This window comes from Nicotiana sylvestris, chromosome 2 (genome assembly GCF_000393655.2).
Source record: "Nicotiana sylvestris chromosome 2, ASM39365v2, whole genome shotgun sequence".
NCBI lineage: Eukaryota > Viridiplantae > Streptophyta > Magnoliopsida > Solanales > Solanaceae > Nicotiana > Nicotiana sylvestris.
The window spans coordinates 205918129-205990217 of NC_091058.1; the positions used below are offsets into that span (position 1 = coordinate 205918129).

The window sequence follows — 72089 nt, forward strand, 5'->3', positions numbered from 1 at the left end:
CCACCACATTTCATATATGCTTATATCATGTTATTTGTACTTTCTTTCTTCTCAAATTCAATATTATGTTTCGGTGAATCTAAGATTTCCAAGTTTTTAAGGAACTATACACTTGACCTTACAATTGGTAAGCAGAAGAAGGGGTTTTATGGTGAAAGGTTCCCTTAGATTTTTAAAATTTTATGTTTTCAGGTTTCTTGTTTGGAGCTTGTTGTCATACCTCCTTTTTACTACCCCCGGAAGGGTATAAGAAAGTTTTTTATAATTTAAGTGACAATCGAAATGGGATTATTTATTTAAAGATTCAGAATTGCCACTTGGGATAATTTATGGTGTCCCAAGTCACCGGTTCAAGTCCCGAATCGAGGAAAAGATTGACTCTGTTTTACAGTCCGCGAACAAAGAAATCCGGGTAAGAAATTCTGTTAACCCGGGAAAAGGTGTTAGGCATTCCCGAGTTCCGTGGTTCTAGCACGGTCGCTCAACTGTTATTATTGGCCTAATTATCTGATTTTAAAACACTTTTAAACCTATGTGCATTTTTACTTTAAAACCGCTTTTAATTATTTTAAGGAAGATTTCAACATCATCTAAAATACGTCTTTGGACCACGCTACATGAAATGCACCTGCAGTCCGAGACATATTTTATTTAACACTGTTAAGATTTGGATTTGGGTCATATGAAAGGCACACCCGAGTTTAGGAAGGTAATTTTTAATATAACACGCCTAGAGCAACTACGCATTTGCAACTTTGTGAGGGCCATGGAAAGTTCGCTAAATGGCGCGCCTGATTTCTAAGGATAGAAAGTCAATTAAGCGAGGGCCATGTATTTTGAGCTTTGTTCGGCACGGCACACCTCGACTTATTACGAGTAATTAATTAATTATGCACTGAGAGATTTGGGATTTTACTCAACATAGCTAAAGGCTGGCACAAGAGAGAAAGGTTCGGTCAATTAAACAAATGGCTTAGACCATCATAAACAAATAATGAAGATTGGGCTTAACGAAAATAAAACAAGTGCCGACCCATATTTACGAATACCTTCCGATTTGGGCTCGAAATGGGCCCACTCATGATGAGAGAACAAATGACCAAAAAAATAGCGTAGAGACTTGCACTCAAGTATGGGATTGATCTCATTAATTGGGCCAGCTTTAGGCCCAGCTTTCATAAGCCAACAATTGTACACAACCCATTAGATACCAACCAGCTAAAACTATATGGGACACATAATTAAACTAACATTTCAGCTTCTGGATCGTTGATTACATAAAGTAGAGCAATTAAAACTGAATCTCTGAATTATTAACGTGATTTGGGGCCAAGTCTGCCTTAGACTCACGTGGCCGCATCACTTAGGAAAATAACATTGGGCCCAAAAGAGCCCAAATCATGTTCAAGGTCCATTGCTGTGGGTTTAGGACTCGAGATCGAGTCTCCTCAGAGGCAAACAACATATGTTTAAGCCCTTCCTTCATAGCAGTAAATCAAGATTCAGGCTACAAGGTTTACACCTCATTTCACAAAATTAAACACTAAACTGATTTATGCCAAAATTTAAACAAGACTAATAGGAAAATCAAACTATCTTCAATACGAGTTTACAACCACATATCACAGGACGACTAATTCTGGGCCAAAAAAATGCATCTCAATGCTTTAAAATAACAGACTACACATTATTCAGTTTGTCTCTAACCTAAACTTGTCATAATAGCTAGGTCAACACAAGATCATCACCAAACATGAACACTTATTTCAACCGAAATTAAAGCAAGGCTAAAATTCAAATACCTCGACTAAGTCTGTTACTACATCACCTTAACAGTCCCATGATACAATACAATGATAAGAACTAAACTATCAAAACACAGAATCAAAAAGAGGTACAATTGAAGCACAAATAACTTGTACTATGCTTTAAACTTTCTGCTTTTCATTTCACTTTTCAAATCCAACTTCACAACCAATAGGGCTTAAAAGTGTGTACCAGGATATCGAAAGAAACCAAAGAAAATGAGGACTTAGCAGCAGTAACAGAGCAGATGAACCAGCAGCTCCAAAACACAAACAGGCTCAAATCTTAAACCATTTTACCTAGCAAAACAGACGTTCTTCGAAGTTTTTGTATTGCAGTTAACGCTTAAAACTAAAGAGAAAATTTGGAACCAATTTTCAACCCAAAAGATGCAGAAATATCAGTGAACTCTCTCAGCCATTTTTCTGATTTTTCTGGTGTTCTCCTAGAGTGTGATACCAAGCAGTTTTTTACCCCAAATTAATGCAGAGAATTTTCAGTCTTTTAGGGTGTGTCCCCTGTGTGTTGAGTGAAAGAAAGAGCTTCATTTATAAGGCTGGAGGGCTGTTTTGTGCCTTCCAAGGCAAGACAATCAGCTTTTCCCCAAAATACCTTCATAGAGCATGTTTTAAAACTGATTTTTGGACAGCTGTCCTTTTCCTTCAGATATTTTCAATTTCTAGCATGTCTCCCTTAACAAATCTAGGCAGCGGTCCATTTAGGAAGTTTCCCCAATTGGTTACCAAAGATTCCCAAGTTAAGCCAATCTCCAAAACTACCCTTAAAGTTCCTAATTATACACTTACCCCCCCCCCCGAGTTTTGAATGCTCACAATCACAATAAACAGTAGGCAAACGAGCTGACACTTTCAACCAGATTGAAATTCAAACATATTGTTGAATCATATGAAATCATGAAGAATTAGCATGAATTAAACCTAAGATCCTTCACACACATAAACATGAACTCAGTAAATGCTCTTGAAAGCAGGAATTAATGCAGATGAGGAACTATACTTGACTAATCTCAATGCTTTAGTTCTAGAATTAATTCACAAACATAAAATGAAATCTAGCCAAAAGAAGAGAAACTCACGAATTGAAAACAAATCAAACTCGAACCCTATGAAATTGATTGTCATTAACAATTTATCAAATAAGCTAACTAATGAACCAGAAACATAATGCAATTAAACAAGAAATGAAACTTCTGAAGAAATAAAACTAGATAAACAAACAAAAAGAAAAGAAAAGATCAAACGGAAACCAGTTAGCACAAAAATTATTCCAAACCTGCTTCAACAAGAAATTGCATGAACTCGAATAACCTTATGAAGAAGAAAGTGAACCTTTGGCGGTCATTAAACGATTGTCCATAACAAAATACAAATGATTAATGACGGTTTGGGTTCACTCAACCTTGCTGAACCAGAAAAGAACACATGGAGAGACCTAGGGTGTTCCAGACCTCTGCTCCACCACTGACGGACTGGTTTGAGAGGAAACAAGAACATATTTGAGGAAGGAAGGAGATGAGGGGTTTCGTGGTGTACTTCTGGGCAGATTTTGGGAATTTTAGGGTTTTAGGCGCTGACCTTAAATCTGAGATTTGAGGCAATGGAGAGGGATTTGAGAGGAATAGTTTGGAGATTTGGGATAGGGAGGTGGAGGGGAGTTCATGGTGTTAATTTGGTAGTGATTGGACCACCGAAACCACCGTGAGGCAATTTCCGATGGGCGGAGTAAGGCGAAGCAAGGTGGAGGCGATGGGGATTTGAGGGCGGCGGTCTCTAGGGTTTGGGAGAGAGACGGAATGAGGGGGAAATAGAATGGTAGGGGTAGGTGTCGTTCGGACAGTAATATACCTAAGGGAGATCAAGTTCTTATCCGTTGGATCAATGAGATCCAACAGTTGAGATGAGAAAAAGCTGGAATGGCATCGTTTGGTTGAGCACAGATATCGGACCAGGTTGGGGTATGGGTTTGGGCTGGACTCAAATGGTTTGGACGGGTTTCTGAATTGGGCCTGAGGATTATAAATGAAATAGCCCAAAATCTGATCGCTCACTTCTTTTCTTTTTAATTATTTCAAAATTCCTTTTTTTTACTTTCTTTTAAAAACACAAATAAAAATAAAACCTAAACTAAATCCTAAATCAAATTAATCCTACCATGTTGAATTAATTAACTCTAAATAACACTTACCACAAATAATTAAATACCAAATTAAAAGAAAAACTCCCAAAATTCGAAACTCAAATAAAAATGCAAAAATGAGTTGTTTTTTGTGATTTTTCTATTTTTGTAAACAACTAAATTACTAATTAATTCAAAAATGCAAAATTAGATCCTAAATGCAAATGCAATGTATTTTTTGTATTTTTTCATGAATTAAATAAAATAAACATGCACAACAAATGCAAACAATAACAAAATATGTTACAAAAATCCACGAAATTGCAAACAATGGAAAAATTATTTTGTTTTGAATTTGTGGGAGTAATTCATATAGGGAAAAAATCACGTGCTCACAGCTGCCCGTCTTTGCTCGGAAACACGAAGAGTTTTTGTGCAAAGATAAAGTGAGCGGATACGAGCGATTTTTTCCCGTTTGAATACTCCGTGGGGAAGCATTTTTTGAAAGATTTGACCGCACCCTATTTCCGAGGTTGCCTACATATCATTGGCTATAAAGGAATCAGGTCAGTGTAGTTCGGGAAGTTTCGGTAGCTGGGACTACCATGAAGCTGTGATTTCACTGTTACTGCTGCTGCTACTGCTTACTGTACTCCTTATTACACCATGACAAAATAAAAAGAAGCTAGACTAAACTATGATGTATGCATTACAAAAATCCTATCTATATCCTCAAACTTGATCTTGTGGTTCCTGTTGCCTTGTTGACTTGTATTCTCCCGGTGAAGTCCCTTTGTTGCCGACTTGAATTGTAATCTGAGATGCTTTCCCTTTTCTTCAGGTGGGCGCCTGATTGCTGAACTTGAACGTCTTTCTTTGAATATTGGTGCTTTGTTCTTCAGGTGGGCTCCTAATTACCGACGTTTGAATTACTTTGTTCTCCAGGTGGGCTCCTGATTACCGACGCTTGCACTGCTTTGTTCTCCAGGTAGGCTCCTGATTACCGATGCTTGAATTGCTTTGTTCTCCAGGTGGGCTCCTGATTACCGACGCTTGGATTGCTTTGTTCTCTAAGTGGGCTCCTGATTACCGACGCTTGAACTATTTTGTTCTCCATGTGGGCTCCTGATTACCGACACTTGAGTTGCTTTGTTCTCCAGGGGGGCTCCTGATTTCAACAAAATAGACAAAACAAAGAAAATTTTCTGCCCCAGTTTGGTGGCTGGGCATATCTGAGTGTTAACTGAATCATATCATCAAATATCACTAAGAACTTGAAAGCTAGATCCCATTATCCAGGAGGGTCTTGAAAACTCCTAGTTAAATGATAGTTTTAGATCTAAATTATATCTTCTAAAGGTATTACTTCTGCTACATCTTGTTATCTAATGGAAATCTTAAAGCTAAGTCCCATTATTCTGGAGGGTCCTGAAAACTTACGGTCAAACCTGTCTGGTGCTTGCTTTTCCTTACGGAGGGTTTCTCCAAAACAAACGAAATTTCCTACCCCTGTTTCAATCAAAGAAAAATCTTGTCAGTTTAAAATGTGGTGGTTAGTTTGTGGCATTCTTGCTGAAAGTGGCCTCTCTGTTGTCGTGCTTTGCTTTGGCTGGTTTCCCCGCACCGGCCAAGAACCGTTTGACTTTCTGACTACTTTCACCTACATGACCTTGGATGACCCGAGTGTTCTATACCTAAACCATTGTGTTACATCTATGACCCATCTGTCTGAACCTCTGCATCTCCCATGAAATTACTAAACCATTCCACCGATAGAACTTTCGTTGACCCTTTATATCCCATTTTACATCATACTATCTCTGGCAATGCTTTGGTCGCCCTGTGCTTTATGCAATTTTGGGGAGTTGGTAGTGAGCTTTGAAATCTTTTTTTATTTGCTTAAACAAAACTGACATTGGAAACATCTTAGAGAAATAAACCCAAAAGAAATGGAATGCAATGACTTTGAGAGTTAGGGATAAGAAAAATCCAAAACTGGAAGGCTGTCTGAAGGGGAAAAAGAAAAGAGACTTATTTGAGCTGAACAACTGGCACCAATGATCATGACATGCATTTCGGATTAATCGGCCCAGTCCGTCCAAACAATCAACTTTCAGTAGTTGTATTTTATGCCCCGAGATCTTCAAAAACCCAATCTCTTCAACAAATCACAGACCATGTTCGGCCTGCGGTGCCCTGAAGGGTTTTCACCAACAAACCTCTCTCATTTGTTCATCTCTTAACTCACATTCGCCTCAAGGTGCCCGTGAAGTTTTTCACCAATAAGACTCTCTCATTTTTTATTTCTCTCAGCTTTCATCGCCTTACGGTGCCCGTGAGGGTTTTCACCAATAAGACTCTCTTATTTTCTATTTTCCTTGTTTGGACTGGAGTGTTGCCCCTGATATGAATCAACTCTACACGCTCTACTTGGCATCTCTCGAAGACTGGTCAGAAGGTCTTTCTTTGGACCGTAATGTAGGCTTTGGGATAGGGTTAGAAAGAAGGGATATCACTAAGGCTCAAAACGGCTTGAATGGGTTCAAAATTATAGCTTTTGGAATCAGATCTCTTACAACAACCACAACTTTCTGCCCCAGTTTTTTTGCATGGGGACTTCTAAATTTTTATTTTGATGAGACCGAACCGTGAGGCAGCCTACGTATCCTTAAAAGGAATCGGGTCAAACGTAGTTCATGAAGTAGGAATTACTTTGTTGTTGTGATTTTCTCTTTTCTCTTTCTTTTCTTTCTATTTTTTTTATTTCTTTCTTTTTATCTTTTTGTTGTTTTGTTGTTCTCTCTTTTTTTTTTCTTTACTTTTCTTTTTCTCTCTTGTTTTTTTGTTTTTTTTCTTCTCTCATTTCTTTTACTTATCTTTCGCGCTTGCGTTTCTGATCTTTGCTACTGATTCCAAAAAAGGGGTACGAAAGGAAATAAATAAGGCTCAAAGGGGTAACAAAGGATAAAGTGTTTAGATAGCAGAACAAAATGCCTTTATCATTCCAATCTTTAAAATATGCCAAGTACAAACAAACACAATTTAATCAAAGAAATCATACATAATATCTTTTGACCGCATCAGAATTGATAGTCATTTCTACACATTTGTCTTCTATATCTGTTAAACACAAAGCACCATTGGACAACACTCTCGTTACGATGAACGGTCCCTGCCAATTTGGGGCGAACTTGCCTTTTGCTTCAGCCTGATGTGGAAGGATACGTTTCAATACTTGTTGACCCACTTTAAACTTCCGTGGACGCACTTTCTTGTTATATGCTCTTGCCATTCTCTGTTGATACAACTGGCCATGACACACTGCTGCCAATCTTTTCTCATCGATCAAACTCAATTGCTCCAGGCGGGTTTTAACCCACTTATAGTCATCAATTTCGGCTTCCGCGACAATCCGAAGGGATGGGATTTCAACTTCCGCGGGTATCACTACTTCAGTGCCGTATACCAACAAATAAGGAGTTGCCCCTACTGAAGTACGAACAGTAGTGCGATAACCCAACAATGCAAAGGGCAGCTTTTCATGCCATTGCCTGGAACCTTCCATTATTTTCCGAAGTATCTTCTTTATGTTCTTGTTGGTTGCCTCGACTGCTCCATTCACCTTGGGGTGGTATAGGGTGGAATTGTGATGCGTGATCTTAAACTGTTGACATACCTCTTTCATCAAATGACTGTTGAGATTAGCACCATTATCTATGATGATCACCTTTGGGATTCCAAACCGACAAATGATATTTGAGTGCACAAAATCGACCACCGCTTTCTTGGTCACAGACTTGAAAGTTTTAGCTTCAACCCACTTGGTGAAATAATTGATGGCCACCAGAATGAACCTGTGCCCATTTGATGTTGCTGGATCAATCGGTCCAATGAAATCCATGCCCCAAGCAACAAAGGGCCATGGTGCAGACATTGTATGCAATTCAGATGGCGGAGAATGAATCAAATCTTCATGCACTTGACATTGATGACACTTGCGCACAAAACTGATACAATCTCGCTCATTGGTGAGCCAATAATAACCTGCTCGGAGAATCTTCTTTGCTAGAATGTACCCACTCATATGCGGTCCACAGACTCCAGAATGTACTTCGGTCATGATAGTTGTGTCCTGTCTAGCATCTATGCATCTTAACAATCCAAGATCTGGGGTTCTTTTGTATAAAACTCCTCCACTAAAGAAAAATCCACTTGCCAACCGTCGAATCATTCTCTTTTGATCACCTGTGGCTTGTACTAGGTACACCCCTATCCTGATATACTCCCTGATATCATGGAACCACGGCTCACCATCAAGTTCTTCTTCCACCATGTTACAGTAAGCATGCTGACCGCGGACCTAAATATGCAAAGGGTCAACATAAGCCTTATCTGGATGATGTAACATTGACGCCAGAGTAGCCAAAGCATCGGCAACCTCATTATGGATCCTTGGTATATGCCTGAACTCTACTAATCGAAACCGTTGACAAAGATCATGCAAACACTGTCGGTATGGTATGAGTTTTAAATCTCGTGTTTCCCATTCCCCTTGAATTTGGTGCACCAGAAGGTCCGAGTCTCCCAAGACCAAGACTTCCTGGACACCCATGTCTGCAGCTAACCTCAAACCCAAAATGCATGCCTCGTACTCAGCCATGTTGTTAGTACAGTAGAAACAAAGTTGAGCCATAACAGGGTAGTGATGCCCTATTTCAGAAACGAGTACAGCTTTTATCCTAACGCCTTTCATGTTAGTAGCCCCATCAAAGAAAAGATTCCAACCTGGCTTTTCAACTTGTTCCAACTCATCAATGTGCATCACTTCTTCATCGGGGAAATAAGTTCTCAATGGTTCATACTCTTCATCAACCGGGTTCTTGGCCAAATGATCGGCCAATGCTTGGGCCTTCATCACGGTCCGAGTCACATAGATAATGTCAAATTCTGTGAGCAAAATCTGCCACTTCACAAGTCTCCCTATGGGCATAGGCTTCTGAAAGATATACTTTAACGGATCCAAGCGAGAAATGAGGTAGGTAGTGTAAGATGACAAATAATGCTTCAACATCTGTGCTACCCAAGTTAGGGCGCAACATGTCCTTTCAAGGTGAGTGTACTTAACCTCATAAGATGTGAACTTCTTGCTGAGATAATAGATGGCTTGCTTCTTCCTGCCAATGATGTCATGCTGACCCAACACACAACCAAATGAATTATCCAAGACCGTCAAAATACAGAATCAAAGGTCTTCCCGATTCTGTTGGGACCAGCACATGTGGGTTTGACAAGTACCCCTTTATCCTATCAAATTCTTCTTGACATTCATCAGTCCACCTGACCGCAGCATCCTTCTTCAACAGTTTGAAGATAGGCTCACAAGTTGTCGTAAGCTGAGAAATAAACCTGCTGATGTAATTAAACCTCCCTAATAGACTCATCACCTCGGTCTTGTTCCTTGGGGGGTGGCAATTCTTGAATAGCTTTGATCTTTGACAGGTCTCCAGATGGCATACCAAATGTGCACTTTGCAAGATTGAGCTTAAGATTGTACCTGCGAAGCCTTTGAAAGAACTTTCTCAAATCTCTGACAAGGTCAGACTGCTTCCTGGACTTTATGATCACATCATCCATATAAACTTTGATCTCCTTATATATCATGTCGTGGAGTATGGTCGTCATTGCCCTCATGTAAGTTGCCCCAGCATTTTTCAAACCGAAAGGCATGACCCGATAGCAATATGTTCCCCATGGCGTGATGAATGTCGTCTTTTCCGCATCTTCCTCATCCATTAAGATCTGATGATAGCCCGCATAGCAATCCACAAAAGACTCAATCTCATGCTTGGCACAATTATCAATCAAAATGTGGATATTTGGTAGTGGGAAGTTGTTCTTTGGACCAGCCTTGTTGAGATCACGGTAATCAATACACACTCTGGCCTTGCCATCCTTCTTTGGCACAGGCACAACATTGGCTAACCAAGTGGGATACTGCATGACTCGAATGACCTTTGCATCAAATTGCTTTGTGACCTCTTCTTTAATCTTCATACTCATATCAGTTTTGAACTTTCTCAACTTCTGCTTGACAGGAGGAAATGTCACGTTAGTGGGCAATTTGTGAACCACCAATTTAGTGCTTAGACCGAGCATGTCGTCATATGACCATGCGAAAATATCTTTGTATTAAAACAATGTTTTAATTATCTCTTCCCTGATTTATGGTTCAAGATGGACACTTATCTTAGTTTCTCTGATATTATCTGAGTCCTCTAAATTGATTGCTTTTGTATCACTCAGGTTAGGCTTGGGTTATTCTTCAAAATGGCTTAATTCTTTACTAATCTCATCAAGGCCTCATCCTCATCATATTCTGATTCATCATCACAATCTATTTTTTGAATTATTATTTTAGAATTAGATTGGCTTTTAAGACTGGGTCGAAGATTCCTCATATATGTCATGTCATTAAAACCAGCATAAAAAGAACTATACAAGGAAGAAAAGAAAAACAAAAATAAAAACTATCAGGAATGATGAAAAAGGGAAATTGCACTTCATTGAAATTAAAAGATAACAAGGTTTATACATCCAAACGGACGGAACATAGAATCTGAATTACAACCCTGGAATAATCCAGATAAACTGAAAGTAAATCAAAGCAAACTGCCAAAACTCCTTCAGGGTAGGGAGAGGAGTAGCTTCCAATTATTAATCTTTGCACTGGGCCCAACAAATTGCACATCCGCCTTGCTAGAGCCCTCTCTAACTTCCACCATATTCACATCGTCGAACGACTTCTCGAACCTTTTAATCAACTCTTTATCAAGATCAACCATAGAATTAAGAACTATTTTTACTAGGCGTTTCCTGGCGCCAGGATTGACAAACGACCTAGAGAGACGTGGGATAGGCTTTGGAAGGACCCACGCCCTCTGTTTCAACTTTCTAACTCTTTTCACGTCTGCGGCTGTGGGCTTGAATCCCAGACCAAATGTACCCAGGTTTTTAGGGATAGACACCGCTTTATGATACCTTGCAGAGATGCACCAAACCCTTACCAAGTACAAAACTATTTTTCAGCATTTCAATGGCTACCATGACTGGCACGGCGGTTACCTTCGGAATTGGAACACATTTCCCTTCTGGAATTTTCTCGACCGACACTGTGTCAAAAACTTGGTAAACCCAAGGCCCATTGTCATCTTCAACCTCAATAAACGGAACAATGGCATCACTGGGAGCACACAAACTATCATTGCTGTGTACAACGATTTCCTGTATGTCCCATTCAAACTTGACCATCTGGTGTAGAGTAGACGGGACTGCTTTGGCGGCATGAATCCAAGGTCGACCTAAAAACATATTGTAGGAAACAACTACATCTAGCACGTGGAACTCCATGGTGAATTCAATTGGTCTTATTGTCAGCTCAAGCACTATATCACCAACTGAATCTTTCCCTCCGCCATCAAATCCCCGAACGTAGATACTATTTTTGTGAATCCTCTCATCGTCCACTTTCAACTTGTTCAGAGTAGAGAGAGGGCAAATGTTTGCACTGGAATCATTGTGGACCAATACCAGGGTAACCATGGAATCTTCGCATTTCACCGTAAGATAGAGGGCTCTATTGTGCTCAGTACCCTCCATGGGCAACTCATCATCAAAAAAAGTGACTATGTTTACCTCAAATATCTTGTTGGCTATCTTTTCCAAATGGTTCACTGAGATTTTGTCGGGAACGTGAGCCTCGTTCAGGATTTTTATCAAGGCCCGACGATGCTCGTCTGCGTAGATTAACAATGACAACAATGAAATGTGAGCATGCATCTTTCTCAACTGCTCCACAATGGAATAGTCTTGCACCTTCATCTTTCTTAAAAACTCTTCTGCCTCTTCTTTAGTTACTGCTTTCTTTACTAGCACTGGGTTTTCTTTGGAGGTTTTAGCTTTTCTTAACTCCTCGGGGGCAAAACATCTCCCCGAACAAGTCAATCCATGGGTCTCATAGACTTCTTCTTTAACTTTTTTTCCTTTGTAAGTCACTATCACCCGTTCATAATTCCAGTGGATAGCCTTGTTGTTGACTATCGGTAACTGGGTTACAGGCTAGATAATGACAGGATTTGTGTGGGCACCCTCCACAATCACGATAGGCTTGTTCGCCACTCCTGGCACAACTACTTTTGCCCTTTCTTGTTTCGCTGCAACATTACTTAAGGACCCCTTCTTGACTACCGTAGATGGTTCACTGTTTGTCCCGCTCAACTTGATCACTGATATCTCACTTGTTGATTTTTCAACCGGCTTGACTTCGCTGGACCAAATCATCATGACGGTCTGTGAAGGCTTCTTAGGCTCCCCTTCCTTATGTACTATCTCGATCATATTTGTCTCCTGATGGGTTGGCAACGGGTTCTGGATGATATTGGGCGCCTCCGGAGCTTAGACTTCAATCCGATTTGTATCAATGAGCTCCTGGATAGCATTTTTCAAATGCCAGCATTTCTCTGTGTCATGCCCCAGAGCACCAGAACAATATTCGCAGCTTACAGAATAATCAAGATTTCTTGGGGAAGGATTTGACAATTTTGACTCGATCGGCCTCAGCATATCCAATTGTCTTAGCCTGTGGAACAAACTAGTATAGGACTCTCCCAATGGAGTGAAGGTTTTCTTCCTCTACAACCTCTTGTTCTTAACTGCTTGATTGGGCCGGAAATCTGGTCTAGGAGGGTTTTGGTAGGATCGTGGGGGTGGGTAGGTATTTTGTGGGGCTGGTGCACGCCATTGTGCGTGGGTAGGGGTTGGTTGTATGTTTGGGCGTGGTGGACAGAAAAATGGGGGTCTGGTGATGGATAGTAATGTTGGGGTGGATTATACGGGGTATGGGGGTAGGTTTGGTGGTGGGGTCGAAGCTGATGATAGTGGTGAGATGAGCCCCTGGGTCCGAACCAAGCTCCTGAATCAATCGTTGCCACATCCTCTTTCTTGTTCTTTCCAATTACTCCCCCAGTTCCGCTCTGAATGGCCTGGGTAGTTTCTTTAATAGCTGAATAGCTCATGATTTTGTTTGACTTGAGCCCTTCTTCCACCATACCTCCCATCTTCACTACTTCATTGAAGGACTTGCCTATAGCTGATACCAGATGGCCGTAATAAGTAGGCTCTAAGGCCTGCAGAAAATAATCCACCATTTCGCTTTCTTTCATTGGAGGGTCAACCCTTGCTGCCTGTTCTCTCCACCAAAAACCATACTCCCTGAAGCTTTCATTGTACTTTTTCTCAATCTTTGTCAACGACAGACGATCCAGAACAATCTCAAGATTATATTGAAAATGACAAGCGAATGCCTGGGCTAGATCATCCCATGTATACCATCTGTCGTGATCCTGCCGAGTGTACCACTCTAGCACCGAACCACTCAAACTTTGACTGAAATATGCCATTAGCAACTCTTCTTTCCCGCCATATCCCCTCATTTTGCTACAGAAACCTCTCAAGTGCGCCACCGGGTCTCCGTGCTCATCATACAAATCAAACTTGGGCATCTTAAACCCTGCGGGCAATTGAACATCTGGAAATAAACATAGATCTTTGTAAGCCACACTTACCTGACCTCTCAACCCCTATATGTTTCTGAATGACTATTCCAGGCTTTTAACTTTCCTGAACATCTCCTCATGTTCGGGATTCTTAGATGGTTTCTCAGTTTCCATAGGGAGATCAAAACGAGGAGTGAAGGAATAGGGTTCTGGAGCCTTGAAAGTGGGCTCCGGGGGTAATATTGGTTATCGTGGGCTTGGAATAAGTGTTCGCTGGAGGATCTGTGGAGTGTAGTAGGTGGGGGTGCCACGAAGATAGGAGTGACTGGTAGAGGAGGGTATGGAACTGGTTTGGGTGGTGGAGCTTGTGGTGCTTTAGTAGTGGTGGGAAATGGGAAAGCCCGGGGACGAATCGGTAGCAGGAGGTTCCTGAGACTGAGCCAATGGTGGGACGAAGGCAGGGTTGGCGGGATAAAGCGGTGGTGGGTGCCTTTTTGCCCATGCTTGATACATCTCGGCCATCTGTTGTTTCAGCTTATACATCTCTTCTTTCAAATTAACATCCGACTCTTCCACCTCTCTCGAAGGATCGATAACACTCGCATAAAGTTCATGGTTGGCCATGATCGACTTGTTTTTGGACCGGGAGTTGTATGGGTGAGTTACCAGAATGCCAAAAAAACTGACCACCTTCCTGTATTGATTATCAACAACAAATTTATTAGCGATTAGAGCTTAACAGATAGGCAACCGCACATTTAGGGAATGTAATGCACCTAAGCAGTTTAACTATTTCTATCATGCATTTGATCGGTTGCTTGAGTCATCCCGGCTTTCTCCAATTTCCATTTGCAACTTCTCTTTTTCCTTTTTTTCTTTTTTTTTTCTCTTTCTTTGCTCGATTTCTCGTTATTCTTTATTTTCTCATTTCTCTCTTTTGCTTTGCCATTGTTTCCTCCCCACCGTTTCTTGTTTTCTCTCCCTTTTTTTTTCTTCTTTTCTCTTTTGTTTTCCTCTTTTTCTCTTTTTTTTCTTTTATCACTCTTTTGGTTACGATTGAATCCTGTGGAGATTGCCCGCGTATCATGACCCCGCATGAATCAGACCAAGCGTAGTTCTGGGTGATAAATGCCAAAATAAATAAAAACATTTTGGGATTTTCAAATTTTTCATAAAAATAAAATGTTTTAATTACAACGACTCATCATACCAAATTTTGACCATAAAAACCAACAGGCTCGAAAAAGGAAACTAACAGACTCCAACAGAAAGATGAAAATACAGACTCGAAACAGACTAACAGACTCCAACAGAAAGAAAATACAGACTTGAGTAAAAATCATGAATACATCAATGCCTCAAATGCTCCTGGGGCCCATGGGACATCATTCGATCTCGCCACGGGCCTACATGCGAGATCCCCTTGAAGCCGCTCCAAATCACTCATTATCTGGCGGACGAATGTCATCACTGCAGCGAAGAAAGTGGTATGGGTCACGTCCTCACATGCTTGGCATTTCATGACAATGTAGTCAGCAATGGCTTTGACCCTCTCTTGTATTCTACCCTTTTCCTGAAGCAGATGCCCGACCTGTTAATTCTGGGCTTCCAACATCTGAGTGTTGTGATGGTTTTGATTTTGCAACTGTTGTATTTCTTCCTCTATCTGAGCCATCAAATCATAACAATGTTCCCTATCAGCTTTAAAGTCCTTGGCCTGTTTGGCTGCCACATTCTCAAGGGTAGTTACTTTTCTCTTTAGATTGATGGTTGTCCCTTCATATTTTCTTTTCATTTGTTGCACAAAATGTACCCGTCCTTCTGCATTCTTTGTCAATTGAGCCCAGACTTTTGCTAGACTGACCTCAGACTTTTCTAGGCCATCTTGACACTCAAGTGTTTTCTTTCTCAGACTGCTTATAAGCCTTTCATCCGCTCGGCTTCTTTCCGGGTTTCTAGCAGCTATTCTTATTTTCTGGATTTGAGCTTTGAGGGCTTCATTTTCCTGAGTTAGCCTTTTCTTTTCCCCTTCATCTGCGGCCGCCTGGATATTGTTACCAAATTTAAGGTCCCTGATTTGTCCTTCTAACTTACTTATTTTAGCCCTGTAGCTTTCTTCCTTTGCCAACCAGCCCCACTGCTCTTGCGAGTCGTTAGTGAATTGTTGAACATGAGCTCTCTTAGCAGGTCTCTCAGGAATCTGAAACCTTTTGTCAAACCAAATAACGTACTTGGGGTCTACCTCACCTCTAGCTAAATCCTGGACCATGGTCTTAGGTTCAAGAAATTTGCATTCATTCCACAGCTGGTGAACTCTTCCTTCCGGAAATATGGCCTTAGGGCCTAACTCTACGACATGTCTACTCAAATCCTCGTCATGGGGAATGGTTTGAAATCTGCCCAGTTAGCACAAAACCCTGTGAAGAGCATATGGCTGGATGCTTCGGATGCCCATAAGGAGAAGATAACACACTTCGGCTGACATGTATACTGCTTCGGTGACAGGAAGCCATCCGAACGCCCACTCAATTTTATCGGCAGTCAAAGAGCTCAAGAGTGCAAACCAAACCTCAGTACCCTCAGTAAAGGCAATACCCACCATTCGACTTTCAAATTCTTCGATGCATTTCAAATAGGTCATACCGTGGTTCATATACCCGACACGGTGGCAGAGATATTCCTATATCCACAATTGTAGTAGTAAATTGCAGCCTTGGAAGAACTTTCCCCCTTTCCGACAAATGGTCAAAGCTCGATAAATCTCAGACAAGATTAGGGGAACCAAGGTTCCATTAGCTCTCTTGATTGCAATATCAACCATTCCCACGAGGCCCAATTCTATGTTGTCGTCATCTCATGGACAGATTACAATACCCAAGAATGCTACTATAAAAACCAAACCTCGCCTTGCCTCCCACTTATCTTTATTTCCGGCATGAGTCAAACCAGTGTTCGATGCTTCAAAGCCTTGGGGGTTACCATAGCGATGATACAAGAACTGAAAAGTGCAATACCCTTCAGACAAACTCCCATCCTGAACGTCCCGACTAATACTCAACATATCAAGAAATTTGTGGGGAGATACCGGTCTTGGTGAAACAGGGTAAAGACTTCTAAGGTTTCCATTGAGGCCGGCGTAACCCCCAATTTCCTCTAGCGTGGGTGTGAGCTCAAAGTCAGAAAAGCGGAACACATTGCGAGTAGTATTCCAAAAAGGTATCAAGGCTTCAATCATGTCCAGTCTTGGCTTGACGTTCAAAAGTCCGATAAGGCCACCCCAAAACCCTGACCACGGTTCCTCTACTGTCTTTCCCTAAATCGTTCCACCACATGTGGAGCTGTAAGGGGATCTCTTTAAGAGTTGAGAAGGGTTCATTTTCATCAATGCTCATCCTGCACATTTATTAGGGTGATTTTAATTAGGAGAAAAATTAAGACTCATTTGACTCAAGAAAAGGTTATCACTATTTTTTCAAAATTTTCATAAAAACATCCGGCTTTGCCAATACGGCCTTTCAGCACTTCGAGGAAGAAGATTTTAAGGCTGTGTTTGCTAACCGGCCAAAACCTTGAAAAATGACCAAAGGCAGCTGTTCTTGTAAAAACGGTCTTCTAGCGCCCTTTTAAGGACATTCAGCTATTTTAGACAAGAATGGCATCACCCTGCTTATTTACAATAAAAATAAAAATTTTATTTCTTTTTAGGCTATTTTCGCAAAAGGGAAGTTGGACCCGAGGGGGGTTGCCTACGTATCCCACATCCGGTGAGAATCAAACTGGCGTAGTTCGGGCAGATTTGACGAAAATAAAAGCCAACTATTTTTTTTAAAAGAAAGAAAAACAGAAAATTTTTGTCAGAATTTTGTGAGTTTCAGTATATTTTGGACACCGATTTTTCAAAAACAAATAATTATCTCTCTGAGCCCTCACATTGACTTTTCTTTTCCAACTCTCCTCTAATTATTCATAAGCCGGTCAACATGCAAATTCGAAGCAAATAAATGCACAAGTAGCCAGTAGGATGCATCAGGATGGCCTTTTCATTTCGGGTACACCTGTCCTAGACAGACCCAACCCCTGTGTTGAGTCTCCAAAGTTAAATGCACGTGATGCAAACAAACGTTCCTACTAGGAATCCGGCATGAGACTTTATTATACTAGGTTTAAAACCTGAGTTTATTGTTCTAGACCTAGCTTACCCGAGCGGACAACTCGAGTCGGGGGGGGGGGCAGCGTATCGGGAATACAGAAGCTTCACCGATTTTGCAACTTGTCTGAACCTCGTTCTAAAATTGGATAATACTCTAGACAGAAGAGAAGTCACACGAAGTGTACCATTCTCAAATGATTTAGAAGATTCAGAGAGAAGAAGGGTTTCGTAGCAGTTTATATACAGTTCACAAAATATCAAAGCGGTAAAAGCAACATTTAGCACATTACCCAAGCATGTAAATAAAACCAGATAATAAATAAAGCCAAATATAACAATTATTCTAAGCTCGAATTCTTGAACACTGAACCAGAGATTCTGGGTTCGATCCCCAGCAGAGTCGCCAGAGTTGTCACACCTCCTTTTTACTACCCCCGGGGGTATAAGGGAGGTTTTTTCAATTTAAGTGACAATCAAAATGGGATTATTTATTTAAAGATTCAGATTCTCCACTTGGGATAATTTATGGTGTCCCAAGTTACCCGTTCAAATCCCGAATCGAGGAAAAGATTGACTCTGTTTTACAATCCGCGAACACAGAAATCCGGGTAAGGAATTCTGTTAACCCAGGATAAGGTGTTAGGCATTCCCGAGTTCCGTGGTTCTAGCATGGTCGCTCAACTGTTTTTATTGGCCTAATTATCTGATTTTAAAACACTTTTAAACCTATGTGCATTTTTACTTTAAAACCGCTTTTAATTATTTAAGGAATATTTCAATGTCATATAAAATACGTCTTTGGACTACGCCACATGAAATGCACCCGCAGTCCGAGACATATGTTATTTAGCGCTGTTAAGATTTGGATTTGGGTCACATGAAATGCACATCCGAGTTTAGGAAGGTAATTATTAAAATAACGCGCCTAGAGCAACTACGCATTTACAACTTTGCGAGGGCCATGGAAAGTTCGCTAAATGGTGTGCCTGATTTCTAAGGATAGAAATTCAATTAAGCGAGGGCCATGCATTTTGAGCTTTGTTCGGCACGGCACTCCTCGACTTATTACGAGTAATTAATTAATTAGCACTGAGCGATTTGGGGTTTTACTCAACATAGCTAAAGGGCTGGCACAAGAGAGAAAGTTTCGGTCAATTAAACAAATGGCTTAGACCATCATAAACAAATAATGAAGACTGGGCTTAACGAAAATGAAACAAGTGCCGACCCATATTTATGAATACCTTCCGATGTGGGCTCGAAATGGGCCCACTCGTGATGAAAGAATAGATGACCAAAAAAACAGCATAGAGACTTGTACTCAATTCTGGGATTGATCTCATTAATTGGGCCAGCTTTAGGCCCAGCTTTCATAAGCCAACAATTGTACACAACCCATTAGATACCAATCAGCTAAAACTATATGTGACACATAATTAAACTAACATTTCAGCTTCTGGATCGTTGATTACTTAAAGTAGAGCAATTAAAACTGAATCTCTGAATTATTAACGTGATTTGGGCCCAAGTCTGCCTTAGACTCACGTGACCGCATCACTTAGGAAAATAACATTGGGCCTAAAAGAGCCCAAATCATGTTCAAGGTCCATTGCTGGGGGTTTAGGACTTGAGATCGAGTCTCCTCAGAGGCAAACAACATATGTTTAAGCCCTTCCTTCATAGCAGTAAATCAAGATTCAGGCTACAAGGTTTAAACCTCATTTCACAAAATATTAAACACTAAACTGATTTATGCCAGAATTTAAACAAGACTAATAGGCAAATCAAACTATCTTCAATACGAGTTTACAACCACATATCACAGGACGACTAATTCTAGGCAAAACAATACATCCCAATGCTTTAAAATAACAGACTACACATCATTCAGTTTGTCTCTAACCTAAACTTGTCATAATAGCTAGGTCAACACAAGATCATCACCAAACATGAACACTTATTTCAACCGAAATTAAAGTAAGGCTAAAATTCAAATGCCTCGACTAAGTCTGTTGCTACAGCACCTTAACAGACCCATGATACTATACAATGATAAGAACTAAACTATCAAAACACAGAATCAAAAAGAGGTACAGCTGAAGCACAAATAACTGGTACTATACTTTAAACTTTCTGCTTCTCATTTCACTTTTCAAATCCAACTTCTCAACCAATAGGGCTTAAAAGTGTGCACCTGGATATCGAGAGAAATCAAAGAAAATGAGGACTTAGCAGCAGTAACAGAGCATATGAACCAGCAGCTCCAAAACACAAACAGGCTCAAATCTTAAACCATTTTTACCCAGCAAAACAGAAGTTCTTCGAAGTTTTGAATTCCAGTTAATGCTTAAAACTAAAGAGCAAATTTGGAACCAATTTTTAACCCAAAAGATGCAGAAATATCAATGAACTCTCTCAGCCATTTTTTTGATTTTTCTGGTGTTCTCCTAGAGTGTGATACCAAGCAGTGTTTGACCCCAAATTAATGCAGAGAATTTTCAGTCTTTTAGGGTGTGTCCCCCGTGTGTTGAGTGAAATAAAAAGCTTCATTTATAAGGCTGGGGGCTGTTGTGTGCCTTCCAAGGCAAGGCAATCAGCTTTTCCCCAAAATACCCTCACAGAGCATCTTTTAAAACTGATTTTTGGACAGTTGTCCTTTTCCTTCAGATATTTTCAATTTTCTAGCCTGTCTCTCTTAACAAATCTGGGCAGTTGTCCATTTAGGAAGCTTCCCCAATTGGTTACCAAAGATTCCCAAGCTAACCAATCTCCAGAACTACCCTTAAAGTTCCTAATTATACATTTACCCCCCTCCCCTCCCCCTCCCCCCCCCCCCGAGTTCTGAATGCTCACAATCATAATAAATAGTAGGCAAACGAGCTGACACTTTCAACCAGACTGAAATTCAAAAATATTGTTGAATCATATGAAATCATGAAGAATTAGCCTGAATTAATCCTAAGATCATTCACACACATAAACATGAACTCAGAAAATGCTCTTGAAAGCAGGAATTAATGCAGGCGAGGAACTATACTTGACTAATCTCAATGCTTCAGTTCTAGAATTAATTCACAAACATAAAATGAAATCTAGCCAAAAGAAGAGAAACTCACGAATTGAAAACAAATCAAACTCGAACCCTATGAAATCGATTGTCATTAACAATTTATCAAACAAGTTAACTAATGAACTAGAAACATAATGCAATTAAATAAGAAATGAAACTTCTGAAGAAAGAAAACTAGACAAACAAACAAACAAACAAAAAGAAAAGATCAAATGGAAACCAGTCAACACAAAATTATTCCAAACCTGCTTCAACAAGAAACTGCATGAACTCGAATAACCTTTTGAAGATGAAAGTGAACCTTTGACGGTCATTAATCGATTGTCCTTAACAAAAGGCAAATGATTAATGACGGTTTGGGTTCACTCAACCTTGCTGAACCAGAAAAGAACATAGGGAGAGACCTAGGGTGTTCTATACCTCTGCTCCACCACTAACGGACTAGTTTGAGAGGAAACAAGAACATATTTGAGGAAGGAAGGAGATGAGGGGTTTCGTGGTGTAATTCTGGGCAGATTTTGGGAATTTTAATGTTTTAGGCGATGACCTTAAATCTCATATTCAAGGCGACGGAGGGGGATTTGAGAGGAATTGTTTGGAGATTTGGGATGGGGAGGTGGAGGGGAGTTCATGGTATTAATTTGGTAGTGATTGGACCATCGGAACCGCTTTGAGGCGATTTCCGATGGGCGGAGTAAGGCGGAGCAAGGTGGAGGCGATGGGGATTTAGGGCGGCGGTCTCTAGGGTTTGGGAGAGACACGAAATGAGGGGGAAATGGAATGGTAGGGGATAAGGGTCGTTCGAACAGTAAAATACCTAAGGGAGATCAAGTTCTGATCTGTTGGATCAATAAGATCTAACGGTTGAGATGAGAAAAAGCTGGAACGGCGTCGTTTGGTTGAGCATAGATATCGGACCAGGTTGAGGTATGGGTTTGGGCTGGACTCAAACGGTTTGGACGGGTTTCTGAATTAGGCCTAAGGATTAAAAATGAAATAGCCCAAAATCTAATCTCTCACTTCTTTTCTTTTTAATTATTTCAAAATTCCTTTTTTTACTTTCTTTTAAAAACAAAAACAAAAAAAAAACCTAAACTAATTCCTAAATCAAATTAATCCTACCATGTTGAATTAATTAACTCTAAATAACACTTACCACAAATAATTAAAATACCAAATTAAAAGAAAAACTCCCAAAATTCGAAACTCAAATAAAAATGCAAAAATGAGTTATTTTTTGTGATATTTCTATTTTTGTAAACAACTAAATTACTAATTAATTCAAAAATGCAAAATTAGATCCTAAATGCAAATGCAATGTATTTTTTCATGAATAAAATAAAATAAACATGCACAGACAAATGCAAACAATAACAAAACATGTTACAAAAATCCACGAAATTGCAAACAATGGAAAAATTATTTTGTTTTGAATTTGTGGGAGTAATTCATATAGGGCAAAAATCATGTGTTCACACTTGTTTATAGCTTCTTTATGTTTGTTAATGTGGTTTATAGAATGTGGTGAATGAAGAAAAAGACAATTACTACAGTTGATGGCAAGGTTACATGCTTGAAGGTTATCTATGCCAGTTCACGATCGTTGTGCATTAAATTTATTATAACAAAGTAACATTAACTTCAAGCTTTGTCTGAATCTTAGTGTAGTGCTATCTTATTATCTTTATGTTGCGAATATTATTAGGTATTATTAATTTATAACATTCTCTTTGTTTTATTTATTTACCTAACATTTCCTTTTCATACTGTAATATGTCTCTGAAAGGAAGTCTCGAAGCAACAATAAATTATCTATGTTTGACCTATAGTGTGGGGCTCATATTGAATAAAAGAAAATAAAAAAAGAGGAAATAATGTGATTGGAGAATCAGATTTGTAAATTGCCAAAACTCATTTTAATTGGCTAAAGGCAACGACATATAGTAGCCTTGTTTTCTCATTTCAAGTACACCAAAACGAGAGAAGTAGAAAGTAGAGAGAGTAATCTACAGATTATAGTCTGTGAGATAAATAGTAAGTGGGAGTAATATCGTAGTGAAGTATCTAAAATAAAGAGTGTTATTTCTTTTGAAGTTGTAGTAATCTCTTGACAGTACCGAGTTATAATATTATAGTGGTATTATATTGCTCCTCTTGGGTATTGTATTATACCCCGTCAAAAGATTTGGTATTGTTGTTACTCTCTTGTGTTATTGTTATTTATCATGGATATTATTCCTGGGCGGGATATTATTTTTCCCATAATATGGTATCAGAGCCATGGTAAATAATGGTCCACTATCTTTTCATTATACCCACCTCACAAAAAATAATTATGAGAAACCTCCACAAGAGGGGTTGCTCTGATGGTAAGCAACCTCCACTTCCAACCAAGAGGTTGTGAGTTCGAGTCTCCCCAAGAGCAAGGTGGGAAGTTCTTGGAGGGAAGGATGTCGAGGGTCTAATTGGAAACAACCTTTCTAGCTTAGGGTAGGGGTAAGGTCTGCGTACACACTACCATCTCCAGACCCCACTAAGTGGGATTATACGGGTTGTTGTTGTTGGTGGTGGTGGTGGTGGTGGTGTCTACGTATAAAAGTCATTCTTGGCTCTCAGGATGTGTAGGAAATCATAGATAGAGGGTATGCAAAATCCGATAATGAGGAAGCTCTGCCTCAAAATGAAAAAGATATCTTGGCAAAGACAAGGAAGAAGGATCAACGAGCCCTCATACTCATCCACCAATATTTGGATGATGACATGTTTGAGAAAGTGGCAGATGCTACCACCTCAAAGGAAGCTTGGGAGATTTTAACAAAAAATCCTCTCCAAGGAGTTAACAAGGTGAGGAAGGTAAAACTTAAAACTTTAAGGGCTAATTTTGAAGTTCTAAAAATGAAAGAATCCGAATGCATTTCAGATTATTATTCAAAAGTGAAGGTTATTGTGAATCAATTAAGAAGATACGGGAAGGACACAGAAGATGTCCGTGTGGTAAAAAAGATCCTTCGCACATTAATACCTAAATTTGATTTTGTGGTGTGTGTTATTGAGGTGTTTAAAGATTTAGACTCTATGATGGTGGAGCAATTGGAGGGTTCTTTATAGGCCCATAAAGAAAAGATCAAGATGAGACAAGAAGTTCTACTGGAGCAATTTCTTAAAACTCATGCATCCTTTAAGGATAATAGAGGTGAAAAAACCTATCAAGGGAATGGACGAGGATGAGAATGTGACAGTCATGGAAGAGGAAGAAGTAATGGTAACAAATTCAACAATGAAGTTAAAATCTACCTAATATTCAGAGGTCGTGTTTGTGGACAAATAGGAGGAAGAAGACGTGGCTACTATCAAAAAAATAATGGACAAAGGTATGATAAATCAAAAATTGTGTGTTACAATTGTCATAAATTTTGCCATTACTCTTGGGAATGTTGTAGCAATGTTGAAGAGAAAGCTAACCTTATTGATGGCAAGAAAGAAGAAGATGAGTCAACATTGTTGCTGGCACTCAAGGAAGATGACATGGATGATTGTAGCTCGAGATATTTGGACACGCAATCATATGTGTGAATACAAAGAGAAGTTTGTGGAGATCAATAAAATATGAGAGGTAATGTGTCTTTTGGAGATACCTCAAAGATTCAAATCGAAAGGGATATGTACGATTCTGATCTCTTGTAAAAATGGTGGCCACAAGTTAATTCGAGATGTTTATTATGTGCCAAAATTAAAAAGTAATATTTTAAGTTTGGGCCAATTTCTTGAAAAGGGATATGACATCCATATGAAAATATGCATCTTTGACTTGGAGATTCAAGTGGAATTCTAATTGCTAAAGTTCATATGACAAAGAATAGATTATTTTCTCCAAATCTTATAACAATTGATGCAAAGTGTTTGAAGGCTAATGTGCAAGATGAATCATGGTGTTGGCACATGCGATTTGGACACTTGAATTTTGAAGCGCTCAAATCAATGGGAGAAAAGAAGATGGTGCATGTGGTACCATCAATTAATTGTGCGAAGCTTGTCTTCTTGGAAAACATGCAAGGAGGAGTTTTCCGAGAAAGTCCATGTCAAGAGAAACCAAGCCACTGCAACTTGTTCATACTGATGTGTGTGGACCAATCAATCCACCTTCATTTGGTAAAGTTAATTCTTTTTGCTCTTCATTGATGACTTTAGTAGTAAGACTTGGGTTTATTTCTTGAATCAAAAATCTGAAGCTTTTGGTGTTTTTAAATTTTCAAAGTAGTTGTGTAAAAGAAAGTGGCCATGAAATAAAAGCTTTAAGGTATGATAGAGGAGGCGAATTCCCTTCAAAAGAATTTAATGATTTTTGTCATTCCCATAGAATTCATCGCCCTCTAACTCTAACGGTACCTTATTCACCCCAACAAAATGAAGTTGCAGAGAGAAAGAATTGAACGATTATCAATATGGCTAGATGTATGTTGAAAGCTAAAAGTATGCCCAAGGACGACCGAAGTTGTTTCTTGTGCAGTTTATTTGAACAACAGGTCTCCAACAAGAAATATTAGAGATCAAACCCCTCAAGAAGTATGGAGTGGAAGAAAGCCAAATGTCAAGAACTTGAAAATGTTTAAGAGCATAGCCTATGCTCATGTGCCACATCAAGGGAGAGTGAAGCTTGACGATCGAAGCATCAAGCATGTGTTTGTTGGCTATCACACGAGTTCAAAAAACTATAAGCTATACAACCCAAGCAATGGCAAGGTGGTAGTGGGTCGTGATATTGAATTTGATGAAGAATTAACATGGAATTGGGAAGCTCAGGAAGAAACTTCATATGATTTTCTTCCATATTTTGGTAATGAAGAAGAACCAGAGACCGTGGAACTTGTGCAGGACACAACTCCATCTCTTGTTGTATCTCCTTCTTCTCAACAAAGTTCAAATGAACAACCGCAAAGGACGAGGAGTATGCAAGAGCTCTATAATGACACAGAAGAAGTTACTAATTTTGATTTTTTATATTGTCTCTTTGCTGATAGTGAACCAATAAACTTTGATGAAGTTGTAATAGACAAAAGATAGAGACATGCCATGGAGGAGAAGATCGAGTAAATAGAGAAGAACAACAATTAGGATTTAACAACTCTTCCCAAGGGTCATCGAGCAATTGGAGTAAAATGGGTATACAAGACAAAAAAGAATGTTGATGGAAAAGTGGAGAGATACAAGGCATGACTTGTGGCTAAAGGCTATAAGCAAAGGCAAGGTATTGACTATGAAGAATCTATGCACCTGTTACCCGCATGAAGACATTTCGTTTGCTAATCTCTATAGCACCGCAAATGAAGTGAAAGATCCATCAACTAGACATCAAGTCAACCTTCTTGAATGGCTATCTTGAAGAAGAAGTCTATGTTGAACCACCATTGAGCTTCGTAGTCAAATACCATGGAGATAAAGTGTTGAAGCTGAACAAAGATTTATATGGGTCGAAGCAAGCCCTACGGCATGGAATAGTTACATCGACAAGTATTTTCAAGATAATAGTTTTACTCGTTGTCTCCATGAATATGCTCTTTACCTTAAAGTTCATACTAATGGAGATATCTCGTTTATTTGTCTTCATGTTGATGGTCTTCTTTATACGGGTAATAACCCAAGTTTATTTGAAGCTTTTAAGAAAGATATGTTCCGTGAGTTCGAGATGACAAACGTAGGGCTCATGTCATACTACTTGGGCCTAGAAGTGAAGCAGATGGAGGATGGAGTTTTTATCTCACAAGAAAGTTATACGAAGGAGATCTTTGAGAAGTTCAACATGCTCGATTGCAATCCCGTGAACACACCAATGGAGAGTGCGACAAAATTATCCAAGTTTGATGAAGGAAAAAAATGGATCTCACATTTTTTAAAAGTCTTGTGGGAAGTTTGAGGTACTTGACTTGTACCAAACCAGATATACTCTTTGCAATTGGAGTAGTAAGTCACTTCATGAAAGCTCCTACCTCTACTGACTTGAAGGTCACTAGAAGTATTCTTCATTACATAAAAGGTACGATTGACTTTGGGCTGATTTATTCTTCTTCTAGTGATTTCATCCTTGTGGGATTTGTGATAGTAATTATCTGGGAGATATTGATGGAAGAAAAAGTACAACAGGTTTTGTATTTTTCTTGGTGATTCTATTATTTCTTGGAGTTCAAAGAAACAATCAATTGTTACTCTCTCGACTTGTGAAACCAAATATGTAGCAGCAACATCCTTTACATGTCATGCTATTTGGACGAGAGTATTATTGAAGGAGCTCAATTTGCCACAAATTGAAGATACAGAGATTTGTATTGATAACAAATCCGCACAAACACTTGCAAAGAATCCAATATATCATGATTGAAGCAAGCATATAGATATAAGGTATCACTTTATCAGAGAATGCCTTGCCAAGAAGAAAGTCAAACTCAAATATGTGAAGTGTGATGATCAAGCTGCAGATATCTTTACAAAGCCTCTTAAATTTGAGGATTTTCAGAGATTGAGATCAAGTCTTAGAATGAAAAAGAAAAAGAAAAATTAAGGGAGAGATTTGTGGGGCACATATTGAATAAAAGAAAACATAAAAGGAAAAGAAGAAATAATGTGAGTGGAGAATAAAATTGTAGGCGGCTACAATCTCATATTTGCAAATCTCATTTGCAATTTCAAGTTTCCAAAACTTATTTTGATTGGCTGAAAGCAACGCCATCCACTGCTATAAATACCAGCCTTGTTTTCTCATTTCAAGTACACCAAGACGAGAGAAGTAGAAAGTAGAGAATAGTTGATTGTCGTCTGTGAGATAAATAGTAAGTGACAGGAATATCGTAGTGAGGTATTTAAAATAAAGAGTGTTATTTTTTTGAAGTTGTAGTAATTTCTTGATACTATCAAGTTTGTAATATTATAATAGTATTATATTGCTCAGCTTGGGTATTGTATTATATCCTATCAAAAGATTTGGTATCGTTGTTACCCTCTTGTGTTATTGTTATTTACCGTGGATATTATTCCTGAGCGGGACATCATTTTTCCCAACATATAGGTCATAGATCTGAGCTATGGAAGCAGCCGCTAATGTTTGCATTAGAATAGGATATCTACATCACACCTCTTGGGGTGCGGCCCTTCCCCGAAGTCTGCAACATTTGATTGAGTATTCCAACACTTCTTCTTGCATTATGTTACCCAATGCTCCTGTGATTCACTATTAATTCTATTAATTCATGTAACTACATTATTTCCTAAAACAGGATGATTAATTGGATAGTAATATAAGGATGATAGCATTGGAAAGATAGAGCTTACCAGATATGAAACTATATTAGTGTGAAGAAAAAATATGATTAGCTTAGACATACTTTTAGGGACGATCGAGAACTCTGCCATTGTAAATTTACAAAAAGTTTGTGATACTTTAATGTTGATGTTTATTACGTGTATGTTTCTTATATATTTGTTGTTTATATGTTTTTCATGTGTATGTTTTATATATTTTTAAATTTTTATTAATATAAATTTTCATCGTTTTATGTCAACTGAATCTATAAAAAGATTTATTTGAGGGAAACTATCAGCTATGTCCATTTATAAGTAGCTCGTTATTAAAATTGGTCAATTTATAAAATATTACTAATATTAGCCAATTAGCTATTTGTAGCAAAAAAAAAGTCAATTTTTTGCTTTCTTTTGAGCGGTTATTATTAGAATAGATTGGGTACAACTTAAGGAGATTGAATCTCAATTTTGGGATGATTTGGTGAAGTTTTGAGGTGGTTTGAATTGAAAATTCGAAGTAAAAACTGAACATGAACAAATGATATATGTATGACATTGTGTATCATTTGTGTATCATGTTTGTATCAATTGTGTATCACATGTATATCCACGTATACCTGTATGTGAGATACATGCGTGATACATGTTTGATACATGTGTCACAGAAGAATTTTTTGAACTCGATTTAATTACAAATTTTGATACAAAACCAGTCCAAATCACCTTCAATCTTCCTCAAAATTTGTATATTGACTTATCTATATGTTTTCAATGAATTTCAACTATACCCATTGAAAAAGTTCCTTTTTTGCTTAGATTTTTGGAATATTGTATTATTTTTTTGTATTTCATCATCTTATTTGCTACCTCATCCATGAAACATTCCATCTTGCATCTAATATAGCTAATCACGCTTAAACATATGGAAGGTAATTTTTGCATATGATTCTTTGAGAGAAAAGACCTTATTTATTTGGTTTTTCAATTTGTATATGTACTTAGCAAGTTTTGGTAAGTCTATGACTAATGACTAGAGTTTGGTAAGTTGAGACTTATTTGGAACATTTATGTAATTTTTCCTTTATTTGACTGCGCTAAGCACGGACAAATTTATTAGTAATAGAATAAGTGAGAGGATCCATACTTGGGCTGTTATATGACCAAATTAATGCCTTGCAACGAACTTACTTTTGTTTTTGTTTTTGTTTTCGTTTTTTCTCTTATTGTGAGAATTTAAGTAAAACCATAGTCTAATATAAATCACAGAGAAATCAAAATTTTGTTTAAAAATAAACTTAGATTGTTTAATATTTTTCCAAGAATAAACTGGTACTCTCGTTATAGTGGTACGAATATAGTAAGCTGCTCATTATTAGCCTTAGTAGAAATATGTAAAAGAAAAGACCTGATGAATAAAAAAGTTCATGATTATTTATTTATCCCGAAAAGAAAAAAGAAAAAAACAATAGTGAAATAGCATAAGTATAAATAGTATACATCCCAAAATCAAATATCTGGAAAGTGAATAAAAGTTCCTATCACTCTCCAAAATCAAATAGATACACACTCCCACTAAGCTTCTCACCTCAATTAAGCATTTCTTCCACACTCCCATCAACAAATGAATCGAAAATTGTAACGTTAAATAAATAGAAAGAAAAATCAACTCTTCGGAAAAACGAAAAAAGAAAAAAAAAATTCAAGCCCCACAAAAAAAAAAAGGAAAGAAGAAAATATTCAGTACGATCGATAGCACCAAAGCGACATTTGGGTAATGAACACAAAGTTAAATGAATTTTGTGTTAAAAGAAAGAAAAATAACTTTTGGGTAATAAATACAAAATTAAATGATTTTTACGTAACAAAAAAAAGTGACTTTTGGGTAAGGAACACAAAGTTTGATGACCACCCATGAAATTTACTCGGTGAAAAGACTAGTGGCCTGCTCCGGGGCTAGGAACAGAACGGAGAATACGATCGATAGCAGCAACGTGGCGGACGATAAGCTTTTCGTCTAATAACCTTCTGCCTTGTGTTGAGGATAAAAAAGATGCCAGAATCAGTAAAAATATGAAAACATGATAAGCAGCAGAAATCTTGGAAAGAACCATTGTTTATATATTAATTTCTGATCTGTGGTGTGTTGAGTTTTTGTGGTAGAATTAGTAGAAGAAAAACTGTAATGGTGAGTGATGTTTGTAGGGTATAAATATGTAGAGGGAATAGAGAGGAAAGGATTATTATAAACACCACGTGACAGATTATAAGGAGAAGAAGAGATCAAGATCCGATCGAGAGGATATATCAAGTTAGTTGGGTGAAGTCAAACTCCAAATCTTTTTCTCCAAATATAATGTTGCGTTTACTTTTTCCTCTCGGATTCGTTATATTTTTCTGAGAAGAGAAGATGGTGTGCAAACTATGGAAACAACCTCTTGTATAAATGCACCGTAAGATTGCATACAATAAACTTTTGTGGTCCGGACTTTCCTCAAACTCTGTGCATACGGGATAAGAGAATGATTCAATTTTACTTACATCGTAATGTACAGTGTACTTGACCAATTACAGCATGTTATTTATTCTTTTGTAAGGTTATCTACTCATGGTCAACGTTAACACTATGTGTATGCAGACCTTAACCCTATCTCGGAGGAGTATAGTGATTATTTCTAATAGACCATCGGATTAAGAAGATGAAAAGAGACAATAGATTAGTAACAGCAACAGAAAGCCAGAAAGATAATATCAGCATCATTTACGTAAAATAGTTATTAACATAAATCACTTACATCTTGTCGGATCTAATGTACATATTAGCACTACATATTTTTGCATATATATATATATATATATATATATATATATATATATATATATATATATATATTAAAAATAAAGTGTGTATATAAATCATATGATTTTAAAATGCACATACATAACCAAGCGTCTTACTAGTTCAAGGCTTCAAGCATCAAATAATGAGGAGGTCAACAAGGTGTGTATAGCAAGTCATGGAAAAATAATACATGGTCTCCTTAATAAAAATTCTTAAGATCTTAAGGAAATTTCTGCAGTATACCTATATCTCAGGAGATACTCAAATTTTCATACGTTTCAAATTGAATTAGATTTTTGTTGCCAAATTTTTTTCTTGCAAGATATCGTGAATATTGTATCTGCTAGATCATTGGTTGAGGAAAAACAATCTTTCTCTCAATTGTTTTATTCTTTGTTAGAAGTACATTGAAAGGTCTTTAATATCATTCTAAGTTGCTCTGATTAAAAATGTAAAATAAACGGATGTTTTTCAAAGAAATAAGTTTAATATGCTTCTCAACAATATTAAAATAAATGAATGAAAGGTTATCATTCCTCAATCAAAGATCTAGTAGGGGGCCTTTTGGTTAAAAAAAAATGCTCTGTTAGAAAAAAAAAAAGGAATGAACCTATTACTATTCGGAGAATCAAACAAGATTTTTTAATCATATTTTTTTGTAGATAGTTTTTAAATATTTTGAATTGTTAATTATTATGACTTACAGTACTTCTTATGTAGTTTGTAAATAAATAAATTCTATTTCAAAAAAAATAAAAAAATCTGTGTACGAATTGACACCGAAATTTAATCAACTTGACACATGCCACAAAGGTTCAAATCCATTGAAACATATATAGGGAATATCGAGAGTATAAACTAACAGCAATGGTTGATCACTTTATATGACAATCCCCGATTTTGTTATCTATTTACTTATTTGGTTAACTATCATATTCCCTAGATTATCTACGTCAGCTTTTTATAATCATTTTAATTTTACTCCTTATGAAATTTGAGGAAAAGATTTTAAGCTTATGTCTGAAATAGTTAGTATCGCCCAACCGTACTCTCAAATTAGAGGATAAAGAAGTCGCCACAATATAAAATTAGTAAGACCAAGTCAAATCTACGAACGAGGAGCAATTACCTAGAGTAATTAAGTCTAAGTTTGGTTACTCAAGCCATAATATTTTATGACTTGCAGATATGGTACATTATCTCCTTTTTGAAAGGTTAAAAGACTAAATTAATGTAATGATCCAACCGATTATTTTGAGTTTTAGAAATCTACGTCCCTATTTAATATTTTCCGTAGGTTCACTTAGTATTTTAGACTTGTGGATATAGGTGATTTGGGTCTCGAGTGTTAAAAATTAGTGCATCTTACATGTTTTATTTATTGTTTTACTTATGTTTACTGAGTCAAATAATCTAGTTCCTATTTTATAGGAATAGTATCAACTTAGTTGTTAATTTGGATAGGATTCCTTGCTAGTTATTAGAGTCTTTTTAGGAGTTGAACGGTAGTGGTTCAGTCTTATTTATATGCTTTGCATATCCTGCTATAAATTTGGTTAAGTACCTGAAGTATTTGGGTGTGATTCGGACGTATCTTGTGAAAGTTGAAATTTGAAAGTTGAAATTTGAAGAACATACCTTAATTCTTAGTTGTGATTTTTCCGTGTATGTGTTGAGCCCCTTGGACAAGTTCGTATGTAGTATACGGACCAGCGGAAATATAAAAGAGAGTCCTAATATTAATATGATGGATAATTAAAAGGCAGCATTATGTAAAATGAGAAAATTTAAGAAACCCAACATGATTAGTACTTTATTAAAAGAGTTTAACTTCTATATATGACACTATAAAATAATTTTTACGGCTATCAGATGAGCTAAGTTGTTTAATAATTAGACAAATTGTCGTACCCATTACCATTAACAAACTATACAACAGGAAACAACTAAACAAGTATATGTTCATTTTCTCAAGGAAAAAAAATCCTAACTGTTGCTCATGAATCTTTAGCTTTTTCTTTACTGTCTGTTCTCTCACTCTGTGATTTAATGTTTTCCTTTGCTTCTGTAGTATTACCCTTTTCTGAATTTTCTTGAGTTGCAATAATAGGACCATGTGTTTTCTCTGGTTCTTTTGCTCCTCTATCTTCTCCAGTTCCAGTATTAGTGACTAAATTTTGGTTCTTGTTAGTTGAAGTGGAAGCAGAATTTTCAACATCACTTGACTTATGATGTTTTGTGGTGCTGTTTTTGAGTGATTCAGAGACTTCTTGTATTTTGGGTAAGTCCTCCTTCTTGACATCATTGTGGTTTGTGGCATCTTCATGAGACTTCTCTTCATCATTGAGTGGTTTCTGCTCAGCATAGCAAAACCAAAAGGGAAAGCTTGAAATCAGCGGCGAAGTCAAGAATTTCGCTAAGGGTGCTTAAGGATATTTAAGTTAATATGTATTATATGTATAAAAAGTAGTAATATTTCACTTATATACATCATATAGTTTTCCGACAAAGGGTGTTCAACTGACCACCCTTGAGCCCATGTTGCTCCACCACTGCTTGAAACATTATTTTAACAAGTACAAAGATATGATAGCATGAGTTTACTAAACAGGCATCTATTTATGCTCTTACAAAAAGAGTGTAAGTTTTATGCATTAATAGTGCAAAAATAGGATAACCTTTTCTCTAAAGGGTTGTTTGGTTTACCATGCTAGCAAAAATAATCCTACCATAAAACTTGGCATAAGTAATACCATGTTTGGTTGGTTGTAAACGAAAAAATATAATATTTGGTTAGCCTTATTAAACTCTGCATTGCTAGTACGTACATAAGTTATACGGGGAAACTGTGAATTATCTTGTAGAGATGAAATGTGAACTAAATTAACAATAGATGGACAAAAGTAACTAAAGATAAAAAAGCTCTTACAGTAATCAATCCCAACATAACAATCCATATATTATTATTCACCGCATAATCAGAGGCGGAGCTATGTAGAGCCAAAGGGGTTCAGTTGAATCCCCTTGTTGGAAAATTATACTGTGCAAATAGGGCAAAAACTAATATTTTTTGTTATACATAAACTGTAGAATCTCCTTGACACAATGGAAGATTCTAGTGTTGTGACAAAGGGGTTTTCCAAAATTGCTTTAGTACACAACATAAATTCCTGGCTCCACAACTGTGCATAACAATCTCTGTACTTTAGAAGGTATCTCATACTATCGGTATAAATAACTTAAGTTGCTTTTTTGTTCTAGAAAGACAACAGATGCATCTTCCAACTATTAAAATCATGCATCTTTAGAGTGAGACATTAAGTTCTATTTGTAATATTGTGCTTGCTGCTTATAAACATTATTTTCTCATAAATGCGCATGTTATCAGCAATGAAAGTGAAAAAATAACAATTTGTTTGGTTGGAGTAATGGTCTTTAACCAGAGTTCTTTTTTCCATCAGAGACATGATATTTCAAGGGAAATTTTGTTTTCTTGTCAAAAGAAATATCCTTTCCAGGTCATATGCCATCTAATCTCGGTATTAATATGACAAATTCAAGTTATATACACCGACAGTGAAAATAATATTTACATTGTCAGCGTAATTTAACATGTTGTAGCATGTAGCATGTCGCATGTCGTATTTTTTAGGTAACTAGTTCCACTTATTATGTACAGTTAGCTATTCCGTAGTTATCTTTTAGGCGACATAATATTGTCAAAATCGTGTATCGAAGTTAAACTCTAACATGAATAGAAACATACCATCTTAGCATCTGCATGATGAAGTTTGTCTGCTGCAGAATCAATTAACAAAGTTCTTGTGTTTCTAGACATTCTTGGACTTGGACTTTCACCTATTTGTTCCTCCCTGTTAGAATTTAACATAGGGCCTTGACCTGTTGAGGATTTCGGTTCGAGTACAGACTTAGGTGATGAAGATGAACTAGATGCTGTAGGGACTTCCCGGACCGTAGATTGTAAGCTGATAGAATCTTGATTGACTGCTCTCTCTGATAGAAAACCAGGTATATGATCCTATATTACAAAAGCAAAACAAGAATCACTAAAATTTCAAACATTCTATAAGTGAGAAACTGGATAAAAAAAATGGTTTTTGCTATGCTTAACAATTGATATCCTAGATATTGATTTGTCATACATAACTTAAATATGCAGCTGCAACTTCATCATTGTCAAAAAATCAAATTACCTCAGAATTTGATGAATTCTGCACTCTCTTCTGTTCCTCAGAATATGAGGAGCTTTCATTTACTGAGAACTTTGGTTGAATCATAGAGTTGGGGGAGGGGGATGAAGTAGAGGCAGTTGGAACTTGTTCAACCATAAAATCTTGTGGTGATGATGATGCTTGTGATTCATCAAAACTCTGGCTAATTGTAGAAAACACTACTTCTTCAATATGCCGTGAACCACTCTTATCGCGCAGCGTTTCCTGAATGTCATTGCTAGTGAGAGACTTTGGATTTTCTGCAGACTTCTGTGTCTGTGAATGTGGAACTGAACTTTGCACTTTCGGATCCTTTAACGATAATGTTGAGCTCCGAGAAGTGTTGGGATCACAACTTCCAGTAGTTACTTCATCTGGCAGTTGATCAGTTGCAAACTTTGGTTGCGATACGGACATAGATGATGATGTACTAGAGGCTTCAATTGAGTGATGTCCTTGTCCAATAGTTGAAAATGCCACATTTTCACTATGTCGTTCGCTGTCACTGCCTATAATGAGTTCTGCACTGTCATTGTGTAAAGCTGAATTTGAAGTTTCTGTTTCTGAAGGTAATTCTGAAACTTGTAAAATTGAATTGTTTAAACTAAGCTCTGATTCCTGTGAAGCAATTGAATCTGATCTTTCACTAGAAATGTTCATTGACCTATCATTTTGAACATGATCTAAATTTGAGGAGGATCCTTGTTCGATTAGGCAATTTGGTTGAAGAACAGATGTCGGTGATACTAGTGACGTTGACGCAAAAGGGAGTTGTTGTACTGAAAATTCTGGTTGTAATAGTGACCCTTGAAGCCTGTCACCAACTACAGAAAGTCCTTCCGGCCTACGCTGTTGATAACTGCTGGCTTGAGTCCTTTCTGTCCTTGGAGGTGGAAATGAGCTTGAACCAATAGAATCTGGTTCAATTAATCGTTCCGATGGAACATTGTGTGGCACATTGTTCTCCGACATTTGGAACCTCGAAAATCCAAAATCCACGATATCTTGCTCAGTAACCTCGCGCACTTCTTTGGAATTTGATTCATTTTCATCTACTCTAGCTAGGTGCGATGAAGATATCAATGTGTCTTCACTGTTAGACGTGATAGCTTTTTCTATCTCCCCATCTATAGAAATTTCTTCATCCGCGGATGAGCTCCCATCGTTTGTCAGTGGAGGTGAACCGACTTCAGAAACCTCCACTTGCAAGTCAGAAGCAATAGACTGGCAGGAAGTACGATGCACAGGACGATTCGGATAGTAAAATCGTTCATTCTCTCTCGTGCTATCCAACAATGATGAACTAGGATGTGATGGATCACTTGATAAGTTCCTTAGAGCAGGAGAAGCAATAGACTTCAAGATTGCATCTTTATCTATCTTGTAAAATGGTCCATCCTCTTCTGAAGAAGATGTTGAGCTTGTCCTATTGCTTATATCTTCCACTAGTACTGATTTTATCTGAACTTCACTACTTTCTTTTTCATCCTGACTAATATCCAGGCCTTCCCTACTATGTTCTCCTTTATAGGCCACATTCGTCTCCGGTTCGGATGCTTGAGTTGTCACTTCTTCAACTACTCTATCGTTATCTTCTCTACCTGCAAATAGATCACATTTGTAACTTTCATTAAAAAAAAGGAAGAGCTAATGGTCACCATGAACTTCGCCTGTGTGAGTTTGCTCACGTTGCCTGTCTCAAATATGGATAAAAGGAGGGCAGGTTTGGTTGACAGCTAGTGTAAAATTAGTAAATTCATGATGAATCCTCAAAAAAAGGTAGCGCGGTTCATGCAAGGTCCGGGAAGGGCCTCACTCAAGGGGTGTGATGTAGATAGCCTACCCAAATACAAACCTTAGTGGTTGTTTCCACGGCTTGAACCTGTGACCTATAAGTCACAGGGAGACTACTATACTATTGCTCCAAGGTTCCACTTCTCACAATATAAAATATGTTGTATTGAAGGAAGTATTAAAGGCCACCCTGAACTCCAGCTATGTGAGTTTGCTCACATTGTCGGTCCGCAGGTTGACAGCCAGTGTAAAACTAGTCAATTTATGAAGAATCCTCATAATGCAAAATATGTTGTATTAAAGTTACTAATGCAAGCTTTGTTTGAATCTTGATATTAAAAAGAGTAGATGTATCATTTTTACCTAATCGGTGTCTTGATTTGGAACTTTCAGATGCCTCCTGAAACATTTGCCTGGACGGAACATCAGAACAAGGTATTGGCTCGTGTTGATCAAGGTTCGAATCCCCTAGAAAAGCAGCCTCTATTCGTAAGCTTTCGTTCCTGTCCTTCTGTTCCTGAGCTGACATGAATTCTTGCAAGAAACTGCCACCTCTAACATTAGGCTTCTCTTCATGTTGATCATAAGGAAGATCAAAAGGATTCCGATTTGGTCCTAGAATAGAAGGGGCCGAGCCCGGGGTAGGTGAAAATTGACTAGTTGATGATGATTTATTCTTTGGAATCAAAATTGAAGAAATTGGAGTCAATGTTTCTTTGCATCCTATATTCATCAATGACCTTCTAACCTGGAGGCTCAACATCTTTCGTGCTCTTCGTCTCGCCATCAAACTTTCCAATCTTTTAGTCCTTTCAATCTCAGAAAGTCCAAGATCCATGAGATTCTTTTGATCATCTTCTTTCCATTGTACAGCCTTATTTCTTGCCCCTTCATTTTCCATTTCACCAAAACATTCTGTTTTTCTCTCATATATACTGCTAAATGATTTAAAACATTTTCCACTTGCTTCATAAGAGCAATCAGAATACTCAGCAGGCCCTGAATTCTTGAAAATACTCGAGGTGGAAGAGCATTCAGCACGATCACTTATCGAATGCACTTCCACCTCTCGAATATCTTTCAATTTTTCTTCTATCAATGCACCTTTGTCAACAAAATCATGATCATTAAAAGGTATTCGAAAAGGTTCACCTTGTATTAATTCCTCAGCACCGGTTTGTATATGTTTCTTGGATTTTCTTCGTCTGACTGATCTAGCTCGAAGAAAAGCCTTTTGTTTATTGTCAATATTGACATTTTCATGATCTTTATCTACATGACTAATTTTCCTAGAAGGTTTCGAATCAACATCTCTTTCAAAATGTTTAAAATTTGGTATGCTAAAAAAAATTATAAGAAGAATAGTGAAAAAGAACATGAGGGGCAATGAATAAATGAAAAACCAGGTGATTGATGGTGAAAGAGCACAAAATAGGATGAAGAATGACAAAGTGGATGAAACAAATGGATGTTTCTTGGCAAAAGTGAACGAAAATTCTATAGAATATTTAACATGTTTCCATATCAAACTCTTTGTATCATTTGAATTGATAGCCATTTTTGTCTCAAATGTTGTATCATTAGGAAACCTTTTTTAAAAGGGTACACATGAATCTCAAATTATCTAACAAAAATATCCAGAAAAAAGGGAAATGGATATAAATAGAAAAAACTCTCATCTTACCTTAATTAGCAGGAGAAAGAATGATTTGTTGAAGGATAAAATATGAAAAGAAGATAAATGAGACATAATAGGAGATACTGTGAAGAAAATTTGACATGGTAATGAGAAATGTATCTATTTTTACCAAGAGAAATTGGGATAGAGGAATTGTGTCTATGTTTGTGCTTGTATGATTTTAGGAATTCTCCACCATCCTTGCTCCTGTATTTTCGTGGCTACGTGATAACTAGAGATTAGGATTTAAACTCAATGAATATATATGTAGTACCATTCACCTATTATTCTCGTTTTTGTTTTCCACCAATTCTTTTCGATCCAAACTATATAAATATAGTCGATATAGAGAGAGATAGATAGAGACTATATTTATATAGTTTGGATTGAAAAAGTTTAAGTTATTGTATACGGGTAAAAGGGATAAAACATAAAATCATCCCGACCTATGACCATATTACAAACTACACACATTTTTTTTCTGGGGGTCCTATTACCCCTGAACTATTTTAAAGTATAATAAACACCACCCTAAGTGCTGACGTAGCATAGAGAGTGAGCACACTCTCTTAAGGGCAAGTGGAAGTTACAAAAATAATTTTAAAATTGATTAACATGTACAAGTGTCATCTTTTGATTGGACATTACATAATTAATTACATCTAATTAATTAGTCTCCTTCGTCTTCTAAACCTCTTCTCGCACGAACAAGGGGGACATCGTTCCAACAGCAAAATGCCGGAGCAAAAATCCAATACAACGCAAAATCAACCCAGAAATCAAAAGCATATATGTTCAATAAAAGAAACAGAGCTACAACTAGAGGAGGCAACGAGCATAATTCAACCTACGAACAGTCAAAACGGTCAATAACAATGGAGTTTCGTCGAAGCAAGGGTCTTCGTCGGAGTTTCGTTCACCGGCCAGATCTGACAATTTCAAACAGATATTATATAAAACCCATCAAATGAGGCTTTTGCCTTTTGGTCGGATATGGTAATGAAGGTCTGCAAATAGGAAAATAAGGAAGAAGGAGAAAACGGTGAAAATAATTTTTAAGTAAGAAATATACATTTTAGGCGCGTGTATTTCACCACTTGCACGCATCTGGTTGTAGCTTTTTAAGGGGTAAATAATATTACTTTAAAATAGTTCAAGGGGATAATAGGACCCCCCGAAAAGAAAAGGTGGTAATATGGTTATAGGTTGGGGAGGATTTTATGCATTATCCCCTGGTAAGATCGAGCTCATAGTGAACCCCGGCATTCGACAAAGATAAGGCAGGCTCGAGACATGATGACAAGCGGCCGATATCGAGATGATAGTCTCGTCGAGTCGGAATCGGGGAGCATGATACCTGCCCTCGAGAATATAGGGTTCATAGTTCTGGATCGGTCCTAACCTCAAATGGCTTTGAGGAACATTATCGGATAATCAAACATAGCCAACAAAAGGCCAAAATACCTATGACCGACCGGATATCACGGCGGGGTTCTCGGCACGTATCGATAAGAAACCAACAATCAGTTAAATGAGAAGATTTTAACCTTTTATAGAGTTGTACCTAAAGTAGGACTCTTCCACTATATAAAGGAGGTCTGATAATTCATGAAGGTCATGGTAACACGCATTCCAAAGCAATATATTATTATTTTCTCTGTTATTAGCTCTTTCTTTTGTTCATCAGTGACGGCCGTGGTGAGTCCAGATAGAGGGTGACTATTTCACTACGGTTGGAACTATACTACTCGTGTGATTTGAATTTATTTTTTCTTTGTTTGTCCAATATTGACTTAATTTATCGCTTTGTATCGAATCAGTCCGCGTATCCTTAAAATTACTTACAAATTTACTTTTTATCCAATTTTGAGGATAAACGGTTATATACATTTATACTAAGGGGGTTCGTTGGTCGGACCGGTATTTAGACATTTCGGTTCGATATTTTTGGTGTTCGATTTTTTAAAATGATATACCAATACCATGCCTAATTAAATTCGATATGGTTCGGCTTTTTTCTTTTCGGTTTCGATTTATTCGATCCGATAACTTCGATTTGTTTCGCTTGAATATTAACTAGTGCATAAGACTATCAACTGTACAAAATTAAAAACGGGTTATACTCACTTGACTGTTGATAAAATCTTTGTCTAAAACCTGTAAGTATCAACCCATAAAGATAAAAAGGTACAAAAAGAAATAAATTTGATTATTTAAAATATCTTGTTATTTGTTTAGAGTTAATTGCTGAACTTAAAGAATACAACAAAGACTAATCCAACAAATACAACAACAATATACGAATAACAAAGTACGACACCCTAAACCGTAGAAATATTACATTAAATTGTTTGACATTAAATTATTTGACAATCTGGATTCTGGAGGTAAGAATCAGAATTTGCAGTCTACCTTGTTACTACATTTTCCTAACGAAACACATAGGCTTTAATTGCCAACCTCAACATGAATGTATTATAATCAAAGAAAAGTATCATGTAACTATATGTTGTATTCAATGATAAGTGTATAGTGTAACTTAGTATATTTCAATACGGTATTGATATTTATTTTTTTAATTACCAAATACCATACATAATGCTACTTAATTTTTATAAAAATTTAAACCACTTACCATATCAAATACTAAAAGACCAAATACAGTATTTTAATTTCTGCACAGTAATTTAAAATTTACCATATCATGCACAACCCTGATTGATAATGTAAATATTTTTTTTACATTATTAGTACATTTAAGTCGCTACAACAGATTTAAGTTATTACTTTATTTTCTTAAGTTATCATATCAGAAATATGAAGAGTTATATGTTATTGTACGTTAATTTATTTATTATTGTAGATCAATTTAACATGATATTATTAAGAAAATTACTCGGACAATATACAAAACATAAAATTGAATTTGGCAAGAATCCCATTTTTTTGGTAGTACTAAGAAGGTATTGGCCCTAAAATAGAATAGGGTCAAGATGTTGTCGCAGCAACGGCTGACTCAAGTGGCCCGACGCGTGCAAAACGAACTCCATACAAATAGTAGATGCGCTCGCATTTGTTAGTGAGTGTTTAGATCAAACCACGTTAATTGTAACATTTTTTACGCAGGTTGCAGTCATTTCTGGCTGCCTCTTCTGCTTGCGCCTAGAGGGAAGGGATCATCCGAATTCTTTTTGCCAGACAATTATATTGTATATATCACATTAAATATTTATTAACGTATATATATATTATATATTGAATCTCCTTAATTCCTTCGCTTGTTTTTTTATATTATTTCTTAAATTCCCTTGGCAAAATTCTTTTCTCCGCCTCTACTTGCACTGTGGTTTTCCTTTTTCTTGAGACCTATCCTCAAAGCTTGTTACATACAAAGGAAAAAAACAAACATAATATAACAGTAGGGTTTTTCTTTACTAAGAGATAACTGCTAGAAAAATTTAAACAAACAAAGAAATTGAAATTTGGTTACCTATATACCGCTAAGTGCTTATACCTAGTTACAATAGAAAGGATATATTGTAAGAGGTGTTTTACTCAATAGCATTAATTTGGGGCTGAAATGGTAAAGGGAAAAGGTCCAAATTTACCCTACTACTTTCGAATATTATCTACATCTAACTTTCGTTATTACTATTCGATCGAATTTATCCCTCCAGTTATATTATTCGACCAAATTTATCCCTATCATCAGCAAACTTTTAAAAATTATCCCTCAGTCTGTAAGGTGACCCAGAATCTCCCAAATCATTTTAATTAAGTTACTTATTCTTCTTCTTGATCCACTATTTTCGAAACAGTTGGCATTTACATACTTTCTTAATAAAAACAAATAAGAGAAAGAAATATTAAAATAATACAACGGCTAGTAAACAAAGTACACTAAATTAGGTAGTTTGCCTAAATTCCAAAAGTATTTACAACACCCCAACTTTAATAAATTTGTTGCAAAGGTATAGAGACATTGCAAGTATTAGTGATAGAAGTTAAAGTTCCTTCGAGACTTTACGTTGCCGAATTCAACTTTGCTTTAATCAAATACTTACGCATTGTGCACTGTTAACTTAGTCGATCGAACTCTATACTAACCAGACAATAACAAAATACATTTGAATATACATGTATGTGCATGATGAGCAACTACTAATACTCCCTCCGGTTCACAATAAGTGACCAATTTTACTTTTAGCATGCCCATTAAGAAAATACTAAATTTTGTACAAAAATACCTACTATGACTAAACTACCCCTAATTAAATATTTAATGTGATGAGTAAGAAAACTTTTTAGGGATATGTACATAGGGGTTATTTTGTAAAAACAAATTGAATTCTTTCTTGATTACATAACTGGACACTTACTTTGAACCAAAATGAAAAAGCAAATTGGTCACTTATTGTGAACCGGAGGGAGTAATATATAATAAATAGACCTGCTGAATTCTACGGTGTGTATATAATTGAAAAATAAATAGAATTTTAAACCAATTTCAAACTCACTATCATAAGAAGAGAAGTGGGTGCAATGATAACTAAAAATATCCATGAATAATTTGTATAGTCTAGTACCTTTAGCATTCACATCAATAGTAATTTCTGAAAATAGTGGAGCAAGATGAACAACAAGTGATTTAAATAAAGGGAAAATGCATAAGTACCCCCTTCAACTATACCCGGATTTTCAACTACACACTTTTTCTTTGTGGGAATCCTATTAACCCCCCTCCCCTAAACTTATTTTAAATGGAATTATTTGCACCCTAAAACTAGACAACCAAACTCTTGGCAAGTGGTGAGCTACACGCGCCCCCACATGTATTTTTAGTACTTTTTTTATTCTTTCTTCTTTTTCTTATCCTTTTTTCTTATTTCTTATTATTCTCATTTTTTTGTTATTTCATTCTCTTTCTTTTTGTTTTGGTCACCAGCGGCATAAAATGGTGGTCGTAGGAAATTTCACAAATACCATTTTTTTCGGCGACAGATTTTTATTCCGATCTAAGTGTGTTTTGTTTATATATATATAAATTTTTCTTGAAAGTGTAATTTATGGGTGGGAGGAAAAGAAAAAGAAATAAAAACGAATATAAGCTGAGAAAACTTTCTCCAGTTAAAATTTAAATGCATCATTTGTTTCCGGCGTGGGAAGGTTTTCTAATGATTAATTTTTTCCCCCAAATCTGAGTATATTTTGCTTTGCTTATGAATAGAACTTTTTGAGAGTTTAATTTGTGTATGAAAAGAAAAAAAGAAATAAAATGGTTAGACAAAGTCACCGGTGAATGAATATCCTTCGAAATTAGAGAAAAAACGAAAAAAAAAAGTAAAAGAAAAAAGACAAAGAAAAAGGAAAAGGAAAAGGAAAAGGATAAAAAAGTAAGAAAAAATGGTAAAAAAGAATAAAAATTAATCTGAAAATTGTTGTTTCTTGCTTCTCAATCTCCTTTGGGAGAGTGAAATACACACACTCTGTCACGTCAGTGTTAAGAGTGCAAATAATTCCATTTAAAATAAGTTTAGGGGGTAATAGAATTCTCGCAAAGAAAAAGTGTGTAGTTAGGAATCCAGATATAGGTTAGAGGGTAATTATGTATTTTCCCTTAAATAAAAGGAAATTGGGAGATTTTAGATTACCTAACATATCAAGAGGTAATTTTTAAAAGTTCATTGATGACAGGGATAAATTTGACCGGATAATATAGCGGTAGGAATAAATTTAATCGAATAGCATAATAGAGTAAGTATAGACAATATCCGAAGGTAGTTAGGTATATTTGGCCCTTTTCCCAATGGTAAATGTTGTTCTCAATAGATAAAGTTATATAATTATCTAGGGAAAGTAATATATGTTCGATCTCTAATTTTTTAAAAATGATAATTTATTCTAATTCATAATGGCCTCAGAACAACTAAACAGTATAAAAACATAATAGTGTCCAAAGAATAATAGGTGCAATTGGTACTACGCATACAGTCAAGAAAAAATCAAGAAAAGACAATTTGTTTTTATTTTTCATTTTTTTTCGTAGTATCAAAACAAGAGGTTGTGAACTTATCTATAAAAACAGAGATAGATAGAAAACAAAAATAGAGAAAGAGAAGTGGAAGTAGTCAACTCCGAAATAGGAACACGTTTTTAAAAAGGAAATTTTCGTTGTTATACCATATAGGAAATTATATTATTAAATATGTTCATAGTTTGCATATTACCCGCTATGTTAATAGTATTTCTATAAAATATAGACAATTTATTAAATAATGAATCATTGTAATTATAAGCTTCCTTATTTAGGCGCGCTAATATTGAGAAATTAAATATTCTTCCAGATATTTTACAACGCAAATCACGCATTAATATTATCGGTTGTTTCGATTCAAGAATTTAGCGACTTTGTTTTTGTGATACACTGTGTTTCAACATTTCTCTGATTTCACAAATCAAAAACGACTAAATCTTCTACAATTCTTCTGCAACAAACACAATTATGTCCAAAAGCCCAATTATGCTACAACTGAATGGGAATTGAGATAGCTATGGGAGATTTAGAGAATTTCAGGTCGATGGCATTGTAGTCGATGAGGATGCGAGTTATAGTCTATTGATTTCTACAATAGCACAACAATTAATGATCGATACATCCGAAAAAATTATAAAAATCAAATACAAAGCAAAGGAAAAGAGAGCAGCAATTCCACCATTGACAGTCATTAAAAAGCTTTGAATTCGAATTTTGGTTTTCAAAAATCATTATTTGATTGAGTGTTGTTGAAAATAATTGGGAATATGGTTTGGAGTTTATATCTCAATTAGAAATTTTGGGGAAGATTAAACTTAGTTTTGACTGAATTTCAGATTGAAACTTGAAGAAAAAGACATAATGCATGATATTGTAGAAATTTTAGAAAAATTGTAGAAAATTATAGATTGTGCTCGTATCCGTGAAGTAAATAACATCGTCGTGGTCATCAATATCCAGATCATTTGTGAAGAGAAGAGGTTGGCCTTCAAAATCGTGGACAACTGGGGTAGCCAATCCACCAGTAGGTCCCATAACGTGGAGTCCAAAGTAGGCATCAGCAATGTAGAGATCCCCAGTTTTACGATCAAATCGTAAGCCCATACATGCTCCATTTCAGGAGCAGAGGGCCTGGTGCAATTCTCCCTTTAACTTAACAAAATTCTTTATCAGATAATGTATAAAAAAAATTGTAGAAAAATTGTAGACTGTTGTTTAGTTATTTTTCTTTTATTCATTTAACTATTGTGTGAAAGTTGAACAACATTGTATAAAAATTGTATTTAAATGGCATTATATTTTAGTTGTGCATACATAGAGACGAAAAAGGAAAACAAAAACTTAGGATCATATCCGCTACGTATAGCTGTTCGCGATTTCAATATGGAATTGAGTATCACCAATGAGAACACAGTTGCAGGTTTGTGCTGTTACATTTTCTATCAAATTCTGGTTGTATATCAGTGTCCTACACTTTATCTATATTTTATCTACAAAATAAACTACATTTCAGGTAAAACATATATATATATATATATATATATATATATATATATATATATATATATATATATATATATATATATATATATATCAGTATGGATTTTCGCAACAACAATAATGACCCAATGAAATCCTACTAATGGGGTCTCGGGAGGGTAGTGTGTACGCAGACCTTACCCCTACCCTGAAGGAGTAGAGAGGCTGTTTCCGAAAGATCCTCGGCTCAAGAAGACAAAAAGACAAAAAAAGACAATATTAGTAACACCACCGAAAAAATATGAAATAAATATGACAAATAGAAACAAAAATCAATAAAAATGATCCAAAGCAGGCAAGCAAAATAGTATCCCTACCAAAGTAGTCTTACAAAGATATGGTATAAGGCAAGACTCAACTACCTCCTAACCTACAACCCTAATACTCGACCTCCACATGTTCCTATCAAGTGTCATGCCCTCGGAAATCTGAAGCCTCGTCATATCCTGCCTAATCACCTCCCCCCAATACTTCTTAGGCCGCCCTCTACCTTTCCTCGTGCCCTCCACAACCAGACGTTCGCACCTCCTTACCGGAGCATCCGGGCTTCTCCTCTGAACATGCCCGAACCATCTGAGCCTTGCTTCCCGCATCTTGTCATCAGTGGGAGCCACGTATACCTTCTCCCGAATATCAACATTCCTAATCTTATCCATCCTAGTGTGCCCGCACATCCACCTCAACATCCTCATTTCCGCTACCTCCATCCTCTGGATATGTGATTTCTTAACCAGCTAACACTCAGCCCCATACATCATGGTCGGCCTAACCACCTCTTTATAGAACTTACCTTTGAGTGTGATTTTCGCAATATTTATAAAAAATTTACATTTATTCTACAATAAAACTCCATATCATTTGAAAAATTAATATAAAATACATAATTTCAATGTTTCTACAAATGACTATTTCAACCAAGAATACCAAATGGCTATTTCCTCCTCATCTGCGTCTATAATATTGCCGACTTTTTCTTATTTCACTAATAAATTTATCCGCGCTTTCGCCCGGTAGTATAAGACAATATTAATAAATTTGAAAAGGATTTATTTTTATAAATTTAATTGAGATAGAAGATGTAAAAATAAGTTCTTAATATGCATACAAATATTAATTCCTTAAACTTTATTGAGTCACAAACATAAAATATTTTTAAAGTCATATAAGGGTATGATTCTATAAGAACCACACATATCAGTGCATATGTAAATCTGATACAAGCTGATATATATTTAATCAAAATCAATGAGCTTTCGGGTTTCTTAAAAATTGAAAAGAAGTTTCAACAAAATTTGAATTATTATTGCTTTTAGACACAATAAATGTCTTTGTCTAACATTTGTTTGACCTGTGCATCCCACAATTATATTTGCATATAGATTCTTCGAAAGTTCCTCCTGTGATCTACTTGTAAGCATGAAACTTAGGTTGTTGTTCTCTTCTTTACCTTTTTCTCTTTTCGTTTTTCTTTCAATTTTCCTCTCTTTAATAATATTCTATAGCATTATCTCAAAGAAAAAGTCATCATTTATGGAGTATATGGATGGAGAGGCGGTTTTGGTCCAACAATTATTATCATCACTATAAAGAACTGATACATAAAGGTATTATTATATATAGTAGAATGTTATTTTTTTAAAAATTTTATCTTTGGTTTATTTTAGTTCCTCTAGAGTACCAAAATTTATAGTTTTTCACCTTCTTATTCTTGGAATCAAACGATCATGTTCATATAATATCCTATAATTTTTGCTTTGTTATTCCATGAAATACCCTTTATTTTCTGCAAAAGCTTAAAAATGCACTTGTTACTCTTAATAACTTCTAGCAATATGCACCCCATCAGTCCCTTCAAATTGTTACTCTATATAATCCAATTCTTTCTCTCTCCTTCTTCCCTAGTGAAACAACCCCCATTTTTTGTCCAAAACGTTTGCAAGATCCTCAAAATTTTACTTTTTTTCTCTAGTATCTAATCAATACTCCTGAAATGTTTGTATAAAAATTTATATGCATGAAGATAACATGTATTTCGTGATAAATCACACAATATTGATAATTTTTACAAGTAATCACTTGAAAATATTCTCATTAATTACATATCAGACGTTGTCATGTATTACTCATTCACATTCAAAATATCAACAAAATTGTGTGTTACACTATTAAAAATTATTGGGGAAAAAGGGGACAAATTTTTAATAAAGCTAGGAACAGTGAAGGCATATGACAAAAATAAAGAATCCAAAGTATTCCATCCACGATATTGAAAATAAACTACTGCTACATCCTAAGAAATTAAAGAATGATAGACGACAACTATTTGAAACAAAATTCAATAAACAAAATAAGGCAAAAAAAATCTCCTTTGGTTTGGGATCTGGATACCAAGGAAGAGAAAAAGTTATACTATATGATAACATTAAAGCAAAATTCAAAGAAGTTTAAAAGTTCATCTCGGTAATTTTACTTCTTAGTCAATGACGAAAGGGATATACATAAAAGTAGAAACACACTTTTTCTTTCCATTAGAGAAAAAGAACCTGAGAAGTTTTTAACTGATACTTAAAAAAGAATAGTTTCAAGGACAGAAGAAATGTTAAACAAAAGGAAAATACAATTGCACGCAGAAGAGGAACCCAAAAGAAGGGAATATATGAAATTCAAGAAGGCTGCATTTACAAAGAAGAAGAGCAGACTATGAAACGTTTTTAGACGTGGTAACGTGTAACGTAAATTTTCTAATATAATTTAAAATAATTGAAGAAATAACAGTTCTTCACTATAATGCACAATAACTAATAAGTAATTACTTCTTGTAAAGACTTTTATATGGGAAGTGGAAAAGAAATGAATTAGATATACTTTTTGACATTTTATAATTAGGAAAAGGCAAATAAAAAGGAGAAGAAAGATAAATAGGATCCTTGGCCAAATAGAAGTGTCAAACCACATTGTCTATTCCCACATTTATATTTATATATAGACGCTTCCAGTAGCGACAACCGATTTTGGATGCACGTTGTAAGCACGTAATTTTTGACCCGCGCAAATTTTAAAGTTTAATTTTAGTATTTTAATATTTTTAAAATATTTACTTGACTTTATTTTAATATAATTTTAATCTTTTTACTTTTAGTCCTAATATATAAAAAAACAAAAGAAAAAAAAGCATAAATAGTTTTATTTTATCGTGTTTATCGCTTTTCTATATTTTTATCTTTAGTTTAGGATCAATTACTATATTTTTATTCATGGTATCTTAATTTTATCATGACTTTAGCCTATTTTCTTTGTTTTTTACTTTATTGTTATAACATTTAAAAATACAAAAAAAAAAAAAGAGGTAGTTTCATTTTAAAATTTTGTTTATATACTTAACTAAGTTTAATTAATATTTTGGTAAGATTTTTGAGTTTGTCTTTGTCCAACAAGAAAATTTATAGGCCCAAAGGTGTGAGTCCATTTTCTTTTAACTTAAACCCAATTATTCTTAGCCCATTCTTCCCAACCCATTAGCCCATTTATGTGCAAGATTTAATCCTAGCCATCTATTTCCTTCTAATCCAATGGTCATCATCCCTTCCTACCTTCATATAAAATACCCAATTATAGAAACCCTAACCAAAGTTTTTTTCAATCTCCTAGTCAAAAACTAAAAAGAGGACCCAAACCAAGTCCAGCAAACCGCCGCTGCCCAAAAACCCTTCTTTACTCACCCGCACGCCGACCACCGTTTCCCCGTCGTCAACCACCAGCAGACATCGTTGCCAGCCACTCTCAGTCGCCCAAACTTCATCTTCTCTAAAAACTATCAGCTACACACACACACAAAGACACACGGGAACACACACACACAAGCACAAACAGAGAACGAGAATGAAAGAAAAGATATATATGAAATTTGGTTGAGCTGAGGGTGTTTCAAACTCGTTATTGATCGCCGTTTGAGTTTCCGGTCGGGTTTGTTGTTTCGTTCAAAAGCTTCGTTGAGATACATTGTTCCGGATTCATTGGTCGCTCAATTTTGCTCTATTTTGTTGCTATAACTGCTGGAATTCCTACATATAAATACAAAGTAAGGTCCATCTTCTTCCCTTTCCATAGATGTTTTGTGTGGATCAAAATATGATTTGAGCCTATGGTGAAAGATGTTTGGTAATCTGGATTTAGTTTTGCAAAGTGTTAATAGACAACGAATGGCTATGGAATGATTAGAAACTAATTTGAGTAGGTATTCTAGGAGGTTTAGGTCCAGGTCATTGAATGTTTTGGAGTATCTTTGAAGTTTGATTTTTTTTTTGGGGGGGGGGGGGGGGTTGACAACAAGTGATTTAAATTGGTACCATTATATTGTTGCTTCATGATTTGGATTAATAATGGGTGTCTTATTGTTTACTGAATCAATTTGATCATTTCCTTTACACGAGACCAAGTAGCTGAATTATTTCAAATGATTTGTGTAGTCCTGTCAAGCTGTTGTACCCATTTGATTCTTTTCTTGTATCTTCCGAAACATGAATTAGCCGCGGCGAGATTAATAAGGGTTAATGAAGCTTGTCTTACTAGTTAGATCTTGTTGGCAACGAGAGGTTCATTTCTGAAAAGGGTAGACTGGGAACATTTTCGGGGTTGTCAGAGGGATAGTAATGGCTCTTATCATACTTTGATCCACCATTTTGTTTTATCTTGTCTTATCTTGTCTCGTTTTCTTTTCTCCCATGTGTGTTAGTTGCTCATTCCTATCCTGATATGAATGGATGATTGAATGAAGGTTGGGTCGCGGGAGCGGGATGAGGCTGAGCTCATTAGCGATTAAATTGTTTACATGCCTTAGGAATTAAGCTTAGCCGAAATACATAAAATAAAAGTCAAGAGAATTTTAGTGATTTAGAATTTTCCCTTGCATTTAATTCCCTTTATTTATTTGTTTATTTTGTTATGTTGTCCGCTAGTAGCATGTTTAGGCCGACCACACTTGGGTAGGCAAACTTTAGGATTTTTGTTAATTTTGAAGCGAGAGGCTGTTCCCGTAGTTAAATTTATCCGGGGAATGCCCCGAGGGATTTGTATATATTTTATTTCAGGAGTATGCCCCGAAGTGAATGTAATTGGAGATCGATAGTCGAACTCGTAGTATTTTTATTTTTATTCTTATTTTCATTTTCTTTTATTAGGTGTGGACGACCTCGAGCCTCTTGTTTGTTTACTTTTCTTTTCCGTGTTTATTTTTACCACAATTCGAATATTTTAAAAGCCGAATAGATCAAGTACGCAACCGTACTAGTTACGGGACTTGGGGAGTGCCTAACACCTTCTTCCCGAGTCAAATGAACCCCCTTACCCGAATCTCTGGTGCGGACTTATGTTTTGGAGTTCAAGTGTTTTAAAGGAAAATTATTTTTTTAAAAACGATGACCTGGCACACCGAAATCAATGTCAGGTGGCGACTCTGAGTTATTTCCTTTTAAACACAACATTTTTGTCACTTTCTAATTGAAAACCCTTTTCGAGCTTTACTAAATCTTTTTATTATTTTAAGAGAGTTTAGTGAGGTTTGGTTAAAAAGGGGTGTGACATCGCTGACGACTCTGCTGGGGACCTGCAGGTTCGAGCTGGTATTTGATCTTGTTGGCTTTTAGGATATTCGGTTGAGGTTTTTGTTTTCTTTATTTGCTTTGTTTATTTGCTTTGTTTGTCTTATTTCCTTATTTTGTTGGTTATTTGTTTATCGCTTTTCTTAATGTGTTACTGTTTTATAAACTGTCACATGTGCATAACCATGGGTCTTCTTTCTGCAACAAGTCTCGGAGTACGCGTCGCGTGCAGGAACTCTTTGTTGAGTCACTCTTAATTTAGGAGGGGGGGACGTCAGACGTATGGAGTGGGTGGAAAGCTTGAGCAGCCACCATCGACCATAGCTCCCCCGAATTGCCTTGTTAGTGAACCCCAAACTTAGATCAGCCTTTAGGTCATTTTTATTTGCATCATGTCATTTAGACCTAACAGGGCTCGGTCCTAGGTACTGTTTCCCTTTGTAGGAAGCCTATCCAAATTTTGTCAAAATGGGCCCGTGGCCGAAAAAGACATTCAATCATCCCTATATGATACATGTTGCATCTTTGAGGGTAAAAAGGTCATTTGGCGGATCGATGTTTGGGAAAGAAGGGTGAAAGACGAAGCAAGTAGGGCCCAGTTATATTTTTCATTCACTACTTTTTTAAAAAAAAAATGAAAAATCCAAAAAAGATTTTACATTTTCCCATTATTTTCCAAAAATTCAAAAAAAAAAAGAAAATCCAAAAGATTTTACATTTTCCATCATTTTCCAAAAATTCAAAAAAAAAAAAGAGAAAAGAAAATCCAAAAAGAGTTTACATTTTCCATCATTTCTCAAAAAGACAAAAAATATGATTTTTCCAAATTAGTTGCATTTTTTTTAAAAGGCTTTCTCCCATGACCAATCTTTCCGAACTACGCGAATCTGATTCTCGTCTTCTAGGGCGGGATACGTAGGCAACCCACATAGGGTCCGGTCTTCCTATTAGGTCCTAGGTTCTTGGATGCCGGGGTCGTAGCCAAATCTTGCATGTATAGCCATATTTGGCCACATTGGCCTTTTTGCAAAAATAGAAGTGTTTTCTCAAAGTAGTTTGTTATCTCTTGTTTTAGGATCTTGAGTCTACAATAAAGTGTCCTCTTAATTCTAAGGTTCATTCCTGTCAAATTTGCATGTCTAGCCACTTTTGGCCACATCGGCCATTCTTGCAAAATAGGGTTATTTTCGCAAGAGTGGATCTATTACCCATGTCTTAAGATCTTGATTTTATAACTCGGTGTCATATCACTTTAAGGTCCATCCATGTCGTGTTTGCGTCCCTAGCCACATTTGGCCACATCGGCCATTTTTGCAAAAAAAGGTCCATTTCTGCAAAGTAATTTTTAAGACCATGATTGTCGGGATATTAGAGTCATGTAAGCTTTAAATGGAGTATTTCTCATGAATTAGGGGTCAACTTTGTCAAGTTTGCGCTAATAGCCACTTTCAGCCACTTAGGCCATTTTGCAAATATAGCCAAGTTGTGTCCTGCATTTGTCGACTAGAAAATGTGGTGGGGTCACGTAGTGTCCCGAGTCGCTAACCATGTTTGCTTCATTCAGGTATGGACCCGCTGATCCAATCCAAAGTGCTGATGGTAGTAAAGATTCCTAGGAAGTTGATCAAGTGGTGGAAAATGTTTTCATCGTTAGAGCAACATGAGTTAATGCAGAAATTGGGCACCCTAACTTCCCTTCTTGATATCACACTCCGCCCAGACTTAGTGGAGGCGATGCTGACTTATTGGGATCCGCAAAATTTTATTTTCAGATTTGGAGAGTGTGAGATGACTCATACCTTGGCGGAAATGTCTGGTCTCACTCGTTTAAGCTATATAGGCAAGGACATGATACTTTCCCGAGACCACTCTAGGACAAGATTCCTCAGCGACCTGGGCCTGAAAGATAATAAGCATTTAAAATGTCTCGAGCAGTCCTGGATATCCTTGGATTATTTGTTTGCTAGATTTGGACCACATGATAGTTTTGATATCTTTTGGGATGAGTTCTGCACAACCAAGGCAAAGTGGCAAAGACGTCGCCTCGAAGCTTTCAGCCTTGCTTTGTTGGGATTATTGGTTTTTCCATTAGATGAGAGGCATATTAGTACCCGTCTACAGTCAGTGGTAATGGCACTATTTCATGAGAAGCAACGCAAAACGTTACCGTTGTACCGATGATCTTAGCAGAGTTGTATCGAGCCCTGAGTGAGGTTAAGGGAGGTGTCAAATATTTTGAGGGAAGTAACCTTTTGCTACAGCTGTGGATGATGGAGCATTTGTACACCGCTTCCTTACTTTGTCCCATCGACCGTGCCTTGAGGGATCGGGTGGTAAGCATTGAACGCAGGATGAAATCTCCTAAGTTTACGTACCCAGTAGGCGTCACGGCTTGGATTGAGTTCCTTGGTTTGAGGACAAATGGGAATGTTTTGTGGGCTTACCTTTGGCTACCTTTGGATGATATCTTGGTAGGGTGCCTCATGCAGCCTTTCCTGATGCTAATAGGACTCAAGTGTGTCAGGTCGTACACTCCCGTTAGGGTAATGCTGCAATTGGGCAGAAGACAAGAGGAGCCTCCAACTTTAAAACTTCGGAGGCACATCATAAATTTTAGCAAAAAGGCGGCTGATGAAATCAAGTATGTGCAATACTGGAACAATGCAAAGAGGATGAAGAAAAATACATTAGTAGAGGACGTTGGCAGGCCCGAGTGTACTCAGGAGTACTTGGTTACAGTCCGTCCCGCCAGGGGTCAACATCCCATTGCCAGCCTAACTCAGGGGTCGGGCAGTTCAGACAGATGATTTTGGGGAGGCATCGGACCAAGATTCCTGGGATAAGCTTGAGTTGATAAAGTCTTAGTTAGCGGGATTGGCAGCAAACGTGGAGCAGCATAGCCAGTATTTGTTCAGGGTCGGCCTTCAGGATGCGGGGGCACACGCTAGTGCCTTTATTTCCAGCATCGGTGTTTCTTTACGAGGCATGTTACAGAGTTTGAGCATGACGGACATCCCAGGACCATCCCGGTCAGGACAGTCGCATTTAGGAGCAGCTTGAGGAGTCATTCTATTTAGGTGTTTTGAGATTGTCTTATGTTGTCTTTTATTTTCGTGTCTTGTCTAGAAGTACTGAGTCCTTTCAGTAATGTCAGAGTCTGTCGTAGTGTAGTTGAGTCTGTCATGTCTTTCATTATCGTATTTCCCTTTGTATTTTAATATCGAAAAGTTTTAAATGAAAAATCCCAAAAAGATTTTGTTTTCAATTTATTTTCCACCACTTCTCCAGAACTACGCTTGGTCTGATTCATGAGGGACATGATACGTAGACAACCTACATCGGGTTCGATCAAATCATTTTTGGTTCAAAATAAAAAGAGAAAGAAAAAGAAAAGAGTGATAAGAGGTGTTGGAAAGAAAGAGAAGAAAGGATTAAAATGAGCAAATTGGGATGATCCCATATGACCCTGCGACCCTCAAAGCCATTTTAGAACCGTTTATTGTTGCTAGGTGCATTGCACGTAATGTGATATTATTATTTGATAAATGCTCTAACGCTAACATGGTGGTTTTGTGTTGTTGTCCTCTGTTATCACTATTAAATTTCAAGAAGGTGGTTAGTTTGTTGGCATCCTGGCAAGTCATCCATACAACACCCGATCAAAGCGTCAAACAGTCATGGTTAGCAAGGAAACAGACACTGGAGTTGTAGACCCACCAAGGGAGATTGTTGAGTCGGAATCGGAACTGCAATAGGAGGTCCGGAGGTTGAAGCATCAGATGGCAGAAATGTATCAAGCCTGGATTAAGGGACATCCTCCACCCTCGTTCCCTACCAACTACACAGAAAACCCTGCTTCCATTCCACCATTATCTCAATCCCAGATGCCCAATACCATTGATCTTTCCCCACAACACGCACCTGGCTTTACCCCTTACCATAACTACCCCGGCACTTTAACCCAAACTGTTCATGCTCCGCCAGCCAAAACAACCTCATACCCTGCTCCGATACCTGCTCCTATTTTTGTACCCCCTCCACAAGCTACCCTCCACCGATCCTCTAGTGAGCCCGCATTCCCCGCTACAGATGCCCACTACTATGCACCAGAGCCCACCTTCAAAGTCTCAGATCCTTACTCTTACAATCCCCAATTTGAGCCTCATGTTGAAACTGACAAACTACCCAAGAACGCAGAGCAAGAAGTGATATTTAGGAAGGTACAGAGTCTGGAGCAATCATTGAGAAATATGCAAGGGTTGGGAAACCAAGTGAGTGTAGCCTATAAGGATTTGTGTTTGTTCCCCGATGTCCAATTGCCTGCCGGGTTCAAGATGCCCAAGTTAGACTTGTATGATGGACATGGGGATCTTGTATCTCATCTGAGAGGTTATTGTAGTAAAATGAGAGGCGCCGAGGGAAAATATAAATTACTGATGGCATACTTCAGCCAAAGTCTGAGTGGGGCAGCTTTAGAATGGTACACCCACCAGGACGCCAGCAGGTGGTACACCTGGGACAATATGGCTCAGGCCTTTGCCCGGCACTTTCAGTACAATATAGACATTGTTCCAGACCACCTATCTCTGACCAAGGTGGAAAAGAAACCCAGTGAAAGCTTTAGAGAATACGGGTTCCAATGGAGGGAGCAAGCCACACGAGTCAATCCTCCGATGGAAGAGGACGAGATGGTTAAATACTTTCTTCAAGCCCTAGAGCCCACTTACTATGGCCACTTGATCTCAACGATTGGTAAGTCTTTCAATGATGTGGTGAAGATGGGAGAAATGGTGGAAGAGGGGCTCAAGTCGAGTAAGATCATGAGCTATTCTGCTATAAAAGCAACCACCAAATCCAGAGTGGTACCGAAAGTTTGCTAGGCAAGAAGAAGAAGGAAGATGTTGTTATGTTTGTCTCCGAATCATGGCATGGCCAGAGGGGTTCACCTCATCAGTACATCCATCCTCGACCCCGACCCCAAGCCTACGCCCAAGCTCCATATAATCCACCTCAACATTACTTTTCCCCGCAAAACTCCCAATACTCAGCCAGGCCATCCCAATACCTTGTTCACCACGCACAGTCATATGCCCAACCCCCTCCTTACCCGTAATGGCATGCTCCAGCTCCGTAGAATATCTACCCAGCTCCATAAAATACCTATCCACCCCACAACCCTATCAAAACCCCACTTATTCAAATTTTCGATCAAGGCCAGAGTATAAGAGAGAGAGAGAGGCAGCAGTGAAAACAAACTTTTACCCCGCTTGGAGAGTCCTATGCTAGTCTGTTTCAAATGTTAAGGCAGTTGGACGTCTTGAGGCCGATTGAGTCAAAGATACCAAATCCCTCTCCAAAAAACCTCGATTATTCCCTAAAATGCGCTTATTGTTCTGATTCTCCAGAGCATAACATAGAGAAGTGTTGGCATTTGAAACGGGCAATCCAGGAGCTCATTGATACAAACCAAATTGTAGTCCAAAGCCCAGATGCGCCAAACATCAACCAAAACCCTTTGCCAGCCCATGCAGAAATGCACATGATTGAAATAGTTCACAAGGATGGGGAGCCCAAAAAGTCTTCTAAGTCCATTATGATGATTTGGACCAGTGAAAGCAATTTGGTTAAAGCTCCAGACTCTACCAAAGCAACGCCCTTGACAGTTGAAGGGATGACAGAAAAGCCGAGCTCACTCAATTCGAAACCACCAGTGTTGGTCGTGAAAGGGCTGTCGAAAGATATCAGGGCAAGTCCGGAAAGTTCAAAAGTGGTAGTACCAGGGATTTCAAGTAAGCCTGCCATATTTGTGAAGGGGGCTCCTACTACCCCTATCATCATTAAACCAGTAACCCAGCTTCCAGTGGTGGATGCCAAGGCTGTTCCGTGGAATTATAAACAAGTGATAGTGACATACAAAGGAAAAGAAATAGAGGAAGACGTCAATGAAACTGGAGGATTGACTCATTCTGGGAGATGTTTCAGTAACCCAGCTTCCAGTGGTGGATGCCAAGGCTGTTTCGTGGAATTATAAACAAGTGATAGTGACATACAAAGGAAAAGAAATAGAGGAAGAAGTTAATGAAACTGGAGGATTGACTCATTCTGGGAGATGTTTCACCCCAGAAGAATTAAGGAAAGTCAAGCCATTCAAGGATAGCCCAAAGCCAGTAAAGAAATCGGTCACTGAGGAAGAGGCTGAGGAGTTCCTGAAAAAGATAAAAGAGTAGGATTATTCCATTGTGGAGTAGTTAAGGAAAAAACCAGCTCAGATTTCTCTTTTGTCTTTGTTGATACATTCAGATGAACATCGCAGGGTCTTGATGAAGATTTTGAATGAGGCACATGTTCCTGATAAGATCACAGTGAACCACTTGGAAAAGCTAGCTGGCAGGATCTTCGAAGCAAATAGGATCATTTTCTCGGACGATGAACTTCCTATGGAGGGTACAGAACACAACCGAGCTCTTTATCTCACGGTGAAGTGTGAAGATTCTATTGTCTCAAGGGTTTTGGTTGATAATGGCTCTAGTGCGAATATTTGTCCCCTGTCTACTCTGCAAAAACTATAGATTGGCACCAAAAGAATCCACTTGAACAGTGTGTGTGTACGAGGCTTTGATGGGGGAGGTAAAGATTCTATTGGAGATATAATGCTCGAATTGTCAATAGGGCCTGTTGAGTTTACCATGGAATTCCAAGTGTTAGATGTGGCTGTCTCCTACAATCTGTTGTTAGGCAGGCCCTGGATACATGCTGCTAAGGCAGTCCCGTCTTCTCTACACCAAATGGTGAAGTTTGAATGGGACACGCAGGAAATAGCTGTGCACGGTGATGAGGACTTGTCAGCCTGTAATGATACAATTGTTCCGTTCATCGAAGCTAAAGATGATAAGGGACCTTGGGTCTATCAGACTTTCGAAATAGTGTCTGTTGAGAAAATTCCTGAAGGAAAATGCATTCTGGGTCCTAAGCTATCCTCCGCGTCAGTCATGGTTGCGAATGAAATGTTGAAGAATGGTTTTGTGTTGGGAAAGGGTCTGGGCTCATCTCTTTAGGGTATTGTGCATACAGTGCGCCCTAGTGGGAATCCTGGTACATTTAGTTTGGGATTCATGCCCACAGAGAAGGACGTGAAAAGGGTTAAAAATCTGAAACAGAAGGTATGGTCGCTCCCCAAGCCCGTCCCACACATCTTTAAGTCTTTTGTTAAGCTAGGAGCCGAAAAGCCTCCAACCTCCTCAATCCCAAAACTTGTGGTCGATGTTGATGAAGAGCTGATCAAGAGGTTTCAAAGTCTGTTCGAAGAAGTCAATATGGTAGAAGTTGGTGAAGGCTCTAGTAAAGCAAATGTGCAGCTCGTTGGCCCAAACGTGAAGCTTAGCAATTGGAAAGCTACTCCTCTCCCCTCCAGGAAGGAGTTTTGGTAGTTTGCTTTGTTTTCCTTTCTGTTATCTGGGTTATTCAAGGGTTGTAATCCAGATTTTTAGTTTTGCTTGTTTTGATGTTCAAATCCTTCTATCCTTTTATTTCAATGAAATGCAATTTTCCGTTTTCCGTTATTCTTAATAGTGTTTTATTTTGTTCTTTTTTCTTTTGTACAATTCTTTTTATGCTAGTTGCAGTGACATGACATGCATGAAGGGTTTTCAGCCGAATCTTAAAAGCCAATCTAATTCTGAAATAACAATCCAAGAAGTAGAATATGATGATGAAATAGAATATGATGAAGAAGCAACATTTGAGGAAATCAGTAAAGAGCTAAAACAATTTGAAGAAAAACCAAAGCCTAATTTGAGTGAAACCGAAGCAATCAATTTAGGGGACCAGGATGATGTTAGAGAAACCAAGATAAGTGTTACACCCCAAGTTTTCATACGTGAGAGTACGTCGTAAGTCATTGATGTAAGCTCGGAAATGAGATTATATTTGGAAGCAAATAAAGTAAGTTAATCATGTTACCTTGGAGGTTACAAATATTTAAGATCATGAATAACGAGTACCAAGAGGGTTGGAAATCTTAGAAGCTAAACCAATTGAAGAAAATAAGTTTCGTCAAAAGTCGACAAGTTTGAAATGTTATAACATGTACTTTGGGGTAAGACTAGGGTTCTTAACATGATAAGGAGGTTATTCTATGAGTTATTTTAGTCGTATGATAATCATTTTCTACATTTTGAAGGCAAGCAAGTTGTGGAACAAGAGTTGGCAAAGGTCATCACAAGTTACATTCATAAATTTGCTGAAATTTAGGTCAAATATATCTGAGAATTTCTCCAAATATACTTGGAATCATGGGGTGTTATACCTACTAAATTGAATATCTACGAGTCTAGTTTTTAACTCATTAAACCGTTCATCAATACGACATCAGAGTAGAGAGATATTCGTGTTTTCGCGAGACCGCGCAAGCAGCTCCCAATGGGACCCACTTAGGCGGTGGTTGACCTACTTCAATTTATAAACGATTTGGACGCCTATTTTTGCTCATTTTTCAACTAAAATTCGTCTCCAAACTTCTCCTAACCCTCCTAAACATATACCACAAGGGTTTGAAGTGATTCCAAAGTGATTACACCATATTTCAACATCAAAACTTAGTTCTAGTGAAGAACAACACCTCTTTGAGGTTGTGTTGTCATTGAGGATTGTTGTGGGCTGTATTTGGATGAAATTCCAAGTTGTTGCTGCTGTCTAAGGTGAGTATAACAGCCTACTAATTGTGCTTAAGCTTGCCTGTATGTTGGTTAAGTTGTTAGGATGATAAACTACAAGATAATACTTGGATTAACTTAAGTCACTTCTATGGTGTTGTATTGCTATTAAGGGTTGTTGTAAACTGAATATAACTTGGATTTTGACTTGAAGTTACTGTATAAGGTATGTATATTGTTATCTTGCTTGTGCCTAAGGTTATCTTGATGTTGATTAAGTTAAATGGATGGGCTAGACATGAACTAGTGAATAAAGTTGCTAATTGAGGATAGTTGAAGTTGTGGATTATTTTCGTTGTTATAAATATATGGTTTAAGGCTGGAATCATTGATTAATGACTTCATTATCATGTTAATGATACTTTTATGTTGAAGTAAGAAGTCTATAAGGATTGATAAGGGGTATACGGATTCCAATCGGAGCTTGCCGCTCGTCGTAATGTAGTTGTGACTTGTTGTTGTTATATGGTGTCTTGATATTGATAATTATGTATTGATGGATTGCTCTGGTCATTGTTGTTTGTATATGGTATTGGAGGAGGCCCTTGTTACAAGGGAGATGCTGCCAAAATTTACGTAAACGAGCTACTAGCTTAAGTTATAGACTTAGCCTTTGCTCAGCACTGATTTTGAATCTCCTTATACTATGATAGATTGAGTTGACTTGTTTGAAGAGTTGCTTGGAAGTGATTAAGGACTCAACGGGTTTAAGGTATGTTAAGGCACTTTCTTCTTTCTTTTGGCATGATCTAAAGTGAAATGAATACGCTACTTCATAACGGATCTACTCCTAGCAACTAAGGTTGTCCATGTTGTTCTTTCCTTATAAAATTATTCTAAGCAAGTGTGTATGCTCCTTGAATCCTACTAATGTTTATATTGAGGGTATGGATGTCCATAGTGCTCTTAAGTCACTCCAAAAGGTTTAGAAGGTGATTCCATGAGTATAGCATGCATTATATATAGTATCTATTTTACTCTACTGAGTCGCTCTATAGTCGGCCGGGTACGACATCTATTGTGCAACCACTGATCAGTTGGGTTTACCGAGCTCCACATGGCCGGGTACGATTTTATCGAACCTTATGATGGTCGGGTATGCTTTTACCGAGTCCTCTTTGAGGCCGGGTACGATATGATGATGATGATGCCCACAAAAGCGAATGTTTTAAAAAGTTTATGTATATATATGTATTATGCATTTCATATCATAGCCCCTAGAGGCACTCAGATGTTACAGGTTGTATCTCCTCTATCTCTCTCTTTACATTACTGTTCTTATGTATGCTTTCCTGCCTAACATACTCGGTACTTTATTCGTACTGACGTCCCTTTTGCATGGGGACGCTGCATTTCATGCCCGCAGGTCCCGATTGATAGGTTGACAGTCCTCCTAGTAGGCTATCAGCTCAGCGAAGGTGTTGGTGCACTCTACTTGCTCCGGAGTTGCCTATTTGGTCAGTATGCTTTGGATATATTGATTGGTATGGCGGGGCCCTATCCCGACCTTTATGATTTTATGTACTCTTAGAGGCTTGTAGATAGATATCAGGTGTATGGATACTTGTATGGCCTTGTCGGCCTATGTTTCGAGTTTACTAATGGTCATATCGGCCTTATAGGCCCGTATGTCACATATATTAGTTTGTATATCATGTTGGGTCTTCATATGTTAAGTATTCCCTTATTTTTTATTCTTGTTATCTCATGACGGGTTTTTTGGCTCATTTACTCATGATAACATGATAAGAAAGATATGTTACATTGGTACTCGGTTGAGTAAGGTACCGGGTGCCCGTCGCGGCCCTTAGGTTTGGGTCGTGACAATAAGTGTGCATTTAGAGCCGCAAGTTAAGGAGGCAATAGTCAAAACATTGTTTGAGTATAAAGATGTCTTTGCATGGTCATATAACGATATGCCGGGCCTGAGCACTGATCTGGTAGTTCATAAATTGCCAACTGATCCAGCATTCCCTCCTGTCAAGCAAAAGTTGCGAAAGTTCAAGACTGATATGAGTGTGAAGATCAAAGAAAAAATCACAAAGCATCTTACTATAGAGGTCATTCGGGTCTCTCGATATCCCACTTGGTTAGCCAATGTTGTGCCAGTACCAAATAAGGATGGTAAGACCAGGGTCTGTGTTGATTACCGTGATCTTAACAAAGCAAGCCCAAAGGATGATTTTCCATTATCGAACATTCACATTCTGATCGATAATTGTGCCAAGCATGAGATTGGATCTTTTGTGGACTGTTATGCGAGATATCACCAGATCTTGATGGATGAGGAAGATGCAGAAAAGACAGCGTTTATCACGCCATGGGGAACATATTGTTATCGGGTAATGCCATTTGGTTTGAAGAATGCTGGGGCAACTTACATAAGGGTGATGACCACCATATTTCATGACATGATACACATGGAGATTGAGGTTTATGTCGATGATGTGATCATAAAGTCAAAGAAGCAGTCTGACCATGTTAAGGATTTGAGGAAGTTTTTCCAAAGACTCCGCGGGTATAACCTCAAGCTCAATCCAGCGAAACGTGCATTTGGTGTCCCATCGGGGAAGCTGTTGGGATTCGTGGTTAGTAGACACGGCATTAAGTTAGATCCATCGAAGATCAAAGCCATTCAATAGTTACCGCCGCCAAAGAACAAAACAGAGGTGATGAGTTTGCTTGGAAGGTTAAATTACATCAGCATGTTCATTGCTCAGCTCACGACAACCTGTGAGCCCATCTTTAAGCTGCTGAAGAAGAATGCTACGGTCAAGTGGACTGAAGAATGTCAAGAAGTATTTGATAAGATTAAGAGGTACCTGTCGAATCCACCTGTGCTGGTCCCACCAGAGCCTGGAAGACCTTTAATTCTCTATTTGACAGTTTTGGATAATTCTTTTGGCTGTGTATTGGGTCAACATGATATCACGGGAAAAAGGAGCAAGCAATCTATTATCTCAATAAGAAGTTCACTCCCTATGAGGTTAAGTACACTCTGCTTGTGAGGACATGTTGCGCCCTGACTTGGGTTGCACAAAAGTTGAAGCATTATCTGTCATCCTACACTACTTACCTCATTTCCCTCATGGATCCTCTAAAGTATATCTTTCAGAAGCCTATGCCCACGGGAAGACTGGCGAAGTGGCAGATTTTACTTACTGAGTTTGACATCATTTATGTGACTCGGACGGCGATGAAGGCCCAAGCCTTGGCCGAGAATCCGGTGGATGATGAATATGAGCCACTGAAGACTTATTTTCCTGATGAAGAGGTCATGTGTGTTGACGAGGTTGACCGAGATGAAAAGCCAGGTTGGAAAGTCTTCTTTGATGGAGCTGCTAACATGAAGGGTGTCGGAGTAGGGGCTGTACTTATATCTGAAACAGGGCAACACTACCCTGTAACAGCCCAACTTCGATTTCATTGCACCAACAATATGGCCGAGTATGAAGCATGCATTCTAGGTTTGAGGTTAGCTGTAGACATAGGAGTCCAGGAAATACTGGTTCTGGGAGATTCAGATTTGTTGGTTCATCAGATTCAAGGAGAATGGAAGACTCGAGATTTGATGCCCATACCGTACCGATAGTGTCTGCATGATCTTTGTCAACGGTTCAGGTCGGTTGAATTTAGACATATTCCTAGGATTCATAATGATATTGTTGATGCCTTGGCCACTCTGGCGTCAATGTTACATCATCCAGACAAGGCTTATGTCGACCCCATGCACATCCAAGTTCATGATTAACATGCTTCTTGTAATGTGGTGGAAGAGGAAATCGATGGCGAACCTTGGTTCCACGATGTCAAAGAATATATCAGGTCGGGGGTATATCCAGTACATGCTACAGGTGACCAAAAGAGAACTATTCGACGTCTGGCTAGTGGATTTTTCTTGAGTGGAGGAATCTTGTACAAGAGGACTCCGGATTTAGGACTGCTGAGGTGCATAGACGCTAAAGAAGCTTCAACTATCATGGCCGAAGTGCATTTTAGAGTTTGTGGGCCGCACATGAACAGGTATGTCTTGGCAAAAAAGATACTTCGAGCAGGTTATTATTGGCTCACCATGGAACGTGACTGTATCAGTTTTGTTCGCAAGTGTCATCAATGCCAGGTACATGGTGATTTGATTCATTCTCCCCCATCTGAGTTACACACAATGTCTGCACCTTGGCCCTTTGTTGCTTGGGGCATGAATGTCATTGGACCAATTGAGCCGGCAGCGTCAAACGGGCATAGGTTTATTCTGGTGGCCATTGATTACTTTACCAAGTGGGTCGAAGCTGTAACTTTCAAGTTCGTGACCAAGAAGGCGGTGGTGGATTTTGTTCATTCAAATATCATTTGTCGGTTCAGAATTCCCAAGGTGATCATCACAGACAATGCTACTAATCTCAACAGTCATTTGATGAAAGAGGTATGCCAACAATTCAAGATCATGCATCGGAACTCCACTCTGTATCGGCCCAAGGCAAATGGAGCTGTTGAGGCTGCTAACAAGAACATAAAGAAGATACTTCGTAAGATGGTTCAAGGTTCTAGACAGTGGCATGAAAGGTTGCCTTTTGCCTTACTGGGTTATCGCACTACTATTCGCACTTCAGTAGGTGCAACTCCTTATCTGCTGGTATATGGAACTGAGGCAGTTATACCTGCGGAAGTTGAGATTCCATCCCTTCGGATAGTTGTAGAAACTGAAATTGATGATGATGAGTGGGTCAAAACCCGGCTAAAGCAGTTGAGTTTGATTGATGAGAAAATGTTAGCTGCAGTATGTCATGGTCAATTGTATCAGAAGAGAATGGCAAAAGCATACAACAAAAAGGTGTGTCCTCGGAAATTCGAAGTGGGTCAGATGGTATTGAAACGCATCCTTCCTTATCAGGCTGAAGCTAAAGGCAAGTTCGCCCCAAACTGGCAGGGGCCGTTCATAGTGGCAAGAGTGTTGCCCAATGACGCTTTGTATTTAACAGACATAGAAGACAAATGTGTAGACATGGCTATCAATTCTGATGCAGTTAAGAGGTACTATGTATGATTTCTTTGCTTACCTTCAGTTATATTTTGTACTTGGCATGTTCAAAGTTGAAATGACGAGGGCATTGTGTTCCTCTACCCAAACACTTTCATCCTTTATTACCCCTTTTGAGCTTTATTTATTTTCTTTCATACCCCTCTTTTGGAATCAGTAACATAATTAGAGAACGAAAAAAAATGAATGAATGAATGAAAAATAAGAAGAATGAAAAAGAAAGAAAAAAAAGAAAGAAAAAGAAAGAAAGAAAAAAAAATAGAAAAGAAAAAAGAAAAAGAAAGAAAGAAGAAAAAAATAAAGAAAAAAGAAAAGAAAAGAAAAGCAACAAAAACAAACAACGTCCTTTTGAACTACGTTCGGCCTGATTCCTTTAAAGGATACGTAGGCAGCTTTACGGTTCGGTCCCATCAAAATAAAAATAAAAATTCCCCAGACCCAAAGAAACTGGGGCAGAAGTTTTGGTTTTTGAAAAGATCTGATTCCAAAAGTTGTAATTTTAACCCCTTTTCATCTTAAATTAGTTTGAGCCTTCATGCCACCCTTTCTTTCTAACCCTGTCCAAAAGCCTACATTACGGTCCAAAGAAACACCTTTTGATCAATCTTTGAGGATGCCAAGTCAAGCGAGACAGAGGTATGATTTACATCATGGGTAACACTTTGATCATGGGCACAAAGGAAAATTGAAGAAATGAGAGAGTCTTATTGGTGAAAACCCTCACGGGCACCGTAAGGCGATGGTGAGCTGAGAGAAAATTTAAAATGAGAGAGTCTTATTGGTGAAAACCCTTGCGGGCACCATAAGGCGATGGTGAGTTGAGAGATGAACACATGAGAGAGGCTTGTTGGTGAAAACCTTTTGGGGAACTACAAGTCGAATGAGGCTCATGACTTTACAGAGAATTTGGATCAGTGAAAGCCCAGTTTTGAAGTATGAAGACAGGACATGAACTGAAAATATAATTGGTTGGACGGATTAGGCTGATCAATCCGAAATGAATGTCATGATCATTGGAGATGGTTGCTTCCCTCAGATAAGTTTTCTTTTCTCATTCTTCTTCATATAGTCATCTGTGCTCAAAATTTTCCTTTGTTCCTTTTTGTCAAAAATCATGTCACTTTGCTCTTTGAGTCTATCTTTATGGGTCTCTTTGGAGTCGGCGCTAGTTGAACAAGCAGGAAAGGATTTCAAAGCCTACTAAAGGATTTCAAAGCCTACTACCAGCTTCTAAATTTCACAAAGAGGAGTCCGGCCAGGCACATCACAATTGACTTGATTTAGAATAAGCAGTATGGTGATAACTGAGGTTCAGGCAATCAAGTGAATCTTGAATTTTGAGTAAATACAAGGATTCAACAACTTTCAAAATAAAAACACAATGCAACAAGTGAGTGTGAGAGATTCAGGTCATGCAGAGGTTTTGTGGTCCAGTTCTAATCAAAAGGTCAAACAACTTCTTGCTAGCCCGAAGCAACTAATCAGAATGAAGCATGGCAGTGGCGGAAGCAGACACTCAGCAAGGATGCCACAAACTAACCAGCACATTTTCAAACTAACAAGATTCTATTTTTCTGAAATAGGGGCAAGAAAATTTTTAAATCCACAGGGACCTCCCATGGAAAAGCATGGTTCAGGGAGCAAGAAATTCTATTCAGAATCCTCAAAGATGAGAGCATGACTCAGGTAAGTTCGTTTTAAATTCTCAGGATCCTTCTGAATAATGAGATTTAATTTTAAATTTTCAGGACCCTCATGGATAATGTGATTTAGTTTTTAAATTTTCAGGACCCTCCTGGATAATGGGATTTAGTTTTTAAAGTCTCAGGACCCTCCTGGATAATGAGATTTAGTTTTTAAATTCTCAGGACCCTCCTAGATAATGAGATTTAGTTTTTAAAATTCTCAGGACCTTCCTGGATAATGAGATTTAATTTAAAATTTTTAGGACCCTCCTGGATAATGGGATTTAATTTAAAATTTTCAGGACCCTCCTGGATAATGGGATTTAGCTTTTAAATTTTCAGGACCCTCCTGGATAATGAGATTTAGTTTTTAAATTTTCAGGACCCTCCTGGATAATGGGATTTAATTTAAAATTTTCAGGACCCTCATGGATAATGGGATTTAATTTAAAATTTTCAGGACCCTCCTGGATAATGGGATTTAGCTTTTAAATTTTCAGGACCCTCCTGGATAATGGGATTTAGTTTTTAAATTTTCAGGACCCTCCTAGATAATGAGATTTAGTTTTAAATTCTCAGGACCCTCCTAGATAATGGGATTTAGTTTTTAAATTTTCAGGACCTTCATGGACAATGAGATTTAGTTTTTAAATTCTCAGGACTCTCCTGGATAATGGGATTTAGTTTTAAGTTTTAGATAAGATTTAATTCGAAGTTTTCAGGGCCCTCCTGGATAATGGGATTTAGCTTTTGAATTCTTAGAGCTCTATAGGTAACATGATCCGATTAACACTCACAAATATGCCCAGATCCCAAACTGGGGCAGAAAAATTTCTTTTCTTTGCTCCGAAAACTCTTCGTGTTTCCAAGCAAAGAGGGGCAGCTGTAAGCACGTAATTTTTGACCCGCGCAAATTTTAAAGTTAGTTTTAGTATTTTAATATTTTTAAAATATTTACTTGACTTTATTTTAATATAATTTTAATCTTTTTATTTTTAGTCCTAAGATAAAAAAGAAAAAAGAAAAAAAAAGCATAAATACTTTTATTTATCGTGTTTATCGCTTTTCTATATTTTTATCTTTAGTTTAAGATCAATTAGTATATTTTTATTCATGGTATCTTAATTTTATCATGACTTTAGCCTATTTTCTTTGTTTTTTACTTTATTGTTATAACATTTAAAAATACAAAAAAAAAGAGGTAGTTTCATTTTAAAATTTTGTTTATATACTTAACTAAGTTTAATTAATATTTTGGTAAGATTTTTGAGTTTGTCTTTGTCCAACAAGAAAATTTATAGGCCCAAAGGTGTGAGTCCATTTTCTTTTAACTTAAACCCAATTATTCTTAGCCCATTCTTCCCAACCCATTAGCCCATTTATGTGCAAGATTTAATCCTAGCCATCTATTTTCTTCTAATCCAATGGCCATCATCCCTTCCCACCTTCATATAAAATACCCAATTATAGAAACCCTAACCCAAGTTTTTTTCAATCTCCTAGTCAAAAACTAAAAAGAGGACCCAAACCAAGTCCAGCAAACCGCCGCTGCCCAACAACCCTTCTTTACTCACCCGCACGCCGACCACCGTTTCCCCATCGTCAACAACCAGCAACCATCGTCGCCAGCCACTCTTAGCCGCCCAAACTTCATCTTCTCTAAAAACTATCAGCTATACACACGCACAAAGACACACGGTAACACACACACACACACAAGCACAAACAGAGAACGAGAATGAAAGAAAAGATATATATGAAATTTGGTTGAGCTGAGGGTGTTTCAAACTCGTTGTTAATCGCCGTTCGAGTTTCCGGTCGGGTTTGCTGTTTTGTTCAAAAGCTTCGTTGAGATACATTGTTCCGGATTCATTGGTCGCTCAATTTTGCTCTATTTTGTTACTATAATTGCTGGAATTCCTACATATAAATACAAAGTAAGGTCCATCTCCTTCCCTTTCCATGTATGTTTTGTATGGATCAAAATATGATTTGAGCCTAGGGTGAAAGATGTTTGGTAATCTGGATTTAGTTTTGCAAAGTGTTAATAGACAACGAATGGTTATGGAATGATTAGAAACTAATTTGAGTAGGTATTCTAGGAGGTTTAGGTCCACGTCATTGAATGTTTTGGAGTATCTTTGAAGTTTGATTTTTTTTTTGGGGGGTGGGGGTGGGGGGTTGACAACAAGTGATTTAAATTGGTACCATTATATTGTTGCTTCATGATTTGGATTAAGAATGGGTGTCTTATTGTTTACTGAATCAATTTGATCATTTCCTTTACACGAGACCAAGTAGCTGAATTATTTCAAATGATTTGTGTAGTCCTGTCAAGCTGTTGTACCCATTTGATTCTTTTCTTGTATCTTCCGAAACATGAATTAGCCGCGGCGAGATTAATAAGGGTTAATGAAGCTTGTCTTACTAATTAGATCTTGTTGGCAACGAGAGATTCATTTCTGAAAAGGGTAGACTGGGAACATTTTCGGGGTTGTCAGAGGGATAGTAATGGCTCTTATCATACTTTGATCCACCATTTTGTTTTATCTTGTCTTATCTTGTCTCGTTTTCTTTTCTCCCATGTGTGTTAGTTGCTCATTCCTATCCTGATATGAATGGATGATTGAATGAAGGTTGGGTCGCGGGAGCGGGATGAGGCTGAGCTCATTAGCGATTAAATTGTTTACATGCCTTAGGAATTAAGCTTAGCCGAAATACATAAAATAAAAGTCAAGAGAATTTGAGTGATTTAGAATTTTCCCTTGCATTTAATTCCCTTTATTTATTTGTTTATTTTGTTATGTTGTCCGCTAGTAGCATGTTTAGGCCGACCACACTTGGGTAGGCAAACTTTAGGTTTTTTTTTAATTTTGAGGCGAGAGGTCGTTCCCGTAGTTAAATTTATCCGGGGAATGCCCCGAGGGATTTGTATCTATTTTATTTCAGGGGTATGTCCCGAAGTGAATGTAATTGGAGATCGATAGTCGAACTCGTAGTATTTTTATTTTTATTCTTATTTTCATTTTCTTTTATTAGGTGGGGACGATCTCGAGCCTCTTGTGTGTTTACATTTCTTTTCCGTGTTTATTTTTACCACAATTCGAATATTTTAAAAGCCGACTAGATCAAGTACGTAACCGTACTAGTTACGGGACTTGGGGAGTGCCTAACACCTTCTTCCCGAGTCAAATGAACCCCCTTACCCGAATCTCTGGTGCGGACTTATGTTTTGGAGTTCAAAGTGTTTTAAAGGAAAATTATTTTTTTTAAAAATGGTGACCTGGCACACCGAAATCAATGTCAGGTGGCGACTCTGAGTTATTTCCTTTTAAACACAATATTTTTGTCACTTTCTAATTGAAAACCCTTTTTGAGCTTTACTAAATCTTTTTATTATTTTAAGAGAGTTTAGTGAGGTTTGGTTAAAAAAAGGGGCGTGACACACGTATTTTACTAGAAATCTTGCTTCTTTGGACACCCTTTATGCACATCCAGCACCTGTTTCTTTAAAACAAAAACACAAGATATAGAGTTCTATACACTAATGATTATGTAACAAGAAAGCAAATGGCTGTTACATATTTACGTCTTGGATTTAACTTATACAGTCATATTGTTCAACTACAATACAATTTTTAACTACAATACATGTTTACGTCTTGGATTTAACTACAATATAATACCATTTAAATATAATTTTTATACAATATTGTTCAACTTTCATACAATAGTTAAATGAATAAAAGAAAAATAAATAAACAACAGTCTAAATTTTTTCTATAATATTAAAATAATTTCTGCAATATAATGTATGTCATGTCTTCTTCTTCTTCGAGTTTCAATCTGAAATTCAGCCAAAATCAAGTGTAATCTTCACTAAAACCCCTCAAAATTGAGATATAAACTTCAAATCATATTCTCAATTATTTTCAACAACATCCAATCCAAACAAATTATAATTTTTGAAAACCCAAATTCGAATTCAAAGCTTCAAAACTTTTTAATGGCTGTCAATGGTGGAATTGCTGCTCTCTTTTCCTTTGCTTTACATTACTGAAATCTGGGATTGAGAGATACAGAGAGACGTAGAGAGAATTCTCAATTCTTTGCAACAACATCCAATCCAAACAAATAAATGTCTTTTGAAAACCCAAATTCGAATTCAAAGCTTCAAAGCTTTTTAATGGTTGTCAATGGTGGAGGGGTTACAGATTTTCGCTGATTTTAGAAGAGGAAATCGTGGGTGATTGAAGAGGAAATCGTGGGGTGTGGTTTGATACGTGAGTGAGGTGGTGGGATTTGGAGAGAGAAACTTGGGAGAGTGGGAATATACGGTTGAGTAAAATTAGGAGACTAATTAATACCATTAAAATCCTAAAATGATACATAAATGGTAATTAGGTATATAGAAGGTAATCTATATTATATTAAAAGGAGAGTAGTGAAGCATGTGGTTAAGCCAAGTGGCAAGCTAAAAAGAAACCACTTGGCAATTTAAAGACAACATCAAAAATTTGAATCATAAATGGAAACATAATTAATGGAAGTAGTTAATGAATCTTATACTTAATCTAAATAGATCTTAGACAAATTTAATCTATATATCTACATTTAAATTTATATTTATAAGTATATTTATAACTATATTGATTCACCCATAGATTATGTTTTTTTATTAGCTAGAGATATTGGAGGTAAAAATTAATTAAAAATTCTAATCGAAAAAAATAAAAAAAATATATAGAAAGACGTAATTGAGATAACCTACAACTATTTATACATTAAAGTAAGTTAAAATATAAAATAAAATTAAAATTTACTTAAGTTATTAAAGATATATTGAGTTTAAAAATTAAATAAATTCAAGCAGCAAAATAAGATCTTAAATAAAGTATATAAATTATTTATAAGGTAAGAAAAAACTTAAATAATCAGT

General features: G+C 37.2%; 3 protein-coding genes across 3 annotated transcripts; 1 reads left to right on the forward strand and 2 right to left on the reverse strand.

Moving 5' to 3' along the window:
• Positions 1–12393: 12393 nt before the first annotated feature.
• On the reverse strand, positions 12394–13499 carry LOC138886200 (uncharacterized). The gene is made up of 2 exons (XM_070167250.1): positions 12904–13499; positions 12394–12577 (listed from the first exon to the last, which is right to left on the reverse strand). Exons 1-2 carry the CDS (start codon positions 13497–13499, stop codon positions 12394–12396), a joined length of 780 nt encoding a protein of 259 aa, XP_070023351.1.
• A 19173-nt stretch (positions 13500–32672) lies between these two features.
• Positions 32673–38539, reverse strand: LOC104210831 (uncharacterized). Its single transcript, XM_009759803.2, has 4 exons — positions 37232–38539; positions 35057–36675; positions 34609–34881; positions 32673–33196 (listed from the first exon to the last, which is right to left on the reverse strand). Exons 1-4 carry the CDS (start codon positions 38424–38426, stop codon positions 32840–32842), a joined length of 3444 nt encoding a protein of 1147 aa, XP_009758105.1. The 5' UTR covers positions 38427–38539; the 3' UTR covers positions 32673–32839.
• A 16956-nt stretch (positions 38540–55495) lies between these two features.
• Positions 55496–58285, forward strand: LOC138886201 (uncharacterized). The gene is made up of 4 exons (XM_070167251.1): positions 55496–56528; positions 57122–57615; positions 57707–57939; positions 58030–58285. The coding sequence occupies exons 1-4, from the start codon at positions 55496–55498 to the stop codon at positions 58283–58285; spliced, it is 2016 nt and encodes a 671-aa protein (XP_070023352.1).
• Positions 58286–72089: the final 13804 nt, after the last annotated feature.

Coding starts and splice junctions, on each gene's coding strand:
- LOC138886200 (XM_070167250.1), bottom strand. CDS start 13,499: ATGCCCAAGTTTGATTTGTATGATGAGCACGGAGACCCGGTGGCGCAC. Junction 12,578..12,903: donor ACGATTGATTCAGGAGCTTG/GTTCGGACCCAG, acceptor TTTGTTCCACAG/GCTAAGACAATTGGATATGC.
- LOC104210831 (XM_009759803.2), bottom strand. CDS start 38,426: ATGGCTATCAATTCAAATGATACAAAGAGTTTGATATGGAAACATGTT. Junction 34,882..35,056: donor AGAATTCATCAAATTCTGAG/GTAATTTGATTT, acceptor TTTGTAATATAG/GATCATATACCTGGTTTTCT. Junction 33,197..34,608: donor ATCATGCAGATGCTAAGATG/GTATGTTTCTAT, acceptor TATGCTGAGCAG/AAACCACTCAATGATGAAGA.
- LOC138886201 (XM_070167251.1), top strand. CDS start 55,496: ATGGCAGAAATGTATCAAGCCTGGATTAAGGGACATCCTCCACCCTCG. Junction 56,529..57,121: donor GGAAGAGGGGCTCAAGTCGA/GTAAGATCATGA, acceptor CTGATTCTCCAG/AGCATAACATAGAGAAGTGT. Junction 57,616..57,706: donor TTCCGTGGAATTATAAACAA/GTGATAGTGACA, acceptor TCAGTAACCCAG/CTTCCAGTGGTGGATGCCAA.